Below are 72,089 nucleotides of genomic sequence, written 5' to 3' on the forward strand. Positions count from 1 at the left end.
CTCCCGAAGGGCTAAAGGGAGTACAAGGGCCATACTGCCATCCCAGCACCTTGTGTCACCAGCCACAGTCCCCAGCACCATGGAATGACTGACTGGGTGAGCACGCTCTCATATCTCCGTCTCTGGAAACAATGACAGGAGCTCTGAAACCAGTTTGAAACCTGAACATCATGGCTTGACTTTTTCTAAACTGGTCTATGTGGGAAGGTTAAAAAGATCAAGTTCTAATTTCCAGTGATTTCTAAGTTGGACCAGAATGAAGTAGTGGAAATTTATTATATGCAGTGTTTCCTAATGTATGAGACACATTCCACCTGGGGTTTGCAAGATGATTCTCCATGGCACACAAATGAACACGTTTTAGTTAAGAACATATTTATTCAAGTTTAATAGCCTATTTTAAAAGTGAAATATTTATTTACAGCTATCTTTAATTTGGGACAAATAAAAAAGTATGTTGATTTAAATTCATTAAATAATAATTCATTAACTCATAATTTAATTCATTACATGAGATAGGTGCTTTCAGAGGACTCAAGTTGGGAGACACTGCTATGTTACACTCCTCAAGGTTCATGCCAACCAGTGAAAACTATGGCAGTAGGTTTACCAGAGCCAGAAGAAACCCTGGAGGCTCTCTAATCTAATTCACTATTTTATTCACTTAGTCATTCAACAAGTATTTTTCAGGCCCGTACCTGGTACGAGGATCTGCGCAGAATGGCAGTCAATCAGAGAAGAACAGTCCAGTGGGAGAAAGAGATATTAAATATTAGAGGAATTATAATTATAATAGGTTCTTTGAAGTAAAGCATGTATGAAGCCATTAATAGCAGGACAACGTTTGAACTAAATCTTAGAGGATCAGGAGAAATTAGCCAGACAAATCAGGGCTTGGGGAGCTGGATTGCAGGCAGGCGGTGGGAAGAGAAGAGAGTGTGAGAGACCCTGAGGAGGCAGTGTGGCTGGAGCAAGAGAAGACCTCAGTCCTCCACAGTGCAGACATCTGCATAGATCTCCCACGGCAGTAATTTCACTCAAGACCAATCTAGACATGGAGGTGTAGAAGGCAAAGTAACCTGACATTGGCCACACATCCTAAGATCAGCTGGGCAAAGGCATCAATCCATTGTCTCCAGGGTTTACCATGCTTATGTAGTGCCCTGCATTCAGGCCTCTCCTGGGTGCTGGGGACCCTATGGGGACAAAACAGTGAAAGTCCTGCCCCACAGAGTCTATATTCTGATAGAGTGGAGACAGTCAATCAACAAACAAGTCAATACAAGCATACCAGTGGCATTAAGTGGTTTAGAGAAAAGTGATGAAGGATGATGGGTTGGCTTGGGAGGGGGGTTGTTTTATATGGGCAATCGCCTGTGATGTGGAAAGAAACCTGAAGGAAATTGGAACAAGTCAGGTCTGTTCACTTCACTGAGGGCTCTTTCTACCATTTTGGTGCCCAGGCTCTTTCTGCTCTGCCCTGTGCTCACAGCAGTTTCAGTTTCTGTAGCTCAAATCAAGTGTTGACAGACAAAACATTTTAATAGGAAATGTAGTCTCCTAGGTATGATGCAGGAGGGATCTATCAGAAGGAATCTCCCTCTACAAAAGCTAAATGGCTTTGGGTTTATAGAACATTGCATGGGCATTTTAGGGGGTATGGTCATTTCCCAAATGTAAGCATCCCTGGTTCTGAAAATATCCAAAATGGATCCTGTAAATCAGAGGGGAAGCTTCACCCTTAGCCCACAGTGACCCCACCAAAAGCAGTATCTTCCCTGTGCCCAAAACACAGCTGTTCTCTGCTTAGCTACCTTTTCAACATACCAGCCTTTATTCAAACCCACCAAAAAAAACATGCTCTCTCCTTAAACATTTCAAAAAAAATTTGTTTGTGAATAGGCACCAGTCCATGAATATTGATTTTTTACTTGGTGATAACTTTTAAGTTCTTATGGTCCTTCCTACTGAGTTTAGCAGCCTTTGGGCTATTCTGGGCAAACCAAAGAAGTATTTGCCATGGCTACTCTGCTGTCTGGAAGCTCTAAGGAATGGTGCAGTTTATGAATGGTGTGTAATCAAGGCTGGAGACTCTGGGCTCTGTGGAAGCTCAGCACAGTCAGATTCAGGACCTCCTGCACCTTGAAAATACCAAGTGCCCTCAGAAGAGGGCAAGGTGGGCCGTGGGTGCAATGTCCCCTTTTAGGTTCACAGCAAAGCCAAGGGGTAGATTCCTGAACCTTGGATCCCAGCTCTTCCAAATGCTCCTCAGGAAAGGAGGCTGCCCCATTCCTGATGGCCTAGGAGGCTGTACAGGAAGCCCTAGTTCAACAGCATGAGATGAAGGGAGTCTGCCAGTCTCCCCCTGGCCAAGGTGCCCTCTAGCTCACCACACCTTTCCCTTCATGAAGATTTGTCTAATAACAAGGGCCCCAATAGAGATAAGACATGGGACCCCAGGGTCTTGATGGGAAAGGCAGAAAGGATGAGGGGCAGGGAATGCAGAGGTAATCTGGGATCTGGAAGAAAGCAAGAGAGGGTAGTCTCTGGTCAATAGGATAATGACTGTATGATTAAAAAGAAGAACAGAATGATGGGAAAATAATGACAAGAAGAGATGTCAAGGACAAAATCCATGAAAGCCCTGGGGAAGTCCTTCCTGTTAATATCACAAAACATCAAGTCAGTGTTTCTTTGTGTAGCAGGGGCACCATGAATACACTGGAGAATTGCCCATCACACAGGTTGCTGTCCAAAGCAGCCCAGGCCTAGAGCCTCAAAGCAGAGTCCCTTTAATGCAAAACAATGGTCAGGCCACATTACTTATTTAACTGAAGGCTAGCTGTGCAAGTAAAATTTTTAGATGGTATGAAAAGTTTCCTGTGGTGGAGGCTGTGGGGCATTTAGACTTTTATTTGGCCTCTAATCTTCCTAATTGTATGGCACCCGGAAGGAGCATTATCAAGCTTCAACATCATTTCAGCTGGGTTATTTGTGGTCTTTGCGGCTTGGTTATCTGTCAAAGGCACTCCTGGTACACCCTTCCAAGCAGTTAGTGTGTATGTGTGTGTCCTGTTTGATCTGATCTGACTGCTACCCATTGAACTCAGTGAAATTTTAGCATGCTGTCACAGAAAGGGCATGCGGGGGAAAGAAACACAGTTTATTTAAAAATTTAATTAAAATCAAAATTCACCCTGAGCATAATTCATAACCATCAAACCCTTAAGTAGACAATAATCATGTACACAGCATCTACTTAAGTCTCAATAACATTATATTATATCCCAGAAATCTGTCATTTTCCCTACACAAATATTACGTAAGTTGATTTTGGTTATACACCTTTACATTAAAATTATACAATGTACTCAGGAATAACAAAACATGGTCAAGATGAAAGCATTTTTTGAAAATACAGAAAAACGTACATATCAGTAACAATTTACTTAACTCCAAAACTTTCTTACATTAAATTCCTCTAGTCTGTTTGAATCATTTAACTTGCTATCAGTACTCTCTGTACAAAACTTTTAAAAAGAAATACTCTGTTACAAACTTATTTCTGGTTGTTCTCATTATTTTTCAAAATAACCATCAAATCAATACACTTAGCTTCTTGCATTACTTAACACTCTCCAGGAATTGTTTAATCCAGGAAAGAAGAATTCCCAGTTCACTGATGGCTTTGTAGATTCCTTTGTTTCCAGTCTGCAGGTAGGGATATAAAAGCAAAAATCTTTCATATTTTAAAAAACCAAGTATTCAAAAACAAGGATTTGGAATACTTACCCCATAAAATGTTCTCTTCATCCTGGTAATGGATTTCATCTCTCTAGCTGAGGAAGCACAGGAAATCTAATAAATCAACAGATAATATTGTTGAAGAGACACTAATAATACTCTGCCATCTGTTCAACAAACATTGAGCAGATACAATGTGCTGGGTATGGATAGTCACTGACAAGAGATACATGGTCTCTGTTCTAGCAGGGCTTAGTTTCATGGGGGAGACAGATGATAAATAAGAAAACAAAAATAAAAATAAAAATTCACAAATTATAATTAAAGCTGTGTTTGTAATGCACAAGACTCTATGATGGAGATTTACAGTAATAACCTACTTTCATTGAATGGTCAGGGAGAGCTTTTTTGAAGGCCGACACTTAAATTAAGATCTGACAAACAAGAAGGTTTAATGGAAAAGTGAAGAAAGGAAATAGGGGGTTGGGGAGGATATACAGGAAAGAATAGCTCAGGCAGAGGGAAAGATGTGCAAAGGCCCTGAGGCAGGAAAAACTTAGTGATTTCCTGAAACTGAAAGAAAGAAACATGGCTGGAGCAATTGAGCAAGAAAAATGGGGCATGCATGAGACATGTGGCAACAACAAGAAAAATTTTACTTTCTGAAAAATCACCCATTATGTACACTGCACAGTACAATATGCAGGTATCATTTGCCAGGAGAAAGCACCAGGAAATTAGTATTCATTTCTAAATTAGAAAGAGCAGGCTGGTGTCTTCAGAAGATAGTCTGTAGCCTGGCCAGGGGAAATGACCAGTATCCTTTGAGTAAGTGAATTTTCAAGCCCTATCTGAGCACAGGAATCACTTGGGAGTGAAGTAGGAGGAAATTACCATCATCATTCTATTCTCCAGCAAATTTCTGTAGGGTTAATTAGAGAAAAGGGATGAAAAGGGAGAAATGTCATCTACTTAGGTTTTACTTATAAAACCTTAGTGCTGGAGTAGGGCAAAGAAATTGGATAGGACAATTCTTCTCAATTTACAGAAAAGGAAACCAAGCCCAAGTGGTTAAGTCACTTGTCTCAGGGGTCACGGGAAGTCCTGTCCAAAGGGATAAAAGAGAGTCACAGGCACATCATAAAGATAACAATTAAAAGTCATGAAACAAAAGCGGCTAACAGAGAACATCTATTAAAACAAAGAAAACATGGCTAATATCAACCAACAGATCCCTTTAGGTGAGAAACAAAGAGAAGTGGGAGGAAGGGGCAGGATTAGGGCTCCTTTCTTATCAAGAGAAAAAAATGGGAAGATTGAAGAGAGTTACTCCCTTAGCGCTGTTGCAAAGGCTTAAGGCGGTGAGGGTGTAAGGCGGTGAGGGTGTCAAGACTCTGCCCAAATGGGGGCTCTCCCTTCAGGTCAGACTCTAAGTGAGAAGGAATATCCTCCTCGCCAAGGGGCTTCATGCAAGATTAGGCAGAGGAGAGCTGCAGACACAGAATGTTCCTGTTAAGGAGCAGTTTTGGGGATTCACAAGCATTGGGTTGGACCTCCTGTGGTAAAAACCCTGAATCAAGAGAACATTTCAACCCAGATCCTACGAGGCCGAAACAATGCATGACAGACCCAGGGCAGTGGTGGCTAATGTCAGAGGAGACAATCAGAAAAAAAAATTTGTTCATTCATGAAGTGCCTCCTATGTGTCAAGCCATCTGCTAGGCACTAGACATAATGATGAACAAAACAGAGTTAGTAAATAAAGTATCTGTAGGAAAATCAATAAAATACAGCATCAATATCAGAAGGTAAAAATTCAACAGTTCTAGGAGCTCTCTTTAACCCAAGTCTCCTTCAAGTAAAGACAAAAATACTGAGAAGATTGTTAGGTAAAAATAACAATAGTCAAAATGTATAATGTTAGTATCATGTATCAGACACCAATCTGAAGGCTCTAGTTACATTAACTCATTCAGTTTTTGCAATCCTATGAGGTAGATACCATTACCCCTCATTTTACAGATCAGGAAACCGAAGCATAGTAGTTAATACTCTGCTCATGTTCACACTGTTATTAGGTGGAAAAGCTGAGATCTGAATGAACCCAAGTATTCTGATTCCTGAGTATTTAAAGCCACTTAGTATACTAACAAAACAAAAGCCTAACTTGAGATATTCTCTTGTTGAAAACATTCAAAATGAGGGATTAGCTCCAAATGGAAAAATGTTGGAAATGGCTTTAAAAGACTAAATTGATTAACAGAGATAAAGACAAGGAAAAAGAAGATTTCAACCTGAAAATGGACATCACAACAAACAAAAAAAGAAACCTTGTGTGTGTGTGTGTGTGTGTGTGTGTGTGTGTGTGTGTGTGTGTGTGTTTTCTTTGTTCATTTGTTTTTTCCGATTGGAAATTCAAAAGGAAATTTTAGAAATACCAAGTCTAGTTCCAGCCAAGATTGTAGATATGGGAAGAATTTAGAGAAGTCTGCTGTTCATAATTTTATAAATGGAGAGTATTTTGTATTTATTTTATTTAGTTTGGAAGTTAAATCCTGCTAGCCTGAAAATAACATAGAAGTAGTTGGCTCAACTCTTGCAATCAGGAAAAAAAGGGGCCTTGATAAAGAGAATCAACACTTGCCTAATTCCAAGGCACTATATCAACGTTCTTAGATGCCAAGCTCAATTGCAGAACACAGAAAAGGCAACTCACATGGCACAATGTCAAACATGCAAGTGTTAGGATTTAGAGATTTAATATTGAAAGTGGGAGACCAAAGAATCCAACCAAATTCTGGACATTAGAGAAGTGTAGTGTCAGGAAGGCATTCCTGTTGGCGATGTGCTCTGCCCAGAGGACTTGCTCTGCAGGACATCCCACAGCAGGGTGGGAAGGACAAGAAAGGCTGCTGACTTCACTCCACCTACAGCACATGCTACCCTAAGAAGAGTGAGAATAGAAAAGGAGAAAAACAAGGTTCAGTCAAAAACAAAACAAAGCAAACTTAATAGGTACAGGGTTGCCACTAGAGCTATGCTGGTTTATAGGATGCTTCTGGTGCCTTGAGCTCCATTTACTATAAACGACTCAGGTAAAGATGTGGGGCAGAAGGTTCTCATTTTCCTCAGTGTCATAAATATGTCTACAGAGCCAGTAGGACAGCCAAATTTTACTACCATAATTTTGATTGCTTTGCTTGGAAGGAGAAATTTATTAAAGAGTGATTTCCTTACCTCATATTTCAGTGTAGAGTTGCATTTGCTGCAAACAGAATGCCTAATAAAGGGTCAACAGTTTTATTGTAAGAATGGCTGAATGGCTTGACAAACTCATGCAGAGCAAATAGGATCTAGACTAGAGGCAACTTATTGGTAGTACTACAGTAACTGGGGACAAGCACAAAGAAAAGCATGAGAGTTATAGAATAACACAAGGCAAACAGCCTAATCAATCATCATTAAGTCAACATTTTTATTGCATACTTACTAAATGATAGGCATGCAATAATGTCTCTGCATTCAAAGAATTGACTTAGTTAGTTTATTAGAGTACCCTACATAATGACAACAGCCTTGAGCATAAGTGATGGCTGACAATCTACTCAGACAGACAGTAATGCAAAATTACGACACTATGTGATAAATACGATGATAAAAAATATATATATATAACTGCTCTGGGAGGCAGAGCAGAGGCAATCTGATTATGGGATCATAGAAGGATTCCAGAGTGAGTTGCATTTTGAAAGGTATGTGAGATAGGGTGGAAGGAGCAGGGAGAAGGGAGGAGTAGGGAGAGGAAGCACGGTGTTCTCGGGCTGGAGAGACCAGAGATGATTTGAATACCCTTGCAGTCTGAACTGAAATTCTCAGACTCATTGTCTATGGAACGGCCCCTAGCCTCCAGCCCCACTGCAGCACATCCTTCCATTTGTTCCCTTCACAGCACCTATGACCATCGGAGACTAGCTGAAACTGGCTGAAAGCATTTCCAAGGAGTTCTGTTAAGGACAGAGATATTTTATGTCAATTTTTATTGTATATCCAGCACCTAGAATAGCATTCAGCAAATACTAGATACTCAATAAATTCATTCATTGGTTGAATGAAAGAACCAATGAATGAATTGCAAACATCAGTTTACAGCCTTGGGGTCCACAAAGCCTACTTACTGGTTTAATAAGTTTAAAGCATGTCCAGAGCATTAGTGAGCCTTACAGCTTGTTAAAAACAATGGGATGAATAAGTAATAATGAATTAGTTTGTGTGCCCCAAGTTTTCAAGTGTTTGCAAAGTCATCCAAATGTGTACCTGTGTATGGCAGCAGAAGCAGAAATGGAAAATCCCTCTCCACAGATAATTCTGAGAAAACGAAATATGTGGGTCATGAGTGGAACAGCTTGTAGTCTCTCAGGGAATTCACTGCTTATACTATATTCTAAGAACCACCTAAATCCTTTCTCCAAAAAGCTTCATTCTATTATATCCTGTTATAAACATATGCAGTATTCCCACAACCATTGGCTGAGTATAAAATCATACATACATTCTTCTATATTTTATTTACCTCAGTATACAACTTCAGACCACATTATAGCTATCTTTTTTTGTTTTCCTTTTTTTTTTTTTTTTTGGTTTGGGGTTTTCTGTTCTTTTCTTTCAGTTGACCTTAATGGTTTAAATAGTTCCTCTGGCTATGGCCTTGGTTTCCTGAAACTTCCTTTCCCCGGACAGGCAAATGATAGGTAAGGGATTAAAGATTAAATTAACTTAATTCTATTGTATAACAGCATATACAGAGTATAAGTGAATCTCATTAGTCAGCTTTTCACAGCTTTTCATGGGAGGCTTACAATTACCTGAGGTGCCCTGAAAATAATGGTAAAGAAAAGTTTATCAGTGTAGCCTGTTACAAAAGTAAATTTTTAAGTATTAAATACCAGTTTGGCAAAAGTCTGGGCACTAGGAACCAAGACCAAACTACTGAGACCAGAAAGGTTTATAGGAAACTTAGAAAGAAAATTTTTAAGTTAGTGCTACTAGAAGAAAGCATGACTATACAGCATGACTATATTTGCAACCAAGGATGTTGCATGGAAGAAAAAGAGAATGACCTAAGTATAGCCATTGTCTCTCTTCAAAACCAAATTCATAACCAGACATTTAATTTTAGAAAAAGCAAATAATGATACCCAATACCTGAGTAAATATATATCAGAAGAGCTTACAAAATATCTTATTTCTGTTCTCCGTACTAGCAGACCCATCTGATACAGTAAGTATATATGTTCTTGCTTGCCTACACTAATCTTAGACCCTCATAAAACATTTCTCCATGTTTCAATCATACATTGAGTTTCTAAATACCCTAACTATAAACAGATACTAGGGTAAGATAATTTTATTGTGAATTTTTTTAAATTCCCAGCATAATTACCTTTTATCAGAATGAGTACACATATGGATATTAAGTAGACTTATTGTAGTTTTCATTTCACAGTCACACAGATATCAAATCATTATTTTATATACCTGAACCTTGTATAATGCTATAATTTAATTATATCTCAATAAAAATAGAATGAGACTATGCAATTTAGCACATAAAGTGATAGAGTTGTGCCCCACAATTTTGACAGAGAAGTTACATATCATTAACCAAGGAATAAATTTGTCAGCAAAGAGATTCTACAGTATAATTAGACAATATGTTTACCAAGATTAAAATCAGTTACTCTTCAATGATCTGTTTAAATTAAAGTACTACTGTAAATTATACATGTTATGCAAGTTAACATTCACATTAGGCACTAGAAAGGTATTTGACAAGACAACCACTCCTTTGGAAATTGTTGAGAAGATGTAATCAGAAGAAAATTAGTGTTTTGTGCATGGAAAGCAATAAGGAAAGGCGCTAATTATTTTGCAGAACTACTACATGCCAGACACTTTGATATATTATGTCATTTAAATCATCCAGCCACCACAAGATGAGGTTATTAGTATTGTTGAAGATGGGTTTTCACCTTTGCAGTTAACTGAAGAATAATACAGGGTTTGTCTCACTTCAGGTTTTATCAGTTCAATCAACTGCAATTTCAAAATATTTGAAATTACAAGGATAAATAATTGGCAGTACTTCACAAGCTAACAAGCTAGTTGAAATTGATACAAATTAGTTATTAAACACACAGCAAGGAATGGAGACATAAAAATTCTATTTGCCAAGATCTATAAGATTTTAAAATCAATAACATATAATGAATATAAAGAAATATATCTCTCTAATTACCATTTACTAGTCAAGCTCTCAAAATGTTAATGAAAGTAGATGATGAAATCTTGAAAACTAATGGAATTTTTTTTTTCCTTTTCAACTTTGATCACTAGCAATTAGGCAAATTATTTTATGCATTCAACTAAGCAATTATTTTGTTCCCTTTCAAATATGAAAGGATTTGAGTTCTATGAGGATCTTTAAAATGTCTTTTTACATAAACATAGGTCCATTGCCAGCCATGGCTAGCAAAGATTATAAAAATAAAAATGATTGCATCATTCTTATTTTCCTTGAACAATTACACAATATAGATTAGCCAAGCCAAACGAATTTAAATGTAATATTTTATTTGGTGCTGCGAAATGCCTAGAATGTTACCAGAAACAATGAGATGACATTCAAATACAGTAATACTGGGACTTCAGACCTTGATTTATCATGATAATTATTGTGGTGCTGCTTTTCAAAGAGTGACACAAGAAGATGCCAGTCTTAGACTTACAAAGAAACTAAAAGGCAGATAGCTTATAGAAATCAAAAGGGCTTCTTAAAAATGAAAAATAACTTAAGTCCATTAGTTAATAATGAAACTAAGAGAAAATAACAACTCATTGGTCATCTTAGAAAAATGTTGGAAAATCAATTCCTCATATTGAAAACTGATAAACAAGAAAATGAATTAAGTATATAAGTTCCTCAGGATAGCCAAATAGTAAGGGGTAGGTTCTGATTATAGATTTATTCCTGCTTATAAACAAAGAAAGCATAATAGAATTTTTAAAACATCATTTTGCAATGCCATGTGAATTAATAAATCTAGACAATAGTGGATGGGAAAAAAACACAACCTTAGGATATGCTGCCTACAAGAAACCCACTTTAAATAAACTCACAAATAGAAGTAAAAGGATAGAGAAGGATATATCATGGCAACACTAATAAAAAGAAGGCTGGGGTAGTTCTATTAGTATCAGAAAAAGTAGGTTTCAAAACAAAGAATATTATTAGGAACAATAGAGTAATTTTAAAACAATAAAGGGTCAATTTATCAAGATGACATTACAATCATTAATATTTATGTACCAAACATCAAGATTTCAAAAGACATGACTTTCTACCATGAATACTGATAGAACATCAAGGAAAAATGAAGGAATCCAATGTCAATGACTGATAGAATAAGTGGAAAGAAAATTAGTAAAGGTATAGAAAGATTAAAAAACAATAACAACTAGATCTGATATTTATAGAATACTCTACACAACAGCAGAATATCTATTCTTTTCAAATACAGATAAAAAATTTACCAAAATAGACCAAATTCTAGGCCATAACACATGGCTCAACAGTATAAAAATATTCAAGTCATGTAAAGTATGTTCTCTGGCCAAAATGGAATCAAATTAGAAATCAAAATTAGAAAGGTATCTGAAAAAACCCCAAGTATACAGAAACTAAATAATACCCTTCCAAATAACTCATGTACCAAAGGAAAAATCAAAAGGGAAATCAGAAAGTATTTTAAAGTGGATGATACAGAATATATTTCAAAACACATGTATTCAAAATCAGTAAGAAAACAACCCATTTTTTTAAAAAATGGCAGAATATTTGAACAGACACTTCACCAAAGAAGATATGTAGATGGTAATTAGGCAAATCACAAGATGCTGACCTCATTAACCAGTGGGGAAATGCAATTGAAAACACAGCGTAATACCACGACCCTCCAACTAGCTGACTAACATTTTTAAATATTGACCCTACCAAGTGATAGAAAGAATATTCAGCAATTTGAAGTCTCACACACTACTAGTGGAAATGTAAAAGGATACAACCACTTTGGAAAAGAGCTTGGCTGTTTCTTACAAAGTTAAACAGACACCAATTTATGATTCAGCCACTCTACTTCTAGGTATTTAGCTCCCAAAATGATATCTGTCCAAACCAAGATTTATATATGAATTTTCAAAGCAAGTTTATTTGTGATAGCCAAAAACTATAGGGAAAAAAAACCTATTAATAGGTGAATAGATAAATGGTAGTATATCATTATAAAGGAATATTACTTAGCAATAAAAAGGAAATGAATTATTGATACAGTCAATAGCATGAATCAATCTCAAAATAATTATGCTGAGTGAAAGAAGTCAGACATAAAAGAAATGTAACCCATATAATACCATTTACATTAAATCCTAGGAAATGCAAACAGATCTATAGTGACAGAAAGCAGATCAAAGAGTGGTTCCCAGGAAACAGAGGGACAGGTTTAGAGAGGGAGGGGTTTACAAAGACACTTTTGGGAGTGATGGGTATGTTTATTATCTTACTTGTGGATGGTTTCAGTGTATACATACATCCAAATCAACAAATCAACACACTTTGATTATGTTCAGTTAATTGTAAATCAATTTTATCTCAATGAATCTGTTAATAAATACATCATAAATATTGAACATACACAATATATATATGGAGAGCACATATAGTACTCTTATGATTACACATATGCAAGGGCTCCTCAAAGTTTTAGCAGATCTAAGGCAACTTACTAACCTTCCTCCAAGCTTTCTCCTTCTGTTCTCTTAATGAATAAACCCTACCACCAGACCAGCCCCCAGCGCAAAAACATGAGGCTCACCCCAGCCTCTCCACCCTTCCTTGGACTCTCCCCACCCTTCTCTACTACATCAGGGTGCCACCACTTTAATCCAGGCACATTACGGTAATGCTCTTCCCATTATTTCCTCTGCCTCAGCCTCACTCCCACCTGTACCCTCCATGTTCACTAAAGAAGTTTTTCTAAAACAGAGTGTTTGAGCATGCCATGACTTTCAATGCTTTTCCATTTTCTTCAGAACACAACCCAAACACCTTAGCTAATCTTCCCATGCCTTTCCTAACTGACTGTTATCAGCATCTCCTGGCTAAAATCTGAACACCCAGCCTTCTCTTCATATTCTCCATGCCACTTCACACACGTCTCGATATTACTTGTAGTTTCCTGAATGTGATGTATTGTTTTACACCATCACGCCTTTATTCAAGCTTCTCCCCCTGCCATTCCTGCTCCGCATTCCCCAGGAAATTAAACTCTGTCATCACCTCCTTTCATAAGACTCTTGACTTTCTCCCCACATACACCCCAAACCCCAGAGCAGATAGAATTAACAAATTCATCTATTGTGCTTCCACAACAACTTTTTAAGACAGAAAACTCAGGTTTCACACATGTTGCATTTCATGACTCACTGGCCTTCTTGTTCACATCTCTCTCCAAACAAGAGTATAAGCTCTGGAGAGCAGGGACCAAACCGTACTGGCCTTTCTTATCCCAGCACCTAGCAGAGGACCTGGGAAATACAGAAGTAGGCCAAACTGCTGTAAACTGTTTGACAGTTTACAAAGTTTTCTTGTTTCTTTTAACCAGTTTTAGTTTCAGTGATTGAGTTTTGGGTTTTCATTTTATCTTTATAACACCATTTTAAGAAAAGTTCAATTTTTATCTCAGTTCCCTTCTAATTGATGAGAAGAATATATTCACAAGAAGAAATCATTTGTTAAATACAATCATAAACAGAACCACCCTGTACCACTGTGCCCTGCACATGAGTGCTTGGCTTAAGGGAGTGTCCCCATCGATTCACTGTACCACACTCACACCACATGTGAAGGCCATACCCTGTTTCTAATTTGTGCAGTTACTCTACAACTAAGCATGGCCCTGATTGTAAATAATACACTAATGAAAAATTTTTGAATAATCACGGCAAAGACTGCTAACTATTGGTCAAATTTTATTTCCTCTTCTTCTTTGCCATAAGCTAGACTACATTTCCCAGAATTCCTTGCAGTTACTGTGGCCATATGACTAGTTCTGGGCAATGGAATATGAGCAGAATGATAACTGTCATTTGGGGAACAAGGCTTATAAGAAGCTATGTCTTCTTCCTGCACTCATCCCACCTCACTTGGATGCAAAAAACCTGGGGAATGGCAGAGCAGAACTGCCATATGGAAGGTACCTGGGTCCCTGATTTATAATGTGGAGGAAAGTAACCTCACCCAGAAGAATCCCAGTTGGGATTTTACATGAGGAAGAAATTAAGTTCTAAAATGTGAAGCTGCTAAAATTTGTGGGAATATTTGTCACAGCAGTTAATGTGTCTCCAATGCTGAAATTGATACATATACTTGAATGTATTCTTGACCTTGCAGAATTCTTACAAATGCACTCCTCTCACGTACAAGACTATATTAATGTGAAATATATTCATAAGAATTCTGCAAGTTCAGAAAGATTAAATTCTTATGACTCTTCTTGATTCCCCAGTTTCCCTTCTCTCTGCTATTCAGTCTCCAATTCCATAGGTAGGAACCCAGAACTGAGACAAATTAGACTATTACTTAGAAATTCTTTCATATGTAGGTGTCATAAAATCCAGTCAACTAAAACCAAATAAGTAAAGGAAACGATGGATTGAAAAAGTTAGTCATTGGCACATTGGCCATTTAGCAAATTAACTTGAAACAGGTATGTCGAATATTCTGAAAAGAAGTTCAGGGAAAGGAAAGATGGAGGAGGAATGGTGGAGAGGGAATAAGAAGAGAGGAATAAGAGAAGAAAAGGAGGAAAACCCTTGGTCCCAGCCACTCACTGGCTACCCATCAAGTATAAATCCATAAACCCTCAAAATACGGATAATTATTTGTTTCCCTGCCTTAATCACATAAAAATAAGTGGCACGGTATTACTTGCAAAATAACAAATAAGGGGAAAAAACAGGACTATTTGCTTGCTGTGGACATTTTAATTTTGTATTTGAATTTTGAACTGAAACACCTAAAACCTAGAAATGTTCAATGGTTGCTTGGTGATTTAATGTCAAAAGACTTTATCTACAGCCAGTAATCTTCAAGTTCCACCTGAAGTACAAAATGGGAAAGAGATGTCGATCATCTCCAGCTGACAGCCTGTGACCCACTACCTAAGTACTGGCTGTAGTAGACTAAGCTTTTACGTTTTTTTCTTTGGTGATATGAAACAACTCCTTCCAAGGATTATTCAAATACAACCCAAGTTATATGCCCAAGATAATGAGATTTGGTAATATAATACATCAGTATTCCATCACTGAAATTGTAATCTTCTCCCAACCCAAATGCTCCTACTAAAACCAAGGAAGGCCACCGTCAGTTTTAAAGGAGGAATTTACTACTTTGCTCTTGAGAAATAAAAAATGCCACCTATTTTAATGTATAATCAACAAAATCACCCAGAGTCAAATCCTATTTGATAAAATAGGACAGATTATGATAAAAAGAAATTTAATATCACAAATTAAAATGTCTTTGCATTTTTAGTGGAGTACTTTTTTTTTTAACAATTCTAGTTGTCCACTAAAAAGTGTCATCAGAAATAAAATATCCACATAGAACCAGAACATTCAAAAATACCATTACAAGGTAACTGTATTAATCCTCATTATTATCCTCAGTGTATTAAGATGCAAAATAATTGTTGGATTCTCTAAATTATATAAAGCAGTCTAGGTCATATCTTCCACTTTTTTTGTTATTTCCAGGTTTTGAGAAGGAAATATATTTTCAGAAGATCACACACCAATGCTTATTGTTGGCATAGATTCAAATCTCAAGTAAGTACACACATTAAGCAAATGGACTGTATGCCAAAATTCTGTAAGTCAACTGTTTTGAACTGACAATTTAACTCTGGCAACATCATAAATGCAGTGCTGGTGTTTGAATCCACCCCTCAAAATCCTACTTAGCCTGTAACATTACACCAACCTACGCATTAGCCTAGAGTTCTGAGCCCTAGAAACGGGGGTTGAACCATTTCCTCCCGTTTCCATATTACAGAAGAACCTTGGGCAAATTTTGAAATAGGTCAAGGTTCTACAGAAATAGAACCCACAGAACTCAGGGCCCCTCTTAAAGTCCCTCCCCCTTAAAACCTTTCCTGCTTTATTCGGACTGGAGCGTTTGTGTTCTGAATCCCCACCGCCTCGCTAGTTCAGTCATTATGCCAATTCGCCTTTCTTCCTCTTTTTATAATTGAAGTTATCTTGCTCCTCCCTCTCTTTGCCTAGAATCCTTCTTTCTCCAGCCCTCCCCCTACCCACCCACCGCCTTTCTCTCCTTTGCTCTGTGAAACTCCCACAGGGAAAGGGCTGGGGTTTACTCGTTTTTCCCGTAACAGCCTGGAGAGGAAGGACAAGAGAAATACAGCAAGTGTTAACTATTTTCTCTATGTGTGCTATTTATATATTGACTATATTTAGTGCCCATTTTTGACTAAGAAAATATCACGTTTAAGTTAATGCTGCCTACTTCACATTTTACAACGTCTCCCTGCTAAGCCTTGCCCCAGCCACTAATTTAGTATCCCACCTAGAACAGATGCTCAGGAAGTTCATATTAAACAGATACCAGCTTCTACTACCAAAAATACATAATTATTACTGGCCAAAAGATAAAACACAGGGCTAGTACCAATTTCCATAAAGCAATGTCTGAGAAGCCATTCCAAAGTTCGGGCTCATCCTCTGACTTTCCTTTTCACAGTTTCACAGAAGTGGTTGAAAGACCCCACGGCATAAACTCCACAGCTTGTGAGGCAAGTTAAGGGAAGCTAACACTGGCGCGTGCGGCTTCAGGTGGGAGAACGCGAGCAGGTGCCCCGGGAGGTTGATCGGATGGTGTGTTCATATTCGGCCACCAGGGGGAGCCAGCCACTTTGGTAACCCGCCGCGACCCGCGCTGCTCCCGTCCGCCGTGTGGCCCCAGTCCCTGAAAGAACCATCTCTATTGACAGATTGAGGACCCTTCAGGGAAAAACTTCCCTAAAAACAAATCGAGGAAAGCCAGAGTTCCTAGACAGGTCTGTGTTCTCTACGCTTTCCATCTAGAACATCGCTGGGTTGTTATAACTCTCAGGAGTTCTAGAGCTCTTTGAGCCAGGGAACCAAATCAATGATAAAAACCAGACTTGTCTTGGGGGGCTCCAGGTGCGCAGGCGCAGCGCACTGCATCAGGCAGGGATTTATTCTGCTCCCTCACCATCGTTAACGGACTTCACTTAGAAAAATTAAATCGATGGCTAACACCGCGGATGACACCTGCACAGAGCGACCAAGGTCTCCAGCAAAAGGGAAACAGAAGGTATATAAAAAAATAAATCAGCAAAGGCTAAGGAGGACCCCTGTCTCCAGACACTGAAATGGGAAGCAGCTCGCTAGTTCCCTGGGGTGACTCCACCCTAGCCTGCAGCTGCGGCAGGTGTCCTGCACCCGCTAATGCCAAGGCCTCAGTGGGTCGCGCTCTCCTCCTCAAGTCTTTCAGTGTGAAAATTCTTTTACTGGGGGTAATCAGCTAAAGGCAAAATGAAATATAAAATTACATAATAATTCAACTTAAATTTAAGAGACCATTCATACTGGTCACTGTCTTAGTAAGATGCCCTCATAGGTTAAAGACAGTATAAGCCAAAGAGAAGTGGTGCTTTTCCATTACCTCAGGGAAGGGTACTGGCTCAGAGGATTTTTCAGTGTTCTACAAAGTGATAGCAGCTGGTAATTTGTGTCGTTATTGTAACAGAATGGGAGAGTTTATGGAAAGCCATGCAACTCAAATCTCAAACAAGGACATAGCTTGAACATAAACTAAACCAAGAAAAAGAGATTACAAATTCATGGAAATTTTTTTACCTAAATGACCAACTCACCCTCATAAAATGTCTCTGTATCAATCAGGTACAGTTTAGGTTCCTGACCACTTTCACAGATCCCGAGAGAAGACATCTTCTTAGAAAACAAAAATCCACCTCCAGGTGCCCAGCATTTCAGTCTCAATGACCGTAAAGCCAAGCAGACATCTCATTTCCATCTGGCACCCCAAAGACTGCAGGAATCATCACTATCCCACCTTTGCTCTAAAAGGCCAGACAAAGCGTACTTGGGGCCCAAGGAGGGTCACAGAAAAGATTCAACACTCTGCACAGAGGCAGCTGACATTGCCCTGATCCTGACTGCTTGTCTTAATTAGTTTTGTCATGTTTTCTGCACTCGGGTCTTTATTACTGAGGATTTCTTATAGACATAAGGTCACTTTTACCTTCTTAATTGATTTCCCCTTGCTTTGAGTGTCAGAGACCATACCACAGCATCAAATACTTTTGATTCTGAAGATAACCCCCCTTTTTTTAAGTTTTGATTGAGACTATGTCTTAAGAAGGATAGAACTCTAAAAGAATAGATAAATAAATAAGAAAACGGCAGTCTAAAAGCTCTCATCAATATGAGAAAGACAGGAAGATAGAAAGAAAGAAGCCAACAGTAACAGCCTAGAATAGTGCTTGGCACATAGCTGGTGCTTGAAAAATTGGTACTGAATGAATTACTTGGGAATCATATAAAGAGGGAATGATTAAAAATAAATAAATATTTGAGGAGTATTCTGTGTTATTTTAGCTTTCTCCAATATGTTTTATGTGCCACTCCTTACGAAATGATAGACAGCAGCGTTGTGAGTTTGCATGGTTCCTTGAAGCTGCTTCCTGGACGATGAACTCTGCACTTGGACGACAAGCCAGCAATTAGAAAGCCCCTTTTACTCACCCTTTGCTGTGGAGACAGTTTCCTACATGCTGTTTTCGAGGAAAGTTTCTAGAATCAGACTGACCGTATTTGCTGTACATACTTACACAACGGCTCAATTTCTGCCTAAGGCTATGAAATTCTTCCACAAAGTCTTTTTGCTTGCAAACTTGCAATTGGAGTTGACCAAAAACGTCTTCCATGAAGAAGGACAGAAGCTGTTCTTGGAATCTGCAGTTTTTCTATAAATAAGATAAAAAATTGAGTAAGGTAAACCATGAACAGCTTTGTAAAATGTCACTGGAACATCCCCCTGATTATTGCTTAATGACCATCAAGAGGAATGAAAATGCAGGCAAAGAAGCATCAAACAAGTAGAAACGAGGAAAAGAAAAAGGCCCTTTGGTTTACCATAAATAGCTTTTTTGTTTTCTTCTTTAATAATCGTATGTTTTTTATGCTGTCTTCCTATAATAAAACAAAAAGATGTAAGTTTTATCCAAAATTATAAATGTCCTTTAGGTCTCCGTGCTAAGCAGCACTTGATACTTACGGGAATCGTTGCTTTTAGCCATGCCGCCTTGAGATAGAGTGTGTCAACCGCTTGGGACAGCGTTCCCCTCGGGGAACAACTTCTGGTGAGGGAAGCTGACTTGTGCTTGGCAATGGCAAGCGACAGAATGACACACAGCAACCCAGACCTCAAAATGCAAGTCACCTGCATTTCCCTCCACCCTGCTCCAGCCAGTGTCACTCAGAGCAGGCACAGAGTTACTTGTGTTGGTTAGATAAGAGGATAACCTACTTACTTTAGCCCTCAAGGCTGCTCCTCCAATGAGATTCTGTGAAAGATAACCTACACTTTATGTAGAGGAAGATCACTTTGGTTGTTCTATTTTTGTTAGAGCTTGCTTCATAATCAAAAATGTTGACCACACTGTCTGTGACGTTCATTAAAAGCTCAAGTTTACTGTTAAGTTTGCCCAAACAGTCAGAACTCCAGCAACATATCACATCAGACCCCATTATTTTAAGTTCTGCCATGCCAATAAAAGAGCCTGACCTCCTGGGGGGCATGTGATTTTTTTTAAATTCTCATATGAAAAAATAAAAATCTCCTTTTCTTATTAGTATCCCAGAAAATTTTAACCAAAGGAAAGAATGAGCAGTCCTAGGAAACCTGCTCAGGACTTCATATGGGTTTTACAGTCATCCTTCACCTGGCTCCTTTTTCCTCAGAAGCCATTGTTCTGCAACCAGCATCAAGAGAATACAAAAAATAAGTTTTCTAACTTTTATCAAGAATTTTTCCAGCTCAGTAATAGTAACTCTCATTAACGTATTCAAGACATGCTTGGAATTGGACCTGGGATAAAGGCCCACAGTTTGGGAGGTTCTCTCTCATCTCTGTCCAAGTTGACCACCTAGATTTTTCTTCTAGCTCTAGACTTCCAGTACAGTGTGAATTCCTTAAGGAAAGAGGCCCTATCTCTTAATCTTTGAATCCTCAGCTCCTGCCATGCTGCCTCTTCTAAAGAATCATATTCAATATTAGTTGAATAAATGCTTTCCTTTCACATCATGAGATGCTACTGAAACTGCCTTTTCTATTTATTCCATCAACAAATTTTTGCCAAGGATCTGACTAGACAAAGGATAGTGCTGGGTACCAGGCAGCTGTGAAGGCAGATGCACCATAGGCTCCTATCCTCAATTCTGTCCCAGTTCTTCCTGTGGTGGTAAGTATGGTTCATTTTGGGTAGCAGCCCCAAGGTAAGAAGGCAACACAGCCCAGAATTGTATACTGAGAGGCAGAGATACGTTGCCAAAGCCTAGAATGAAGAGAGTTCACAGAGCATCCAGGCAAGCCCACACTAGAAATCTGGTTGTGAGTATAAGATTCCTTAAACTAGGCCGAGTCAACAGCAAACATCAGAAGCCAACAGCAGTTTCTCAATCAAGGCGACCAGGGCTGGCAACAGGGCAAGGAGAAAGAATAACAGGAAAGGTCAAGCCCTAGGGAGTGTTTTCTGCTGTTTCCAGAAGTGCAGGGACCCTCTCTGAGGAGCACAAGCCTCCTGGCCGGAAGCACTACTGATGAAGGACACGCCCTCTGACATGAGAGGTTTCACAAAGAGCTGTTGCAGAAGGCAGCTGATCTGAAGTGCAAAGTGAGGTTCCACGAAATTTTATAAAAATTCAGGAAGAGGAAGAAGGATTCTTAGCTGGGAGTAGCTTAAAGAGTGTTTGAACTGCAGCATGAAAAACCCTAAGGATTTTGTTTTGTTCTGGTTTTTTTGAGTAGAGTAATGCCTACTATTCAAAGTTCCTTTAGACAAAAGAGTGTGAACACCAAGAATCAAAAGCCCAAATGCCTCACAGGGCATGGGATTAAAATAAACACCCTCAGTGGGTGGATACAAGACAATTGGGTCTAAATTGCTTATATTGTCACCAAGCCTAAAAGCTACCTAATTATATAGCCTATTAACATACTGTGTGGGTGCAATAAAAGGACCCAGAAAATACTGCCAAGAGCCATGTACTGCCTTGAGCAGCTCATTTAGGGTCCCTGATGTGTACCAATAAAACATTTAAGTGCAATTCAAATGGCTAATATTGATAAAGGAAATCAGTGGTGGGTTCTGACTGTTTTTTAATCTCTGGCAGCTGCATATCCACAAATGTCATATTCCTCAAATCACCATGGGCCAAAGAAGACCATCCATATTCCAGGGATGCCTCTGCTTTGGCTTACAGCCAGCTTACAACACCTGTGGTCATTCCTTGGTGACTGAAAACTCTATCACTCAGTTGATCATAGTCATTCTTCACCTAAGTCAGCAGACCTGCCTCATTAGGGTCCTTTAAACCATCAAATCTGACCTCAAAGGATGAATAGTGATCAATGTACAGGACACAGGTTCTGAGAGGTCCAAAGGGAGCTCCAGAAGTGGCCTAAATAATAGAAAAACCTTTAGAATAAGTACACAAAATATTCTTGAGGCACCAATTTGAAAGACAAGTCTCTGTTCATTTGGATGTGTCTTTATTATATCATTTTCACAAGTTTCTTATATAGAACTATATAAAATTGTTATTAATTAAAACATCTGGTGTTGAAACTCAGAGCCTCTCCTCACTAGTTGCATGGCCTTAGGAAAATTGCTAATCCTCTCTAAGCTTCAGTTTTTGTCACCATTAAAATGGGACAGTAATTATACCTACTTGAGAAAGTTGTCATGAGCAAAAAAATAGAGTAGTATAAATAGAATGCATAGCACAATGACAGCTACAGAGCATTCTGGAAGTGGTGGTAGCCATTGCATTATTTTTCAAGTCACAAATGTGTCTTGGCCTATTTGGGTGCTGTGATAAAATACCAAAGACTGGCTAATTTATAAACAACCAAAATTTATTTCTCAGTTTTGGAAGCTAAAAAGTCCAAGATCAACATGTCAGCATGGTCACATTCTAGTAAAGACTCTCTTCTGGGCTCCAGAAATAATCATAGATAAATATGTTCAATAAAATGATACCTAGGTTTTGTCCCTTCAGAAGTTGGTCACTCTCTCTTGGACAATTCCACACAGGAAACCTGTTTATCTCAGCTCACAGCATCAGAGAGTTGGATGAAAACAGGTTAGAGACAGAATGAAGAGTGTAGTAAATGGTCTGGACAAGAAAGAAAGGGAATATGGAAGCTAGATATGTGGAACAACATGAAGAGGAAAAGGACTTGAAAATTCACCGAGAGCCCCAGCCTGTGCCCCCAGTCATGGGCTGGGTAACCTGGGCTCTGTATGTCTTCATCCTCTATCATTCATTCATTCATTCACCCAACACTTACAGAGTTCTTGTTACCTCCCAGGCTTACTGAGGCTTGGGATATATCAATAATCAACAAAGAGAAAATTACTGACTTCATAAAACATCTTAGTAGTAGAGGAGGAGAGAGAGACAGACAATAAATAAACATAAGGCTTCTATGAAATGTCAAGCAATGGCTAAAATGAGGGAAGAAAATAACTTACAAAGATATCTATTCAGTCAAAAGAAATAATCGAGACAAAGATCTGCAGGAAATTGGAACTCAGAAGCCTGTGCGACTGGACCAGAGTGAGGGAGGAGGGCGAGGGGAAGGTGACATCAGTGAGGACACACCGAGTCAGCTAACACAGAACCTGCTAGGCTGTTACTGGTACTTACGCTTCCACTCCAGGTCATGTGGGAGCTTTGAGCAAAGAGGCGGTATCACCAGACTCAAGCTCTTTAAAAAAAAAAAGCAGAACCCAAATGCCTGTTGATGAATGGCTGGATGAACCAAGTGTGGTGTCCATACAATGGATTGTTACCATCATAAAGAGAAATGGAGTACCGATATATCCTACAACGTGGATAAACCTGGAAAACTGTATGCTACAGAAAAGACACCAGGCACAACAGGTCACAGATTATGTGATTCCATTTACGTGAAATATCCAGAATGGGTGAATACACAGAGACAGAAAACAGGTTGGTGCTTGCCAGGGGCCGGGAGGTGGGGCAATGGGCAGTAACTTCTCAAATGGGTACAGGGTTTCCTTTGAAGGGGATGGAAATGTGTTGGAACTACACAGAGGGAGTGGTCATGAATGCACATTTTGTAGTCCATTAGTAGTACATGATGAATGTACTAAATGCCAATGAATTGTTCACTTTAAAATGCTTAATTTTATGTTGTGTGAATTTCACCTCAATAAAAGAAAAGAAGGAAGAGGAGAGAAAGAGAAGAGAGACAGACAGAAAGAGACACACAGATGGACAGACAGATGGACAGACAGAGAAAAGCAAGGAAAGCCAATGCAGTGGGAGAGAAAGAAGCCACTTCTGAGCCATCGCCACACCAAACATTACCCGTGGTCCCAGCACTTACCTTCTTGTACAATCCAGAAGAGAATGTTTTTTAACTGTGGTGCAAATGTGAACATTTCAGTAGCTCTGGAAAAACATTTTTAAGAAGACAAGACTCCTACCTCATCCAATTTTTGAAACGTATTTACAGCCATTTAATGCTTTTTTAAGAGGCAAAATCATGACCTGGTTACTTGTTTTTCTACTGAACCAGAAATTAGTGGGATTAAGAGAAGCCTTGTGTCACAACTTAATATACCATAGACTGGTTGGGAGGAGAAAATTTCTATACCCTAATGGGGCATATCTAAATGTTTCCCATTGTATTTGAGAATATACTTAGTTTAGAGCATCTGGCATTGCTTCATTTGACAGAGGAAGAATCTGAGGCCCAGAGACATTTAGTCACATGCCCAGGGACACTCAGCCCCATCAGACAGAGGTCTCCACCAATGTTCATGAGCCCCCAAAGCCCATGTGTTTCCCACTCCCTGTGCAGCCTTCTGCCACACTGGACAGTAGGACAGAAGGAGGGTTTGAGGCTGTGGTGGGCACCACAGAAAATAAGCGATGGGACAGTCACTCAAGGAAAAAGGAATAAGAAGGAATAAAACTAAGGAATATAAGACAAATACTGTTGATATGTTATAGCCCCTGATGTATATCATAAAAGTGCCTAATTTTATACAATACTTCACAAAAATATTCCTTTACTTGGTCTTCCCAACACTTCTGGAGCTAAAGAGGGTCTGGTGTTTTCCAGTTTACAGGTGAGATCGCTCAGATGGAAAGACCTGCCTGAAGGCACAATGCTAGGAAGTAACCAGGCCTTGGCCCATGTCTTTGAACAACAAACCCAAGGGGGTTTCTCCTGGGCCATTGTGCCTCCTGATAAATAAATAAACATGATTCACGTATGAGTCCAAGATTTCCTGACAGACAGTGTAAGAACAAAAGAAAAAATAACGATTATGCCATCTCAACCTTCTCCATAGCTCTGTAGGTTTGGGGTTACTTTACCTTAGGCTATGTTTAGATTTGACCCATTAGTATCATAACATTGGCAGTTCGTTCTCTGGCAATGGGAAGCACATCATCCACAAAACCTGCAGAGAATATGGTGCCCTAATCGTGATTTCAAAAATAAAAAAATAGAAATACAAAAGCAGATTTCTCATAATAACCCACCACAAAGGATGACAGAAAAGGGACCCCTGCTGCTGTCCCCTCACCCCTAGCCTTGCAGAAGAAAAGGGAGAGCAAGGAGGTACATTGCACACATCTAAGCCTCCGTCAAAGTCTTACCAAAGCATATATGACTTAAAAATAGCCTCCACAGGTACATCAAAAGGAGGGCTCTCAGTAGTAACAGCAAGAATACAGGTGGCTTAGAAACCATGGCAGTGATTTTCCTAGAAACAGATATATCTTTTCTGTTGAGATGTATTAATCATCGGTCCATCTCTTGAGCTCCGAGGCCCTGGGGCATGTAGATGCCTGATAGACTTTACACAGACTGAGCAACACATTGGAACCTGAGCTTGTGGGCCACAGGCAACATGTTTTCTCCCTTAAAGACTTCTCCTTGCATTCAAAGTCAAAGCCCGAGTCCTCCCCATGGCCTATGGGCCAACTGACTTTGCCTATTCTTTCCTTTCTGGCCTCTCCTCCCACTGCTCTGCCCCTTGCTCACCTGCTGTAGCCACAATACCTCCTTGCTGCTCTTCAAACTCACCAAGGACACCTGCATCTCAGGGCCTTGGAACTTGCCTTTCCCTCTGCTGGAAGCACTTTTTCCCTGGAAATCTGCATGGCCAGCTCTTTCACATCTTTCAAATCTTGGCTCAAGTACCACCTTTTCAGCAAGGCCTTCCCAGGCTACCTGTTATGGGCTGAATGTTGTCCCCATCCCCCAAATCCACATGTTAAAGTCATAACCCCTACTGCCCCAGGATGTGACTGTATTTGGAGATGGGGTCTTTAAAGAGATAATCCAGTTTAGACGAAGGCATCTGAGTGGGTCCTACTCCATACGACTGGTGCCCTCATAATAGGAGATTAAGGCACAGACACTCATAGAAGGAAGACCATACAGACACAGGGAGAAGGTAGCTGTCTGCCAGCCAAGGACAGAGGCCTCGGAAGAAACCACCCCTGCTGACACCTGGAAGTCAGACTTCTAGCCTCTAGAATTGTGAGGTGATACATTTCTGTCTTTTAAGCCACGCAGCCCAGGGTACTTTATATGGCAGCCCTAGCATCCTAATGCAGTACCCTAATTAGAACTAACCCCTCTATCTTTTTCCTGTTTTATTTTTTCCAGAGCCTTTATCATTATCTAGCATATGTCTTATTTCACTTGCACATTTTATTTACTGTCTGTCTCCCTTCATGAAAATCTAAATGCCATCAGGGACTTCTGTCTGCCTGTTCATTGCTGCTACTCCCGTTCTAACTCATGACTGCCACTTAGTCTGCGTTCGGTAACTACCGTCCATTCCTGGATGCCCCACCATGTCATTAGTAAAGGACGCCCGGTGAGGTGAGGAGGAAACCAAAGGGCAGTCGGGGCTCTGAGGACAGGGAGGAAGAAATCTGGCTGCTGACACAATAAACTGTGTTTGGGAGGGCCTCTCTGGAGGTTTCTTCTTGCCCCGCCTCTGAGCTACCCTGGGCAGCCACAAGCAGGTTTTTTAATTTTCATTTTGCTGTAAGATCTATCGAGCCGAGTGGGCATGCCCTCCCCTGCCCTCAGTATTATTTCCTGTCTCTCGTCTTCATTTCAAACCAAACCAGGAGTGCAGAAGATCAGATCAGCTGAGCATCTGGGCCTGATGGAAACCCTTCTTGCAGGTCAGCACTGAGTGATGCTGGCTACTCCTTTTGGTTCTGCATCTTTTTCTCATAACTTCTACATACCAGCTGTCTGCTTTACTGCCATTAAATACCTCTGTGTTGTTTTGTATTGCTCTCGGATGGCAGAGATCAGCTAATAAGAGGTCTCTTATCCGTCCCGTAAACTTGTTTTCATGCTGATGTCTTCCAGGGGCTCTGCCTTGAATTAATGCATTCATTAGTTCTTTCAAAATGCAAGCCATTCTGCTACTCATAGCAGATCTTATACATTTTAAATCTATATCCATATCTATACCATATATACAGATATTATATATGTTGAACATGTGCGATGTGCCAGGCAATATTCTAGGTAGTGAGCACAATAAATGAAAATCCTTACCCTCATGGAGCATAGATTATAGTAAGGAACTGTCTTAGCCCAGATTCCCCAGAAAACAGAGCCTGGGGCAAAGATTAAGTGCAGATGCCTAATTAGGGGGCAGTGAGAGTGAAGGGAAAGTGAACTGGGGCCAACAGTCTCATGGGGAGCACATCCATGGGGGTGCATTAGGAGTACGGCTAATGATTTATGAAGAAAGACACCCAGTCTTTTTGCCATGTAGAATGACTCTAAAGAGGCCGTACAGAAACACGGGCCTTGGGTCAGACCAGGGCAAGGAGAGAAGGGAATGAAAATTTTACACCAGCTTCCTCCCATAAAGATTTGCCCCACGGGGAGCTCATCTCTACCGCCTCTGAGTGTTACCTGGCCCCTTCAGCAGTCAAGGGGGAGGCAGATTCCACAGTTTACCCCCGTGGAATTTTTTCTGATCCCAGAGTGGCAGAAAGAGCCAGAAGTTTCCCTGCAGTAGCACCTGAGAACAAAAGAGGCCACGGTGCATCTGAGATGGGAGAATGTGAGGTGGCTCATAAGACGTGACATGCCAATTTACTTTTATTTTTTATTCATTTTATTGTCATTAATCTACAATTACATGAAGAACATTATGGTTACTAGACTCCCCCCATCACCAAGTCCCACCCCCACAAACCCCATAACAGTCACTGTCCATCAGCATAGTAAGATGCTGTAAAATCACTACTTGTCTTCTCTGTGTTGCACATTCCTCCCTATGACACCCCCACATTGTACATGCTAATCATAAGGCCCCCTTTCTTTTTCCGCACCCTTATCCCTCCCTTCCCACCCCTCCTGCCCAGTCCCTTTCCCTTTGGTAACCATTAGTCCATTCTTGGGTTCTGTGATTCTGCTGCTGTTTTGTTCCTTCAGTTTTTCTTTGTTCTTATACTCCACATATGAGTGAAATCATTTGGTACTTGTCTTTCTTGGCCTGGCTTATTTCACTGAACATAATACCCTCTAGCTCCATCCATGTTGTTGCAAATGACAGAATTTGTTTCCTTCTTATGGCTGAATAATATTCCATTGTGTATATGTACCACATCTTCTTTATCCATTCATATATTGATGGACACTTAGGTTGCTTCCATTTCTTGGCTATTGTAAATAGTGCTGCGATAAACATAAGGGTGCATCTGTCTTTTTCAAACTGGGCTCCTGCATTCTTAGGGTAAATTCCTAGAAGTGGAATTTCTGGGTGAAATGGTATTTCTATTTTGAGCTTTTTGAGGAACCTCCATACTGCTTTCCACAATAGTTGAACTAATTTACATTCCCACCAGCAGTGTAGGAGGGTTCCCCTTTCTCCCCAACCTTGCCAACATTTGTTGTTGTTTGTCTTTTGGATGGTGGGAATCTTTACTGGTGTGAGGCGATATCTCATTGTGGTTTTAATTTACATTTCTCTGATGACAAGCAATGTGGAACATCTTTTCATGCATCTGTTGGCCAGCTGAATTTCTTCTTTGGAGAACTGTCTGTACAGCTCCTCTGCCCATTTTTTAATTGGATTATTTGCTTTTTGTTTGTTGAGGTACGTGAGCTCTTTATATATTTTGAATGTCAACCCTTTATCACATCTGTCATTTATGAATATATTCTCCCATACTGTAGGGAACCTTTTTGTTTTATTGATGGAGTCCTTTGCTGTACAGAAGCTTTTCAGCTTGATATAGTCCCACTTGTTCATTTTTGCTTTTGTTTCCCTTGCCCAGGGAGATATGTTCATGAAGAAGTCACTAATGTTTATGTCCAAGAGATTTTGCCTATGTTTTTCCTAAGAGTTTTATGGTTTCATAACTTACATTCAGGTCTTTGATCCATTTCAAATTTATTTTCGTGTATGGGGTTAGACAGTGATCCAGTTTCATTCTCCTACATGTAGCTGTCCAGTTTTGCCAGCACCATCTGTTGAAGAGACTGTCATTTCTCCATTGTATGTCCATGGCTCCTTTATCATATATTAATTGACCATATTTGTTTGGGTTAATATCTGGGGTCTCTATGCTGTTCCACTGGTCTGTGGCTCTGTTCTTGTGCCAGTACCAAATTGTCTTGATTACTGTGGCTTTGTAGTAGAGCTTGAAGTTGGGGAGCCAGATTCCCCCCACTTTATTCCTTCTCAGGATTGATTTCACTATTTGGGGTCTTTGGTGTTTCCATATGAATTTTTGAACTATTTGTTCTAGTTCATTGAAGAATGCTGTTGGTAATTTGATAGGGATTGCATTGAATCTGTAGATTGCTTTAGGAAGGATGGCCATTTTGACAATATTTATTCTTCCTAGCCTAGAGCATGGGATTAGTTTTCATTTGTTAGTGCCCTCTTTAATATCTCTTCAGAGTGTCTTGTAGTTTTCAGGGTATAGATCTTTTACTTCCATGGTTAGGTTTATTCCTAGGTATTTTATTCTTTTTGATGCAATTGTGAATGGAATTGTTTTCCTGATTTCTCTTTCTGCTAGTTCATTGTTAGTGTATAGGAAAGCCACAGATTTCTGTGTATTAATTTTGTATCCTGCAACTTTGTTGTATTCCGATATCAGTTCTAGTAGTTTTGGAGTGGAGTCTTTAGGGTTTTTTATGTACAATATCATGTCATCTGCAAATATTAACAGATTAACTTCTTCTTAACCAATTTGGATTCCTTGTTTTCTTTGTTTTGTCTAATTGCCATGGCTAGGACCTCCAGTACTATGTTGAATAACAGTGGGGAGAGTGGGCATCCCTGTCTTTTTCCTGATCTCAGAGGAAAAGCTTTCAGCTTTTCTCTGTTCAGTATGATGTTGGCTGTGGGTTTATCATATATGGCCTTTATTATGTTGAGGTACTTGCCCTCTATACCCATTTTGTTGGGAGTTTTTATCATGAATGGATGTTGAATTTTGTCAAATGCTTTTTCAGCATCTATGGAGATGATCATGTGGTTTTTGTCCTTCTTTTTGTTTATGTGGTGGATGATGTTGATGGATTTTCAAATGTTGTACCATCCTTGCATCCCTGGGATAAGTCCCACTTGGTCATGGTGTATGATCCTTTTGATGTGTTTTTGAATTCAGTTTGCTAATATTTTGTTGAGTATTTTTGCATCTATGTTCATCAGGGATATTGGTCTGTAATTTTCTTTTTTGGTGGGGTCTTTGCCTGGTTTTGGTATTAGGGTGATGTTGGCTTCTAGAATGAGTTTGGGAGTATTCCCTCCTCTTCTATTTTTTGGAAAACTTTAAGGAGAATGGGAATTATATCTTCTCTGTATGTCTGATAAAATTCTGAGGTAAATCCTTCTGGCCTGGAGGTTTTATTCTTGGGTAGTTTTTTGATTACCACTTCAATTTCTTTGCTTGTAATTGGTTTGTTTAGATTTTGTTTTTCTTCCTTGGTCAGTCTTGGGAGGTTGTATTTTTCTAAGAAGTTGTCCGTTTCTTCTAGGTTTTCATAGTAGTCTCTAATAATTCTTTGTATTTCTGTTGGGTCTGTCGTGATGTTTCCTTTCTCATTTCTGATTCTGTTGATGTGTGTTGACTCTCTTTTCCTCTTAATAAGTCTGGCTAGAGGCTTATCTATTTTGTTTATTTTCTCAAATAACCAACTCTTGGTTTCATTGATTTTTTCTATTGTTTTATTCTTCTCAATTTTGTTTATTTCTTCTCTGATCTTTACTATGTCCCTCCTTCTGCTGACTTTAGGCCTCATTTGTTCTTCTTTTTCCGATTTTGATAATTGTGATGTTAGACTATTCATTTGGGTTTGTTCTTCCTTCTTTAAATATGCCTGGATTGCTATATACTTTCCTCTTAAGACTGTTTTCGCTGTGTCCCACAGAAGTTGGGGCTTTGTGTTGTTGTTGTCATTTATTTCCATATATTGCTGGATCTCCATTTTAATTTGGATGTTGATCCATTGACTATTTAGAAGTGTGTTGTTAAGCCTCCATGTGTTTATGAGCCTTTTTGCTTTCTTTGTGCAATTTAGTTCTAGTTTTATACCTTTGTGGTCTGAAAATTTGGTTGGTAGAATTTCAATCTTTTTTAATTTACTGAGGCTCTTTTTGGGGCCTAGTATGTGGTCTATTCTGGAGAATGTTCCATGTGCCCTTGAGAAGAATGTGTATCCTGTTGCTTTTGGGTGTAGAGTTCTATAGATGTCTATTAGGTCCATCTGTTCTAGTGTGTTGTTCAGTGCCTCTGTGTCCTTAGCTATTTTCTGTCTGGTGGATCTGTCCTTTGGAGTGAATGGTGTGTTGAAGTCTCCTAAAATGAATGCATTGCATTCTATTTCCTCCTTTAGTTTTGTTAGAGTTTGTTTCACATATGCTGGTGTTCCTGTGTTGGGTGCATCTATATTTATAATGGTTATATCCTCTTGTTGGACTGAGCCCTTTATCATTACATAATGTCCTTCTTTATCTCTTGTTACTTTCTTTGTTTTGAAGTCTATTTTGTCTGATACTAGTACTGCAACTCCTGCTTTTTTCTCCCTATTGTTTGCATGAAATATCTTTTTCCATCCCTTGACTTTTAGTCTGTGCATGTCTTTGGGTTTGAGGTGAGTCTCTTGCAAGCAGCATATAGATGGGTCTTATTTTTTTATCCATTCAGTGACTCTATGTCTTTTGATTGGTGCATTCAATCCATTTACATTTAGGGTGATTATCGATAGGTATGTACTTATTGCCATTTCAGGCTTTAGATTCGTGGTTACCAAAGGTTCCATGTTACTTTCCTTACTACCTAAGAGTCTAACTTAACTCACTTAGTATGCTGTTACAAACACAATCTAAAAGTTCTTTTCTATTTCTCCTCCTTTTTCTTCCTCCTTCATTATTAGGTCTATAGATGTCTATTAGGTCCATCTGTTCTAGTGTGTTGTTCAGTGCCTCTGTGTCCTTAGTTATTTTCTGTCTGGAGGATCTGTCCTTTGGAGTGAATGGTGTGTTGAAGTCTCCTAAAATAAATGCATTGCATTCTATTTCCTCCTTTAGTTCTGTTAGAATTTGTTTCACATATGCTGGTGCTCCTATGTTGGGTTCATCTATATTTATAATGGTGTCATATATTAGGTATCAAATTCTGTACTTTTTATGTATCCCTTGATTGACTTTGGAGATAGTTAATTTAATTTTGCATTTGCTTCATAATTAGCTGTTCTACTTTCTTTACTGTGGTTTTCTTCCCTCTGGTGACAGCTATTCAACCTTAAGAATACTTCCATCTATAGCAGTCCCTCCAAAATAGACTGTAGAGACAGTTTGTGGGAGGTAAATTCTCTCAGCTTTTGCTTATCTGGAAATTGTTTAATCCCTCCTTCAAATTTAAATGATAATCTTGCCAGATAAAGTAATCTTGGTTCCAGGACCTTCTGCTTCATGGCATTAAATACAACATGCCACTCCCTTCTGGCCTGTAAGGTTTCTGCCGAGAAGTCTGATCTTAGCCTGATGGGCTTTCCTTTGTATGTGATCTTATTTCTGTCTCTGGCTGCTTTTAACAGTCTGTCCTTATCCTTGATCTTTCCCATTTTAATTACTATGTGTCTTGGTGTTGTCTTCCTTGGGTCCCTTGTGTCGGGAGATCTGTGGATCTCCATGGCCTGAGAGACTATTGGCTTCCCCAGATTGGGGAAGTTCTCAGCAACTACCTCCTCAAAGACACTTTCTATCCCTTTCTATCTCTCTTCTTCTTCTGGTATCCCTATAATGCGAATGTTGTTCCACTTGGATTGGTCACACAGTTCTCTCAATATTCTTTCATTCTTAAGAAATCCTTTTTTCTCTCTGTGCCTCAGCTTCTTTGTATTTCTCTTCTCTAGTTTCTATTTCATTTATTGTCTCCACCATATCCAACCTGCTTTTAATACCCTCCATCGTGCTCTTCAATGATTGGATCTCCAACCTCAATTCATTCCTGAATTCGTGGATGTCTTTCCGTACCTCCATTAGAATATTGATGATTTTTATTTTGAACTCCCTTTCAGGAAGAGTCACAAGATCCATATCGTTTAAATCTTTCTTGGGCGTTGTATTAACAATTTTACTCTGAACAAGGTTCCTTTGGCGTTTCATGTTTGTATATGGCGCCCTCTAGTGTCCATAAGCTGTAGTCTCTGGAGCTGCTCATCCCCTGAAGCAATGTCGGGGGTCGCAGGGAAGTAGTACTGGTGCCTGGGGGGAGGAAAGAGCTGTTCCCCACCTCCTGGCTGCTGTGCCTGTCTCCACTGCCTGAGCCAGTGGGCCAGTCACACAGTTATAAGTTTTTGTCCCAGAGCAACTGGATATGGATCCCTGCTTTCCACAAGCAGCCAGAATCCCAGTCTCCCCAGGAACTCTGCCTGTATTAACTTTCCAACCCGGTAGTCACGTGAGTCTCATGAAAGCACCATGAAATGTAGGTTTGTGCTCCCAGTGCAGATCTCCAGAGCTAGGTATTCAACAGTCCCAAGCCTTCCACTCCCTCCCTGCTCTGTTTCACTTCCTCCCACCAGTGAGCTGGGATGGGGGAAGGGCTCGGGTCCTGTGGAGCGGGATGGGGGAAGGGCTCGGGTCCCGCGGAGCCACAGTTCTGGTACGTTACCCCTTTCGGTGAGGTCTGCCCCCTTCTCCAGGTGTGTGCAATCTGACACCATCCTCTTTCCTGTTTCTCTCTCAGGATTAGTTGCACCAACTATTTTCTAATTGTATCCAGTTTTAGGAGGAAGCCTCTGTCTCTCCTCTCATGCCACCATCTTTAATCTCCCGATTTACTTTTTGTTGTAATAAAAAAAAATTCACTGTCATCAAAAAATAGCTAACAACAGTGTAGATTCCTCAACTATAACAAATGTGTCACTTTTGGGGGGATGTTGATATTGGGGGAATCTATGCATGTAGAGGCACTGAGTACATATGGGGAAATCTCTGTACCTTCCTCTCAATTTTGCTGGGAATCTAAAACTCTAAGAAAATAGTCTATTTTTTTAAATGGCTGACAAGATGAAACAGGACTACAATCATGGGTACGCTACACTTCATGCAGCTACTGTAACAGCTGTGGTTGATGGGGAGATATAATGCAGTTCTCACTCTGGATTATACTCCCTGCTGAGTCCATCTGCCATTCCGCCACTCACAGCAGATCTTATTAACTGACCATAAAGCTATTCCCTTCTAATCTCTTTTAATTGTTCAGGCGTCAATATGCCTAGTGTCGGAAAATGAGCTGTGAATGATCTAAACCATGCAGACATTGGCAAATTATGGCCCAAAGCAGGTTCACTGACTGTTTTTGTAAAGCAAGAAGGGTTTTTATACTTTTAAAGGGTTGAGGAGGAGAAGGAGGAGGAGGTAGTGGAGGAGGAAAAGGAGAAGAAAGAAAAAATATGCAAAAGAGACCATTACAGCCCACAAAGCCTAAAATATTTATTATGATGCCCTTTACAGAAAAAGTCTTCCCATCCCTAATCTAAACCAATGATTGTCATGAACGTTTGTGCCATTTCTGGCACAAAAGATGTGAGGGGAAGTCTGCCTGGGGTCAGTCTACCCTGTGGGTAAGGCAAATAGGTTCCTCCCTGGGCTCCACACTTGAGAAGATGGGGAGGGGATCGGGGGGGCTGTACTTTATTTCTCCTTTTGGAACACTATTAAAAATTTAATTCAGGGAATTCCACTGCCAGCCAAGATGGAGTGATTTAATTCTTACATAGGTGCCACTCTCATTTTTAGGACAAGAAATATGCTGTTCAAACATCCTGAGGCAGTGAAGACCAGATCCCCTCAGCTCTGAGGACAAACCACACTACATTGGAACCACCTTCTAAAGACAAAACAGGAAATGTTGACAACACCATGGGCAGAGAATTCAGGATGATGTAAGGATGGCTTCAGAGCAGGGAGCTCCCAGCAGCCTTCACGCATCTGTGGCTGTCAGTGGAAGTGGACCAGGTAGGCTGTGGATGGGTCTCCTAGTTAGAATGTTCTCCTAACAAGGAGTAGAATGTACCTCCAGACAAGGAGGTAACAGCTCTTGTCTGGCTCTGCCAGAAACTATTTAATTGCTTTGTATTTAGCTTCTAGAATGAATTTCACTCTTACTATCAGCAACATCACACTTTCCAAAATTCTTATGAGGGATTTGGTGGCAGGAGGTATTAGTGAACATCAGCTGCCCAGACTCAAGCAGAAACTTAGAGTGTTGATGTAGTTGTCTTATCAGCTCACACCAGGTTAGGGTCCAAGGCACCACGTGAGCCAAAATCCTATTAATTCACTGAGCTCCCTTTTCCTAAGTCTCATCAGTAACTGAATTTCCAGAGTCTACACATCAGAAGTTGTACAGAATTAATGTTTCCAACAATTGGTCATCTCCCACTGTAGCAGCCCACACAGCCTGTGCCCCAGCTACCCTGGGCTCCTGGCCTCCCCTGAACACTCTGTCCCCTTTCATATCCAGCCCTCTGCTCATACAGGTCCTTGGGCCCAGAATGCTGTTCAGTCCTGTATGTGTCCATTTTCCAAACACTGACCAAGCACCTGTAAATTCCCAGGCATTTTTAGGTCCTGGAACACAAAGATGAATAGTTTCTGTCCTTAAAAAGCCCTCGAGATTGATGACACACAACGAATAGTTAAACTATAGTGTGGTAAATGCTAAGAGAGAGATAAAAATTTATGCTTTGAGGATCCTGAAGATGGAGCAATTAGCTATGCCTACGTTGCAAAGAGGAAGGAAAGGGGGAAATTTCACAGAGGAGGTGTCATTTGAACCTGTTGAAATCCTCCTTATCCTTCGCAGCATCAGCTCAAAGGCCACCTTGGTGACTTCAGTGGGGACGATCGATCCCTTGCCGGTGCCTCTCCTATGGCACATGTCAGTGCCCTTGTGTCCCAGGAAGTTTTGTCTTCCTCATAAGACTGCAGCCTCCTTGAAGACAGCATCTCAATTATACCTAACCTCATATTTTCAGAGCCCCTAGCACACCCTCTGGTCTAAATAGTTGCTCATCGAACCAAATTGAATTACAATTTCTAAGTATGTCATTGAGTCAGGCAGCAATGTAAGGTTCATAAAGTTCTGAGGCAGTCATTGAGACTAAAAATAGCATCTGCCACGTTGGGAGGCTAACAATGTCATACATGAAACAGCAGCTTAAAGAGGCCTCCGTTAGCGAGCCGGCTTCACAAAGAAACATTGCCCTCCAGTGTGAGCACTGCTGGTCAGCCTCTGAGTGGTATTGAGTTCACCCTCCATGCACACTGCTAAAGTAGGTTATGGGAGGTAGAGAATGACCCAGACAGTTGAGCCTATAAAAGGAAGGGACAGTGACTAAAAGAGGCATATAGGGCATAACATCCTTAGCAGCTGCAGCAAGAGGAGAAAGAAGGGCCACACACAAAACAAACAATGAAGGGTTGAGCAGAGTCAGAATTATTCAGGTGTAATAATGCTCCCATCCTGTAGCTGGCACAGCAGCCTGACGTAACTCACACTGTGTGCTGGTATGGAGGCAGTGGGGAGGAGAGAGCTGCAGAGGGAATGAGAGCGCTCCTGGACCAGAGGGGAGAGGATGGCTTGTTAGCTCCTTCAGGTAACACTGCATGTCCACCCGAACTCCTTTTATTTCCCTGGGGAGAAATCTGTTGGAGAAGTAGGATTTCTTTTTAATTAAAGAAAGTGTTTTAATTTTAGAAACCGAAATAATATTGTTCCTAATTTTGCTTTATTTCAGGGTCACAAATTTACACACAACTCAGATATGCCAACAACTGGCTTCATTTATCGTCCATAAATGATATTGAAATTAGCAGACTCCACCCTGGTACCAGTCAGGGATTGGGGGGAGAATGGAAGAGAAATAAGGATATGTAGGTCAGAATCCTAGCAGGAGACTATGTTCCAGCCGAACTGGGCCGTGGAGAGGACTCTAATAAGGGATAGATTTCTTTAGGGTGTGGAGAGTTTAAGGAACCTGTAGGAAGTAGCACAATGGCCTGAACTAACAGTAACTAAGAGCCTGTTAGAGAACAGGGTTGACAGCAATTTCCAGAACCAGGGAAGAGAACTATATGTAAGAGGACAGCAAGGAGCTGAGGCTTCCTGCAGTCTCCTGGTTACTTCTCCCACTTGACAAATGAAATCAAAAACAGAGAATAAGCACATCTATGGGGTAATTCGTATATGTCAGTCTCTCTGGGAACAAAGAAGAGTAGAAAAGAACAGGATGGATTGGCGGGCCAGATTGGCACAATTCATCCCTTTTGTCTTCAGCATCTACTCCCGTCTTTGTTCAGGTGAAAAAGTACACAGATCTAAATATCTTTGTTCAGGTGAAAAAAGTACACAGATCTAAATATCTCCAACACAGGAAATATTTAGAATCTCATCAACTACCGTATCATTACAGGATGATATCAGAGTGGCCATAGTCCCACCTGAAAACTAAAATATTGGCCCCACAACTACTCTTCATATAAGAAGTAGAGGGAAAGGAAGAGGAGAAAAAAGGACTAATAATTTATTAACAGAGATCGTATCTCCTGTAGTTCCTACTTTTATAGCAGTTCCCAGGACTAAATTAATCATAAATCCCTTCTTCTACCATCCATTCAACCTTTCCTTTACCCTCTGCCTGTATCCTCCATTGGATGGGGCCCTTCACCTGGTAAAGTGACTTAAGCCCTCACTCCTATAGAAATGGAGTTCTCGATGATCCTGTCTCTTTTGGGTTGATGCGATTTTCCATTGACAAGACTATTGAGCAAATTGACGAGATGATCCAGTTCATCAATTTGATCCAGTCCACTAAGTCTTCATGGCGTAGCAGCAATACAATTTCCTCTTGGTGATCAGGATCAGACATCTCAACCTTCTTCACCTGTCTTTTCAACAACAAATGTTCCTTGAAAGTAGATTTTTAAGGATAAAGTCACCATAGCTGTGGTTGCCTCAGAAACAATAGGACCTTAGCTACCAACCTTTGAGATCAGCGCATTGCACTCCCATCTACTCTGTGCAGGCATCCCCTGTGCCATAGACTGTCGCACTGGAATTGCTTCCACTAGTACACCTCCCAACTTACTCTCCACACAGCAGCCAGTGATCTTCATAAAACATGAACCCCATGCTTGAAACCCTGTAGTAGGTCCTGCCAGTCCTAAATACTGGTGAGTGCCTCAGGGGGCTGTGTCTCTCACAAGCTCACGGACCAGGCTTCTTGAATTCCTGGGTGCTGCCATCTGCTAATGGGAGCTTAGGCATGCAAGGCCCCTGGCCAGCCAAATGCAAGCCACTCACTGCTCCTGATGCCAAACAAAAAAAAAAAGAATTGCAACAGCAGGTGCCAGTGATCATGCCAAGACTCCTACGAGAAATTTGGACTCCCGTGTCACTGCCAATTTTGCCAGCACTGCCTTGCAGAATCGAAGAAGATCCTGGCACCTTATGCCTTGTGTACACTGGCATTCAGAATTTTTTTAATCCATTTCAGACTCCTTGCCCTAGGATGGAAGCATCTGTGAATCCAATTTTAATGGCATTCCTCTGTTTAAGGCTGAATTTCTAGAAGATTGGTCAAAAACAAATACAATGCCAAATTTTGCTCAAGTCATTGCACTGAGACTCATTTGAAAGAAGAGAAGAAAGATTCTTAGACCCCAGCTTGTCCCAGAAATAATTATAATTCTGTCATCCTTGAAGCCTAATTTTGGTACCTCTCAGCATTGGAGCCTATATCTCAAAGAATTTACTCCATTTTATCCATGAGTGAATCTGTGGTTTAAATGTGTGCTCAGCTTGAGCTAATCCTACAGAAACTTGGCAAACAGTTGGTGAGTGACCTGCAGAATAAACCCAAGGTTCCTGATTTTTTGGAGAAGGAAACACTGTGGACAGCTGACCACTGACTTTCACCTTCTAAAGAAGAACTGTATGTTCTTCATTTGTCCAAGAACTGTATGTGGCCATTTGTCCATTCTTTTAGACAGAACTTGTCCAACTTTTCTCCCTCCTCTTTTCTCCCTTCTCTACCACTGTACAAATTCTGAAGATGTACCGCCTTCCCTCTCTGTCAGTGTGCTGCACTGAGAGAGCGAGTATCTTGCTCACCTTCCCCGCAAGAGACTTTTCTATCAGTGCTGAACTCCCCTAGTGCATAAGACTCCCCAAACTCAGTTGGTTTCCCCTTTACTCCATGGCTTACAGGAAAACTGGAGAATGTCCTCCCTAGCAGCTCATACTAGAACTAAGTAGTTCATGTACAGCAGAAAAGGCTGTACCTGTATCTCCCCCAGCAAGTCACTCCTTTCTTTATCCACAAACTGCTAATGATGCCGATGGATTCTTTTCAGTTTCTCAACCGTTTTAAAATTTAGAATTGCTTGCCAAATAAACATAATAAATCTATGTAAGCAATATAGCAGAGAGCCCAGAAATCAGATAGACCTTGATTAGTATCAACTACTTATAGTTACACTATGTTTTTTAACATGTCTCTCAGTTTTCTCACCTGTAAGATGGGAATAATACTAATAGCCACCTCATGTGCTGAAAGTCAAAAACAAAGTCATTTATATCAGGTTCTTGGCCAGTTTAGCAAATGGGAATGATTACTAAATGATTACCATGTTGATGGCAATGATAATGTTAAAGGGAAAAAAATCACAGAGCCACAAGATTTAGGGTATCAAAGTGTTTATTGAGGTCAAATAAACATTATATCTCCATAATTATTGTCATAAATATTAATATTAGCTTTATATTTAAGTAATAATATCATATAATGCTTCTATAAATAAATCCATATTATTAAAATGACATAAATAAAATGTGTATTATAACAATAAATAAATTCATAAATATAAAATACTGATTATGGAAATGAAATCATTTAGGGTTTTTTTCCCTAAAGGAATGAGAAGCAATCTTTTTTGTGGGGATAGACAATTGCTTAAAAAATAAACTTCCGTGTATAAAACTCAACTACAATAAAATGTTATCAACAAATCCATTATGCTTTGAAGGTCTACCTTCTTGTCCTACAGACATGGGTGGTATTGTTCTCTATTTTAAGCTAAGCAGGGGTTTATTTAAGAATACACCCATGATTTTAGAATTCGGCTTCTCATTTTCCTTTCAGTAAAAGAAAACTTTGGGGATCTTGTTAATTCTAACAGGCAAGAAGCATTAGCTATCCATTTTCCAGCTTTGCACGGTCAAATGCAGTAATTTCTCAAGGCCATAAAGAGCAAATCCAGTTCTCCAATTGCTTTGATCTCTCCACTCTCTCCAAGCTGTAAAAAAAGGGAAACACAAGTATTTGAGCATTCATGCCATGTTTTTAAAAGAGGAACAAATTGGAGGGAGAGGGCCTGGTTAGGTGGCTGGAGACAGAAACCAAGTTTTAGCCTTTTATAAAAGATTAATATAATAGTGCCCTTTTAGCAAAAGTATAATATGATTTGCCAAAGACCTTAAAATTCTGGCTATCTGAGCCAGCAAGCCTCAATCTCAGCTGTACCTCACACTAATGAAGCTGTTTAAAACCAATTTCTAACCCGAATAAGCAGATGGAAGCTGTGCTAGGATCTGGGGACACAAAGCGCCCCCCAGAATGCCTTGCCTGCCTCATAGCCCCATAACTGTCCATAACCACAGTATTTATAACAACTCAATTCAAACATCCTTGAATCAAAACTACACATTTACCGACGCAGGTGGGTTTTTCTGTCCCTGCCTTCATAACAAAGATAAAAACAAAAACAAACAAATTTTTTTTTAAATTGGTTTCACTTGAGCAGGGAAAATACCAAATAAGTGCTATCCATCGCTTTAATTAATAGAAAGCCAGGTTCAGGTCCTAACATCCCTTCTCTCCTCCTCCAAGCAGTGTGCAAACGAGGCTTTCAAACTCAATGGGCGAGAGAATCTAAATTCAAGTCCAAAGTAGCCTCTTCTGAAAGTCGTCTGATTAAATTTGCTCTGGATTTTTTTTTTCAAGAAAAACTGTAAGTCACCATTTTCCTCTGTACTTTTTCCTTTCTCTTCCTGCCTTCTTCCACCTCCACCTTCCAATATTTCCTTGGACATCCAAGGGATATTTTTTATATCTCAAAGACTCCCAAGACTACAAAGAATTTTAAAGCACATCTCGCTGCCCTGTCATCCATTCTGCTAGCTTGTTCCTTGCTTTTACCTCCAGTGACAGGCAGATAACACGGCCCATTTCAGACAGTACTGACTAGTTTTTTCTGATGTTCAGCTTTGTCTGAGTAACATTCCTCTCTCTCCTGTGCTTTTTGGAGTAAAGGATGAAAAAAGCATAACCACTTTTCCACATGGCACCCTACTGCAAATGTGAAAGCTGATTCTCTCAAAATGAATTAAAAGCTTTAAAAATCTGTTTTCCCACACAGATCACAATCAGACTTTTCTCTCTCACACTTCATTTCTCTAAAAACAACAAAGCAAGCTGACATCAGACGTTTTTCAAACCAGAAGTGCAACATGCTTCTTGGCAAAGGCATGCTAATACTCAGCCTTCCGTGTTTAAGGGAATACTTCTTTGCCAAGGGAATTGATCTTCACAATGAAAAAGTACAAAGCTTTCAGTCATCAAAGGAAGAAACAGCCATGTTCATTAAATCATGCTCAGGAAGAAATACTTTCTTTAAAAAACCAAAATAGAAAGAAGGAGAAATTGAGGTAACTGCTTTGTTACCGAAAATTCCATCAACCAGAGCCTTCATGTTTTGGAGGCTGAATTATATCTGTCTGCAAGAGCATCACTTTCTCTGCCTGTAATCACTCCTCTAGTTTTTGGGTGAGTCGCAATTGCTAGTCTGAGTTTTCCATTGTTGTTCTCTTCCCCAAATAGTCAACAGGACAGTATCATTCACTGCAGAAATGTACACTAGCTTACATCCGACAGATGCTCACTAGGGATTTTTGAGGGAGGGAGAAGCCTAGAAAGGAAGGGAAAGGGAGAGAGGGAGAACAGAGAATTTCCATTCTGGACTTTCATTTCACTATGAAAAATCCATTACTAATATTTTCATTCTATTTGAAATTGTGGGAAAAAATTGAGGCTTGTTCACTCTTGCTTTTAAACTAAAATCAATAGCTGTTGGATACTTTAATACTAAATGTAAGTATCAATCATTCCATAAATTCATCCTATATGCAACCCAGTTCTTTTTTAATGGTTGTCCTGGGTTCATTTCTCCAAGTTTTAAAGCATCAAATAATGGCTTCAAAAATCTCTTCAAATAAATTCACCCTCAGGCATTTTTTTCTTTTTTTGCATAAGTGTTTCTTCAGATTACATGAATCAGTAGAAATCTTAAATTTACCTAAGAATTAACACTAAGACTAATGTGAATTGCTGCTGGAAAGAGTACCGGCCTTGGTGGGATTCCGGAGACCTGCATGCTAGCTCTAGCATTCTATGATTTGTAAAATTTAGAAATTGATTTATAAAGATATAGACACACCTACATACATATGCAACTAAACAATCAACCAAATGGTAGGAGAATCAAGTAAAAATTCACAACATGGTGCAAAAAAGAGAAAGCAAAGGAAAGAAAATGTTTGTCTCCCCTTCTTAGTGATTTAGCATTTACAGTTAATCAGCAGTACCTTCTTCACTGTGTCCTTCAGCTTTTGCACATTTCTCTTTATATGCTGATCATCACCGGCAATATGCTACAAAATGAAAACCAGAGAAACAATTTCAACATTGTTGTACTGAAGTTTTGTGAATCTGTTATTAAATGTTGCAGTTCACCTGGAATTAAAGTTCTTAGTAATTCTGCCCACAATGGCCTATTTCACCAGTGGCCTAGATTTTCTGAGCTCTTGAATTCCCTTGGACACCAGACTCCAGTCATTTCCCTTACATGGGACCTCTCTTCACCTTTGAGAAATCCTCTTGAGGTTTAAGTTTGTGGAAATACTAGGGTGGTTTATGCAAATTATGTAAAGAATAAAACCCTAACTCTACCTCTTCAAAAATGCACGCTCAGAACAAGAAACGTACCTAAAATGTCTTGTGTGAACAATAGGCCCTCCTTAATAAATACTAGGTCCCCTTTGCTCTTCCCACTCCACTCAGATCTTTTCTCATAGTCTTAAATGTTTAGAGGCATCAAGTTCACACACCTCTGATTTGTCACCTCCCATGACATCAAAAAGACAACAGTCTCTGCCCACCAAGCACAGAACCTTAAATCTTCCAATGACCCTCTTTCTCTCTTTCCTATCCTTCCCTCCATCAACCAGTACTCAGTGCATCCATTTCTACATTTAGGCAATATTTCTTACAGCTCCCAACACCATTCTCATCTCACATAATCTGAGTTGGTTTTTCCCAGGAACAAATGAGACTTCTATGCCTTCATCTTCCAGACCCAATTATCACCATAAACTCCAAAAAAATAAAACAATCTGTGATTCCAAATGACTCCTGTAACAGGCTTGCTGAAGCACCTGTTGCTGCCAGCCTGGGAGGGGGAATTGAGGGTGGGAAGAAGGAGGGGAGGCAGGCAGCTAGGACTGGATGGACTTGGGATGGAGAAGAACTTACACAATGCCTGAGCTTGTTGCTGAGCCTGGCCAGGAAAGGCACCACCTCCTGCATCAGGGGCTGGAATCTGTCAGACTGGGGGAGCAGCACTTCTTCAAGGGTAAAGTTGAGCACCTGCTTCATCAGATAACAGCGCTCTCTCATCTGCAGGAGAAAGTGCAACAGAGGGGTCATATTATGGGACAAACAGAAGACCCAAACTATCATTCGCATCGCTCTGAAAAAGGCACACTGCCCAGGTCATCACAGCTATGGCTTACATTGACTCTGCTGAACAGTTTCTCCCCAATGAGACGGACATCTGTGTTGTTATCTGCCAAACTAGCCTGGAAGAGAAGAAGAAGACTGAGAGTCTGAACATCAAGGAGATAGAAAAGAAGTCTTAAGTTGAGATGTTTTCCATCCCCTTTCCACAGAGCAGCCCCATGAAGACCAAAGAAAGAATTCAGGTGTGTGCATAAATTTAAAATAATGCACAGAGGAGCAAAGAGAAAAATGAAGAGTCAAATGAGCTACTAAATGGCTCCTTTTTGGTAAAACTCAATGTACATATCCGAAAGGCTAAATAGGTTTTATGGTAAAGCCCAATCTCCAAAGAGTCAATAAAGGGACATGGAAAATGATCTCTGGTCTACCAGTGAGGATAAATGATGGGGTCTTAAAGATCTTAGAAGTGCTCTGAAGAAAGTGCTCTGTTAAGAACAGTTCAGGTTCCAAATAGACAAGATGTAAAAAACAGATTGAGAGGTACCTCGTTAGCCAGCATGAAGGTGCGGTTCGTGATATAAGGTTGCTGGAAGTTGGACTTGTCAAGACTACAGTGAGAACTGATGGGCACAGCTGCTCCACCCTGTACCCAGAGGGCAATGAGAAGCAAGCAGCTGGCAGCCAGAGGCCCCATAAAGGAAGAGCTCACAGTTTTCTGCAGGGCGGCCATTGCAGACAATGCTAACTCGAGCAATCAGCGGCTAGAGAAGGAAAACCTAGTATCAAGAGAAAAAGAAACAAAAACAACATTAAGGGGGAAAAAAATTAAGTATCAAAAGTATCACAGCAAACCCAATCATATCAAGTTTGCTGAAACTCTTACCTGTTTCGATGATTCTGCTTGTGATGGGAAGGTAGACACTGCTTTTATAGCCCCCAGGACACCTAAGTTTGTGTGTGTGTATGAAAAATATGACATCAGCAATTATCTAATTTCCAGTCCTGTCTTCTGAGAACCACCTAACCACCATACAAGCCCACAAAAACGCCACCTCCGAGCCTTCCCACCTTGAGATGCAAGTGTTTCCCTAAAACGTCACTATTAGGGCCCAATGGGTGCTTTTACAGATAAATCCCAGAAATTTTCTAAACCCTACATATTTTTCAAAGAAAACAATTGCTTCATTTTTGTAGACTCCATATTTAGTATAATATTCTTTGATCTCCTGTAGTAAGTGAGTAAGCATTTTGGTCACGGACTCTTTTTCCTTCCAGCTTCATAGATTCTTATCTTACTAGAGGTGATCAGAAATAAAAGACTCATGTCCTATATCCTCTGCTTTAAAATAAACAGTAGTGATATCGAGAAGAAATTTCCATTTTTAAAAATAATTTTATCTCATGTTTTAATATGCTGAATCTTGAAGATTTGCATTTTAAAAATAACAGTGCTGGCTAATCCAAGCATTGTTTTCTTCCTGTTTTATGACTTTTTAAAAGTAACATCTACCATAACAATTATGGTAGATGCAAATGTATCTTGAAATTTTTTTCACTGAATTATAGTCAGTATCAACTTAAGCTTGGAAATATTAATGCTGAACAGTCTGATTGCTATTTTTCATAATAGGCAAGTATTTTAAGACTACAGTGGATGTAGCAGTCCATATTGAAATTTTACCTGCACTCCTTCTAAATGCACAAGTCTGGAAATACTTCCAAAAATATTATAAAAATTTTATTATACATATGGATGCTGAAAAAGAGAATTTGGCAATATGCTGGTTACACATTGACTTTAAATTATTAAAAATACATTGAATTTGAAATAACACCTAAAAACTAGACTGGAAACATTCCCAAGAGATGGGAACAGAGAGCTAGGGTGCCAGTTTATTGCTAGGGGAAGGAATGTGAATCCCCGTGAATACATTTGATTGGTTAAAATTAGGAGTGTTTAAAAAGTGGAAGAAGAGAAGTGAGTAACTGTAGAATCTGACCATTTGGTGAGGAACCACCGTGAGAACAGCATGAGGACCCTGAGCATTTGGGAAGGTGGCCATAGGAGAAAGAGGCAAAAACAGAGGGGAAGAGTAAATAAAAAGTAGATCCGTTCCAAACTCCTGCTTGGAGTTGTTCTTGAGCCCAAGAAGAGATGAGGAAAAACTCTTCTTTATGCAAAATTTCCTATTATAAAAGGTATCAACATTTTCTCCAGAATTCTGTATAATTATATTAGCACTAGAGTTTAAATAATCCTTTCTTGGTTTAAATAATCCTTTGTTGGTTTGCCGGGGAGCTTGACAGGCATATGTAATTTTGTTCCCATGGGAAAATAAGTTTTAGTATATTCAATTTTATGCTTTTTGAAGGAAGTCTTTCTTTCATCCTTGTCTCTCTAACACTTAGCTCAATGCCACACACATAGGAAGAACTCAATAAAAACATACTGAATGGATAAATAGATGTGTGGATTTAAATAATTTCACTAAATGTCTTTGGGAACATACACGGAGGTAATTTGGGGACTGCTTTCAGAGAACTTCTAAAGTTGGGGTTTGACCCAGTACTAATTGCCAGCTTCATTATTCTTCCTGAATAGTGACTATTCAAATAGCTGTGAAACCAAAATAGAATGTCAGAAAATTGCAAGTGAGTCTTCAATAGCAGCTATTACTCATATAACTCTGATGGATAACCATTAAAAGAGAGTGTTAATGTCTCTAAGGTCTTAGGTTTTGGTGAGCTTGACCAAAACCCACTAAAGTGAAAATCTGCTCTGGGGTGGTATGTGGATTTCTGAAAAGTCAGATTAGGAATTTCAAAAGCATTTGTAATTAAGAGAAATTATGGATATAGTATAAAACTTGCTCATGTGAAAAACAACTGGAGACATGAGTGCTAAGTAGTTTCAGGTCATACTGGGCCTACTCTTGAGTTGTTCTTTTGTGAACTTTTAAGTGTCTTCCACCCCACCCCAGATAAAGGGCAACCCCCACGTCATGCTCCCAGGCCCCATAGACTGTACCCATGGTTGATCTTAATCTTAGATATATGCAGGAATTTACCTGGTCTAATCCAGGAAGGGCCAACCAGAATCTCCAATCAGAAAGGCTTTTCTGTTACATTCACTATACTGTCCCCAGCACCCAGAACAGTGGCGGCATATGGCAGGTGACAAATAAATATTCACTCACTGCATGATAAAATTACTTCCCAATTCATTGGCTGCTGCTTGGAAATCCACAGTGCATTCTTTTAAAGCACACATCTCTCTAGAAGTTAAGAATTTAGGTTCCTCAGATAAAAAGTTTTATATTCATTATACTCTTCAGTCCAAAACAAATAATTATTCTTCTATACAAGATTCCTGTGTGTGTGTGTGTGTGTGTGTGTGTGTGTGTGACCCCACCCTCATTATTCTTCTTCCCTCTGCACCAAATGCCCACTACCACCTCCATACCTGCCATAGGCCACTTCTCTAATGTATTTGATTTACATTTCTGAACATACATGCATCCTTGAAAAACATGAAGTTGTTGAATGTGTGTAGGTATTCTCATTTTATAGGAATGGTTCTCTTATTCTTTCACTCAGCACTGTGGTCTTGCAATCTACCTTTGTTGCTATGTGTAGCTTCTATTTCTAACATGACATTCTATAGTACATAAATACTATATTTTACTTATTTGTTTCCCTTTGATGGGCACCAAACCCACCTTCAATTGCCCACAGACATTGCAGCACTAAGCTACCTCATCCAAGTCATTTCAATAGTATTTTCTGAGAATTACTTTGGAATAGTTACCCAGGAGTGGGTCTGCTGGGTCACAGGTACAAGTTCATTTATTTTTACCTCATACTGCCAGATTGCTCCATAGAAAGGCAGCATTGAGCAATATGATATCTCATATCAGTGAATAAAGGTATATGCTCTTATAGCCCCACCCTCAGTTGGTATTTTTCTTGATACATTTGTACCCAGTTGAGTTTCCCCCTTTAATGAACTGCTTGTCTACCCCAGGGCCTGTTGCTCTGGTAAGCTTTGTCTTTACTGTTGTTGCTGTTGATTTCTAAGAATTCCCTGAATGTTTTATATGTTATTCATCTTGCTGATTTTAGGCATACAAACTCTTCTCCTAATTTCTATTCTGTCTATTAACTTTGTCTGTTTATCCCTTGTTGAACAGAAACTTGATCTGGATGTCGGCTAAGACATTAATTTCCATGACATGGTTTGTACTTTTCAAGGCTTTGTGTAAAAAAGTACACAATAGGTCCCTGGGTCACAAATATATTCTTCTATTATTTCTTCTATTTACTCTATGATTTTTGCCTGTCATAATCATGTCTTTATTGCTTTTTTGTATATGATAGAAAGTAGACAATCCAGTTTTGTTTTTCTCTACATTATAAACCAGTTTTCCCAACACAGTCCTATTTTGTTCCATTGGTTTATTTTTGTTTTTGTTCTTAAGCCAGTTCCATGATATCTTTATATCTAGACAGGGAAGTCTACCCTCTGTAATTTTTCAGGGTTGATTTAGCTCATGGACCTTTCATATGTCTTTTACATAAATTTCATAATAGATTTGTCAATTTCCTAGAAAAATGCAGCCAAAACCTTGACTGCAGTACCATTTAATTTAAGGATTGATTTGGAGAGAATTAGTATCTTTACAAAATGAATTCATTCTATTATCCAACAGCATTTACCAGGTCTCTGCTACTTAAGATCTTTTATACCTTTTAACTGTGTTTCAAAATTTTCTCCACTGAGGTCTTGTGTATTATTTTTAATCACTAGTTACTTTATAGGTGAAGTAAGACATTAAGTTGCTATTAATCACTTTCACCTTGATGTGGATGAGTGCCACATTGCCTTGGAGAAAGAGACTATTGGTATACTCATCTCCTGAGAACATGAAGAGCATGTGCTTTTTTTCACATTCAGCAGGGAGGAGAGAGAGGTATCTAGCAAAGAAAAAAAAAAACAAGCTACTAGGGTTTCTAAACACCAACTTTATTTACTTCCCAGTTCTGCTCAATGCTGACCTGATGGTACCCAAGTCAACTTCCTACCATGCCCACCTCACCCATTAACACCTTGCCCACAAAGAAACTTGTCAACCATAGCCACCTTTCTCTTCCTCCTAAGGTCTAAATCTTGTGAATCTGTACTGTATCTTATCTCAAAGGCAACTCTATACCCACAGGAATGTGTCATAATATAAATGAGCATCTTTTCCTCTCTAGTGAAACTGAGTACTGAAATCACTTTAAATGGTATAAGAAAGCAACATTTATGCAAATTCCTCATTACTGTAGGATATATAAATAGATTTGATATTGGCTTCCTAAGGTCTGTCCTCTGCTCTCATAGATTTTTTTAAAACCTGTAGGTTCATCCCAGTCTCTCATTTCATTTATTATTGTGACTAGTAAATTAGTATAAAAAAGTCATAATTCATACTTGCTTATAACACCAGCTATTCAAAGTCATAATAATATTAGTGAATCTTTTATCCCAATCCTCTAATCAATTTTAGACTTATTAATGTTTCTCACAATCATTTGTATCAGTTAAACACTATTTTAAAACATTACTGTAAAAAATTCATATTCAAAATTCTATGTATCTTAGTATAGTTTTACCAAGCCCTCTTATTCTCTGAGGGAAAGTTTTGGGGCCAATTAAACTAGGTATTTCCTACATTCTCATGACCCTATTGAGCTTTAAAATACAAATGATTAAACACAGTTCCAGTTTGAGGTGATATGGTTTTAAAACACCACAAACGTCAATCCTGACCCTTTTCCCCTTTACTTTGTGACTGTCCTAATTCAAAAGTCGTGTGTGTGTGCTGTAAACAGGGGGAAGTCTCACTAATTTAGGTTAGTTGGACAAAATGTCACTCTGAGTCAGTGATAAGTCTGAAATGCAGTATGTGTCTAAAAAGGTGCAATTTTGTTATTACTTCCAAATTCTGACAACCAAATCAATTAAGCTAATAATATTTTAATAAATATCTGTTTTGTTGCTGTAGGAATATTTTACCAAGTAGGAGTTCTTGGGTGCATGTTTAATACTTTTTTTAAAAAAATACATCAATAGTTAAATATAGTAATTGTGTTGTAGTAGCCTTAGGATTAATCTGAAGTGGGTTTACATTTGAGAGAAAATGTTGATGTACCTAAATACTTATTAGAGGATTGGAATTTAACTTGAACCCATATTAATTGATTAACATGCCATTAGAGAAATTAGAAGTTTCTACAGGCCCTTGAATGAGTAGGGAGGGAATTAAATATAAGATGCAGATGGAAATTATGTTTGGAATACTTAACAGTCTGGCAAAGGGAGGCGTTACAGTAAATAATAAGGCCACAGACAAGTGGGAACATCTATTAAAATGTACAGCTTAAATGCATGAGTGTTAGAGGAAGTATCTGGGTGAGGTTTGCCTAAAAAATGGAGCAGAAACAAAGAGCTATGCATAGGAGTGCTGCAGGAGGGAATATCTTGGGAACAGTGTGCTTTACTCATTCATTTACTTACTCATTCATTCACTGTAACATCAGCTCCATAAAAGCAACAACTCTATCTGGTGCAGTCTTGATCATAGGCTCTCAGTAAGTTTTAGCTAAATGACTGAATGAGTTATAAGCAAAGATGACTTAATAACTTAATAATTATCTTTCGATCATTCCATTTATTAAGCTTTCAGCACAGTGCCTGTCATCCAGTGGACATTTATTGAAAAAATAACAATCTTCACTTTTATCTCTTCTTATCTTTGTAGCCACCCTGGCAAGCACTTTTATCCCCTCTTTATGGCTGGAGAGAATGAAATTTGTGTGTGAGTTACTTACCCAAAGCCACAGAGTCATCATAAGAAAGCAAGAACTTGAGTTCAAGTCTTCTGACTCAATGACCACCACTTTTACTCCTTATCTATCTCTTTCCTTTTTCATCTACTGTAATCTGTTCTTCAAGTTCATGACTGAAGATCTTTCGGGGCCATTCATTTGATAAGGCTAGCATTTAGTTTGAATTAAAGAAGTGACACACCATGGTCAACATGGGGTCCAGTGTGTGGTGTGCAGGGAGGCACCGTTAAGAGCATGGTCTCTCTAGTTGGTCTGCTTAGATTTGAATCTGGCTCTGCCTCTTATTAACTGGATGGCTTTAGCTAAATTATCTAACTGTTCTGTAAGAAAAAGAACAATAATAGTACCTGCCACAGAGAGTTGTTGAAAATCTATATGAAGTGCTTGAGCTAGCTTCTGGAATATAGTAAATGTTCATAAATCATTAGTTATTAACAATAAGGAGCCTCTTCATGAACAAAATATAGACCAACAAAGAGAAAGAAGTGAAAATAATCCTAAACTAGTCAGGAGTTGAGAAATAGAGATTCTGTAACTTGACTAAATGTTTAACCTTGCACAGGCCAAATCTGTTAAATGAATGAATGAGTCTTGCTCTTGACTTGAATTGTTAGCATGAGTCTTCCTTCCCTTTCATCCTCTGCGGTCAAATTCTCCTACATCTTTTTTGTTTCTTCCTTTGAAATATCACTTGATTTAGGGTCTTCTCCTCTTTCAGTCAATTAATAGCTACTGATACTCACAAGTGTGAGCTATTATTAAAAATAATCCCAGAAAAGATAGTTTGTAGTACATCTGACAAAAGACTCAAATCCAGAATACATAGAATTCTTACAAATCAATAAGAAAAAAACCACCCTAGAGAAAAAATGGACAAAAGCTTGAATAGATATTTTTCAAAAGAGAACATCCAGACACATGTGAAAGGGGTTAAACTTCTTTAGGCATAAGGAAATGCAAACTTAAAACCACATACCCACCAGCATGACTAAAATGAAAAAGACATAATACCAATTATTGGCAAGCATTAAGAGCATACGGAACTCTCATAAGCTGTTTCTAGACATATGAATTGGTACAACCACTTCAGAAAACTCTTATGCAATATTTACCAAAGCTGAACAGACACATACTCTATGGCCCAACTATTCAATTTCTAGCAACATACCTAACAGAAATGCACTTGTTAACAAGAGACATTTATGAAAATATACATAGCAGCATTCTTCATTATAGCCCAAACCAAGAGCATTATAATGGATAAAGTACAGTATAGTTATATACTAGAATACTATATAGTAATGATAATATACATGATTTTGCTACACGTAACAACAGGGATGGATCTCACAAAGAAATGCTGTATAGAAGAAGCCAAACTCCTAAAAAATACAATCCATGTAATTGCTTTCACATGACGTTCCGAAACAGGCAAAACTGGTCTATCATGTTAGAAGTCAGAAGAGTGACCACTTTTGGGGGTGGTTAAGACACTAGAAAGGGATATAGGAGGCTTCCATGATGTCAGTAATGTTTTCTTTCTTTATCTGGCTGATTCTCTGAATATAGTTATCTAGTAAAAAGGTATTGAGCTATGCATTTAGTATTTATTCATTTTCTATATGTAAGTTATAGTTCAATAAAAGTTTTCTTAACATCACTATTCCTCAGAATCAGTTAAACCTTTTCAGCTGTGACCCTGTCCATATTTTCTCTAATATGGGCAATAATTTCTAGAGCTTCATCTGCTCAATTCTCTACTTCCCAAGTGTCCAGTGTTGGCTTCCACTATCTGCTCAGAATCTCCTCTTAGGTCATGGACAAAACCAGGGCACACTCATTGGTTTCTAGAGCTGATAATACACACCCCAGATTTCATCTCCACTTAGCCATAATCTCAACAAGCATGAAAATTCCTACTCATTTATTCTGAGTACCCCATGTAAAAATGGTTGTTGAGTATCTGCCATGTGCCTAGTCCTGTCTTAGGCTTTGGGGGAAATAAAATGATTAAGACATGGCTCTGTGTTCAAAGAGCTTATTAATATTATTAATTCTATAACATTTTTATGTCAACTGCCCTATCCCAGGCACTGGGCTGGACCTTAGGGATGCACAAATGAATATGGCATGCTTCTTGCTTTTGGAGCACTCAGAGTATAATGGGGATAGTAATTATTCAAAGAGAAAAATTCAAAAAAATTCTGTTTCATTATCCCACAAATACAAATTGATCTTAAATGAATAAAACATGTTACAGTGGAATTACAACCATTACAGCATAAGTGCCTGATTGGAAACCGATACTGAAGACTCATTCAAGACTTCAAGATGTTGGACTTGAATAAAACTTTAAATATTACTACTATTTGGACCAGTTTAAAGAATGGAAGAATGTTTTCCCCCAGAAAGGAAATGGCAGGGAAAAAAGCTTGGAAACAGGGCTGGTAGAAGAAAGAAAATGACTAGTTAGATTAGAATGGAGTGCTGCTGAGAGGTGATGGCAAAGAAGCACGGGCAGGGAAGACAGAAGCAGCTCATGAGCAGCTTTGAAAGCAGCAAGAACCATCTAGACTTAAGATGATGGGCAATAGAGAGCCATTATGGACAGCTGAGCATGAAAGGGCCCCGTATAAAGCAATAACCAAAAAGAGCCTGTGAATTATGAAGCATGAATTGGAGAGACAGACTGGCATGAGTGACCCCATACTGGGAGCTGTAGGGCTTCAGCAGGGCACCAGCACCAGGCCTGACTTAGCACCGTTAGCAAGGCAGGAAGCAATGAAGACATGGTAAGCATCTGAATACATTTGAGCCACCAGTGGGTGAGACTTAGACCTAAAACTAGGTGGAGACTGTCACACAAAATAGTTTTTCAAAATTTCAACTGAGGCGGTTCAGTAGGACAAAAATCCCCTACAAAGATGCTTTAGGAAATAATAATCCTAAATAAATTAGGATCCTAAGGATACTAATTAATGATCCTCAAAACATAGTTCCATACAGTGCTGGGGATGGTCCAGTGATCTGGCAAACATTTGGCACATCCAGTGTGAAAAGATGCCTTATGGAAGTTCCTGAGGAAGGCACAGACACTTAGGAGACAAGGGTAAAGGGAATAGGAACTGATGACTCTGAGGCAATCGAGGTCAAAGTTGAAGACTTCAGACAAAATCACCAAACAGTGTTGCCCCTGATTATATCTGCAGCAGCCCAAATGCTTCTAACCAACTTTCTCCTCTTAACTGATTACTGGGCCAAGAGGAATGAAGCAGGGACCCAAAGGCCTCATCCTGTCCTCAGGTATCACCCCTCCCCTATCCCAGCTGAAATGACAGGTGGGGAAATCAACCAGAACAGAGGTCAAACACTGCTTCCCCTGCAGATGGGGTGGAGTGGGGTGAAAGAGAAGGAATGCTGGAGGTTGGGGAGATTTTGTGTCTGGAGAGAGAGGCCAGAGGGGGTGGCCAGAGATGCCCCACGCACTCCGGCTAGAGAACTGCTGGTGAAAACATCACAGGCTGGCTGCCAAAGATTGTTTACTCTCAGCTAGTTGTTTTGACAACTTGCCTACGCAGTCTGAGCAAGATCATGGGTTGAGTAAGATCAAAGCTCTTTTATTCCTCATCGGAGATGCAGACAACGTGGTGGCTGCAGGGTAAGGAAACTGATTTCCCCAGCGTCAGTGCCAGCTCCCACACCTCCACACACTGCCAACACAACAGAGCCAAGGGCAAAGTGATCTGGGCTCGATTTTACCTCCAGGTAAGACTTTACCCAGAAACCTCAAGGAATGCACAGACCAGAGACGCTCCTGTTTGAGGAAAGCCTTTGGCATGACCTTTCTCATTCTTTTTCACATAAATGCCCCAATCACAGTGCACCATTGGCCTCTCCTCCCCATTTCCAATCCTCCATCCCCCCAGAACCTCTCTTTTCAGGCTCCCTAAGAATTGTGTTAAAATTCTTTGTGCTTGGCATCATTTCGGCCTCTGAGTCTGATTTGTGCTGGTTCCCACCCAAGCGTTCTCAGGCTGTTCTCACCCAGTCAGGAAAATGTGCCCCTGTTGGCCTTTCAGGAACCCCCTCAGCTCCTACGGGACTGAGAAAAAGATGGAAGTTTGATGATGTCATTACAGTTTCTCTTGGAATGCAAAGAGATGGCTTATCTGCAGGCACAGCTATGACACTGACTTGGTCACACACCTTGTAGTCATTCTTTACTTTTCTCCATTCACACCAGGCTCAATTATTTGCATTTTCCCATAACTATTACCTTCAATTAGGACTGATTTGAAGCAAAACTGTGGCACAAAGCAAGGGAGCTTTGGGACCTTCACCTCTTCCTCCTTCCAGCATTTCCCTCACCATTGTCTCCCTCCACTTCTGCAGCTCTAACCTTCTACCCGGCCTGTTTTATATTCATATGAAGTCATAAATCATAAAACTAATATCATCTGTTATTCTCAAACTACTGCCCTAGTTGTCCTTTCATCTGATCTTCATAATAACCTGTCAAATTATGTTATTCTGATTCACAGGTAAGAAATATGAGGCTCAGAAAGGTGAAATAAATTTCTCCAAGTCACACGGCTACACAGTGACAAACCCAGGACTAACAAAGAGCTTTTTCTATTCACCATGTTATCTCAGAGTAAAGTGTCAAGCTAAATGCATCTCCAAGTATAAGATTTCAGCTACTAGGGATCCAGGCAAGGGAAATCCTTGGTCAGCAAAGAGAGTTTCCTGGGATCCATGAAACTATACCACTTACCCTTCCGTGACGACAGATTAGTACCTTGTGTCTCCTCCAGTCATGACACATGTCAATCTGAATTAAAATGCTCTGGTTGCCTCTCTAAATCCCCACCTGGAGCTGGAGGTGCTCCACAGAGCAGGGAGCATGGACAGTTTTTATGTGCTTCTCCCTGTGAACTCTATTAAACACAATGATTTCTGTCTCTCTCAACCTGGCTCTCGCTCGCTCTCACACACACGCACACACACACTCTACACCACTGTATATTTTGCCTGGGGATGACCCGGAGTAAAATGAAACTGGAAGTGAGAAATATGGCTACTCTACATAATTTCCAATAAATACATGATTATTCAAACTGAACATGGAGGGTTTTTTATAGAAATCCCCACCTTCCATGAGGAACAGAGACTGAGAGGAGGTTTGAGGGAGACTGGCGAGGAAGAAGGAGAGCGCCACGTGGCCCCCAGGGGAAAGGGGAGCAAACACCGCTTCCCTGTGTTGTAGAGCATAGCCTGCACCCCTGGGACAGGGGCTCATCCTCTGTGTGGCCCAGCCTCTGAGCTAAGGTCAGGCCGTAAGATTGATTCGAGGAAGGTCAACCAGGGAGGATGACGTCTCCGTGTCTCCGAGACTGTCTGGTTCTTCTAGCACAGGCAGACGCATATGCCCCCAGAGTGGCTGCCCAAGTCCACTGCTGCATCTGCTCTCCCCACGTCAGATGCAGGCCTTCCCGAGGGCACTCGAGGTGAAAACCACAGTGGCAAGCACACCCGTCTTTACTAGACCTGGCCTCCTGGTATTCTACCCTTACGGTGGCCTCTGTGCTGTTCCAACATTTACCACATGTTCTGGGCCTCACATCCTGTCCCCAGCTTGATCAGAAACTTATCTGGTCTGTGTTGGTACTACCCAAGGTGGCACCAGGCGACTAAGGCTCTAATGGCCAACTAATCCATACCTAAGCATTAATAACTAAAAAATTATACTTGCAGGAAGATATTTTTATAGGATTCCTTGGCACCTTAGCTCAAAGGAATGAAAATTTGGACAAAAAGCAGACTTGTAGCATGTATAGTGTGTGTGTTCAACACAGACAAGACAAGTAGTGATTTTACAGCATCTTACTACGCTGATAAACAGTGACTGTGAGGGGGTATGTGGGGGGAACTTGGTGAAGGGGGGAGCCTAGTAAACATAATGTTCATCATGTAATTGTAGATTAATGATACCAAAAAAACAAAAAACAAAAAAAATCTTCATGGGATTTAAAGTATGATTATGTTGAATCTAGTAATTAATTTGGAGATAATTGACATTTTAGAATAAAGAGTCTTTGAATTCAAAGAAAAACAAATAGCAGACTTGTAGAGGAAAGACTTTAGATAAATGTCTCTTGGCAACTTTCTGTGCCTGTTACACGTGTGCTGGGATAGGCCTTACCCCTGACCCTCTGACTGTCTCATAACAATTAAAATTTCTGTGACCCTTTTGGAAATAATCTGTGGTTGACTGCATTCATTGTAATTGAGAAAGAATAGAGACTATTTTGATATTTTTGCATAAGATCCCAGAATGTGTGATTGTATTATTTGGCACCACTTGATTTCAGGGACCTTATGGTATATTTTCTATCAGAGAGTCATTGACTAACTCTCCCAGGATGTCCAGAAAACCTCTTCCAGAGACCCCACTGAGAACACATTCTATATCATGTTTGCCTATGGGATTCCCCTGTGTCACCCAGTGGTTGAGCATTCTCGACAATGACTTAGAAAATGAAGAGGGTTGGGGGAAAGAACTGGAAGCTAACATCACTTGACCTCAAGAGCCACAAACACTTCCTTCTTTCATATTTTTGCACCCACAGATAGAACCAAAACTCTACCTTGATTTTTTAAGGTAATCCACTTTCCTAGATATCTGCATTTGTCAGGCTGTGTTGTTAGGTGACTTATTTCATGAATAATTAGTGAAACCGTAGTCAAACTGGTGTGAGCTCCTTTCACCAGAATAAATTAAATTTTCTGGCAGTCTGATAGAAGTTCTGACCTGAAATACTGATCTATCTGCAAAGGGCCTTTCTATGAATTTACCAAAAGCTTTTTCTCCTCACAAGTCAGTCCCTCACAAGAGCACTTACTGCATGACTGCTGTGTGCCTGCACCTGTGCTAGTCCTCATTATGTAGAAAAGAAACAAAGGCAGTTCTAATCTTATAATTGAATTAGTGAGACAAAAGCAAAGAAGAAGCAATTAGGGAGCATTAAAGTAGGAAGTAGTGTTGATATTAAGTATGATAGAGATTCAGGTCAAGATGAGAAATATGCATATATGCAAATTTCTTGTGTAAAATCCTTCTTTGTTTAGAAACCTTTCCATATTTCTTTTTCGGTGTCCCATATCACCATGGCACAAGCCCTTATCAGCTTTCCTGATAGAGATGTGCCCACCCCCCGCCCTGCAGTTCCAAATAGTGAATGGGTCTCACAGTTTGGAAATTACTAGCTCTAAACTGACAAATTTTGCCAAGTTATAAAAGTCTAAGACTTCTATAATATAATCATATTACTAGGGATTACAAAAGATTTTAGAGTAGATGAATTAAAAAATATGGAATCTGCAAACAGTGAAGATTGACTGTGTATATATATTCAGAAGAAGGTAGAGTCCTTCTCAAAAGAAGTCAGTGCTGTGAAAGACAATCAGTAAAAGGAGAAAACAAATACTGGTGTCGTGTTCCACAGGGCACCAAGTAAAACGAAGACTGGATGACAATCCATCGGGTGTTGTGAATATAAGGTGATTGCTGGCATTTGTTCCACCAATTTTATGGGCGTGGTTGAGGAAGGACTTGGTTGCTATGGAATGGACAATAATTTGGGGGTAAAGAACTGGGGTGAGAGGAGACAGAATTGTTTTAGGAAGCTTGGTTGCCGTCTTCAGAGGGGAAGACATCCCACGTTGAAATGGAAGCTGTGTGAGGGTAGGGGTGTGCTCTCGTGTTCATTGCTGCTTCCTCAGTACCCACAACAGTGTCTGGGACCTAGTAGATGCTCAAACCAACATGTTCCCAATATCCCTGGTCTGATAGAGCTGAGAAGGACCTTTGAGATCATGTGCCTATTCCCCTAAATTTACAAAGAAGAAATCTGAAGCCAAAGAGCCTGAACAATTTGTGTACAGACAGTCCCATAGCTAGCTAGCTGCAGAATTATGCTAGAAACCCAGGGCTTTTCACTCTTACTTCAGTGTTCTTTTTTCTATACCATGGGGCAAAAAAATACAAGAATGGCAATGAGAGGGAGCAGAAGTATTTCACCTTGCCATTATAACAGGATTTCAACACATGGAGAGGCTGGGTAGCAGGCTTCCTCAGTGAAGAAAACAAACTACAAAGCAGTATGGATAGCATGACCCCATGTTTGTTAAATGAGAAGAACAATCTAGCATATCCTTTTGAAAGAAATTGGGAATCACTACACTGTTAATGGTTTCCTCTGCGAAGTTTGATTGAAAGGGAACTTTACTTTTAACAGTATGTACTTCTGCAGTGTTTGGATGTTATCTAAGGGCATACATTGCTTTTGTTAAAAGAAAAAAAAATGAAAGACATTATTTTAATACCTGTAGAGAAAAGTTCCACTCCTATTAGAACTGTACAATGCCATCTGAGTAGGAGATTTTTGGCCAACATGTAGAACAAGTTTTGTGATAACACCTGCCACAGCCTGGAAGAGCTGTTGATGTTTTCTTCAAATACCAGAGGGATCTAGAAGAAAAATGGGGGAAGAAGATAGAATTAGTACTACAAAGTGGGAGAAAGAGAAGGTGATGGGAAGAAATAGGAAGGCATTCCCACTATGGGGAGTGGGCAGGGGGGCGAAGGTATGCTAAAAACAAACCTCAGATTATCTAGGAATTAATAACATGAGCACCTACAGAGAAAGAAAATGACTCAAAGGTTTGCATTATTACGAACAGAGGGTTTCCTGCCCACTCCCACCCCTCCTTGCCTGCTCACATTCACACATGCATGCGTAGACTCTACCCGGCTCCTGCCCCCTGCCCAGTTTGTAAATTGCTAAGTCCCCTGGAGCTAACCTCATTAAGGCTGCCTGAGGCTCCAGAGAAGTGATGCATGCAAAGAGCAAAGTACAGAGCAGACTCATAATAAGCAATGTCATGGTGGCCGAATGGAAAGGCAATAATGCATACATCTTGGGGAAATTCACAGATTTATTTCATGCTATGCATACATATTCTCTCAATTAACATCACTTTATAGCATCATGTGGAAGTGGGAAATGCTGGGCGTACATGAGTCCTGACTGAAGATGCTGCTGGGGAGGTTCCTATGCAGTGGTTCTGCTTTTTGGGAACCTGGTGGGCAAGAGATTATATAGAGGCTTGTTAGTCCAAGTGCAGGGGGTACTCCCTTTTCTTTTCCAGGCTCTAAAGTAATAGGATCTTTTTGAAAGTTAGTGAACAGAAGTTTAGAACTCAGACAGCTTCGAGCATAAAACTCTCTGCTTAGATACTACTTAGTAATAATTGGATACTGCAGATATGTTTCTCAGAGCTCCTCCAATGAGGTCCCTTTCCTAGAATTGTTTCAAAAACCCAAATAGAACAGGACCCCAGCTCCGCTCTCTCCACCAACTCCACACACTCCTCATCTCCTCACCCCCCAAATTAGTAAGTGTAAAAGAGCATTGTTCATCACCCAGCTCCAGGCCCATAGCAGCCCACTGAAGCTTTCATGACAAGGTGAGTTGGTATTAAAACACACTGACACGTGAAAAGGTAAGACTTTCACACTCAATGTAACTGACAGAAGCAATTTGCTTTCTTCAAAGGGGAAGAAACACTAAGAGGACTTCCTTTGTTCCTTAAAACAAATATCATAAATTATTAAAATATGCTATAAAGCCATAATATTTAAAGCAGTATGGTACAACTAGGTGAACAGAAAAATAGAAAAATGGAAAAGAACAGTCAGAATTAGAGCCAAATTCCTACAGGGACTTGGTGTATAACAAAAGTAGCATCTCAAAAAAAGTTTAGTAAAGATGGAGTTTTTAACAAAACAGTGCTGGGGCAATTGGGTGGTCACATGCCAAAACACAAAGTTAGATCCGTAACTAACATAATAGTCATCAGAATAAACACCAAATAAATCCAAGATTTAAACATGGGGAAGAAACAGAATAAACTGTAAAAATACAATAAGAAAACACTGGTGAATCCATTTGTAACATCAGAGTAAGGAAAGCCTTTCTAACTATGGTTAAAAGTCTAGAGGTTATGAGAGAGAATAATGATGCACTCAATCCATAACAAACAAAATCCCTCTGAATGGAAAACAATAATAATAAAAGTAATGGTAGCAATAATAATAATACACCAAGAGCAAAGTCAAAAGATAAGGGACAAACATGGCAAGACTTTGTAGCTCCTAGCTCAGGAATGTAATCTCCTCACTATAAATCTTTCACAGAAAAGGAATATAAACACCCTTAAACACAGCCTCAGTCATAAAAAGACAACTGTAGATCAGAACTACATTAGGAAACAATTTCTCACATTCCAGATTGGCAAAGCTCCGATAGAGTCATGACATGCTGTGTTGGCAGGGCAGTGGAGAGAGGCTCTTACACAATGCTGGTGGGAGAGTCCTGTGAAGGACAATTTGACAATATCCATCAAAAACACATTTACCTTTCAACCTAGCAATCCCAGTTCTGGGAATTTCTCCCCAGAAATAGTAATAGCTACATGAGAAAAAATGTCATTTGCACAAGTTTATTCACTGTGGTGTTGTTTGTAATTACAAGATTTCAAAAATTCTAATATCCATTAAGATTATTTTAACACCCTAAATGCTCATTAGTGGTGGCTGATTAGATAAATTATGATATCACTAAAAAGTGGAATATTATGCAGATGTAAAGAGTGAAAAGTGAAACTTGCAACAACTAGTAAATAAGTCCTAGAAGTCTAATTTGCAGCATAGTGACTATAGACAAAAGTATTGTATTATCAAACTTGTCAAGAGAGTAGTTTTATTTTAACCACTGAAAAGAAATGATGATGTTACATGATAAAGATGCTACTTATCACTACAAGGCAAACATATCACAATATATAAACGTATCAAATCAAAATGTTGTCCACCTTAAATTTATCAATGTTATACGTGAAATATATTTCAATAAAAAGCAAAAACACACCTAATAAAAAAAGAGCATTTATTCTGTATACTGATATGGAAAGATCACCATGCATGATATTGTGATGTAATAAGAAATATATATATTGGTCCCTGGTTCCTGGCAGAGATCTCATCTTCTAAAGCCCTCATAATTTCCTGAGTGGCAAGAATGACAGGAGCATCTTTTGTTGCATTATTTGGCTTTTGTCCCTGGTTCCTGACACAAGAGCTTCTAAAGATCCTTGGAATCTCCAGAGTGATGAGTGTCTTATTGCTTGCTAATGAAAGAAATGCCTCTAGGTGGGCCCCTAGATAACTTCAGGATGGGGGCTGGTTGCCAGAGAAACCAGACCAAGGTGAGATTAGATGGTTGAAATTTTCAGTCCCATCTCCTAGACCTCCAGGGTGTGGGGAGAGGCTAGAGATTAAGCTAATCACCAGTGATCAATGATATAATCAACATGACTATGTAATGGAGCCCCCATAAAACCCCTAAATAAGGGGTTCTGGGAACTTCCAGGTTGGCGAATGCATCCATGTTTCTGGAGGGTGGTATACTCCAAACTCCGTGGCGCAGAAGCTCCTGTACTTCAGACTCTTCCAGACCCTACCTACCTTACATACTTCTTTATCTGAATATTCATTTATATACCCTTTATAATAAACCAGTATTAATAAGTCAGTTGTTTTCCTGGGTTTGTAAGCCTTCATAAAAATTATCAAACCTGAGGTGGCCATCCTGAGTACCCTCAAATTTGTAACCAAGTCAGACCACGCTGTGGATAACCTAGGAATTGGCATCTAAAGTGGAGGCAGCCTTGCAGGACTGTGGGGTATGCACTAACTCTGGCAAGTGTCTGAATTGTTTAATATGAGCAAAAACCCCACATATTTGGTGTCAGAACTATTCTTGGGGTAAAAAAAGATCACAATAGTATACTGGGAAATTTGTTGAGGAGAGTGAAGCTTTTGTGTAAGAAAAGAAAATATAAATATATTTTTATTTGCTTATATTTGTGTGAGAAACAACTCATTGGTCCGAACTTAGTAAGTGGACACAGAGTCAAAAAGAACAGCAGAGCAAGGCTTTAATGGCAGTCTTGCAAGATAAGGTTTCTGGTGAACAGGCCCACTCACAGGATTACAATAAGCATGTTATTCTGTAGCCTGTGAATCCTCCCCTGGTTCCTCATAAGCTGAGTACTACAAGGTTCACATTATTTCCCAGATGTAGCCTAAGCCAGTTATATCTGTATTAGGCTTTCTTTACATTTGTCTTAATTTTATTGGCTGGTTCAAAACTTTCTCTGCATTTTTCAGAAGTGATGCCCTGCCCACTGTTTCTCAATCTCCCTCCCCCTCCCAGCCTGAGTGACTCCCCCCTGGTGCATGTTCTGACATGTAGGCTTCTTGTTAATACCCTTCTCTTTAGATGTTAATTCCTCTGGGAATAAGCCACATTTAGTTTTATGCCATTTCTATCAATTTACATTTAAAAAGTATGAGATGAATATACAAGAAACAAAAATGCTTAACTAATTTGGAAGGAGAGTCAGCGTGGATTGGGGGACAAGGGTGGGAATAATAGAAATATATACAAGTACATATGTTGGGGTTTGAGTTTGTTCTCCTCAGTTCTTGCCCCACCACAACAAAGAATTGAAGAGCAGAGACATAGTAGTAAAGCAGAATGAAAGTTTTATTCAAATACACTCCAAAGGAGGAGCAGGCTAAAGTCAAGGTATATAAAGGCAGGTTTATTTGATTACTCTCCAAGGGAGGAGTGGACCAGAGTCAAGATAGACAAAGGCAGGTGTATTTAAGGCCAAAATGTGCATACTCAAAGAAAGGGGACTGTGGGCAACCTCAGAGAAGAGGTGCATTTAAGGGCTTAGAGTTCTGTCTTTTAAGGCTTTCAAGAAAGGGATAAAGGTAAATAGTTGGGGAGCACAGGCTTATCATCCAGTCTCGTGATGTCTATCTCTGGTGAGAGATAATATGTCATTATTCATCGTCAGTCCCCTAGATGATTTGGTAGGATAAACTTCCTGTTCTTCTCTAAGATAGTGGCTATCCCCAAGCACTGGGAACTTATCAGTTAAGACTGCTTGACTTGCAGTTTTAGGCTGTTGACTGATTACCAAAGAATATGTTAGGAATCTAACTTCCCAACTCTCTTTTAAAATAGAATCTTAGCCTTAAGATAAGTCCCTCCTGTTCTTATTATGCTATTCATGCTACATTTTTAGGAAAAATAATCGTGATGCTTGCCACATATGTCTGCCCTATCTCACCTGTATTAGCTAGAGCAAGTCTCAAGGACAGCACAGATTCAAAGCATGTGGAATGAACTCACATTGCAAATGGTGTTGACTCTGTGAGTCCTTTCTGGCTCTCTGGCTTTATCAGATTAATTCCCTGAGTTCATGGTAGGTCCCATCCTCTTTTCATCCCATTTCATATCTAACACACACACACACACATATATGCTCACATATATATATATATAAATATATATATACTCACACATATATATATACTCACATATATATGTTTATATATATACATAAATATATATTGATATATGAGTCATAAGAAATACATATTTAGTCATTCATATGATGAAATATATATTTCCCAGTTATATTTTGTCTTCATCCATAGTTGCTGAAAACACTGCAGTCTTAAAGGTGAAATGGGTGTTTTTTCATGTTAATGAAAGACTTTTGGACCCCCACTCAAGGGCAGAAGCTGGAGGCTGAATCAGCCAATGGCCAATAACTTAGTATGACTATGCAATGAAGCCCTCTCAGAAAAACTCTTAGAAGAGTTTATCAGTGACTTGGATCCTGTTTTTCAGTCAGAGAGAGCTTCCATGCTTGGGGAACCAGAACACCTACATGTGCCACCGAGCCAGGCCCCAAACTCCATGAGGATAGAAGCACCTTTATTTTTGACCTTGCCTAATGTATCTCTTCACCTGGCTGTTAACTTGTACCCTTTATTAAACTGGTAAACATAAGTATTTTCGTGTGAACTGCAAGCCTCTCTGGCAAATTAATCACAACAAACCTAATGGGACATCACTGGAACCTCCAATCTGTAACCCTTGAAAGACTGACATCTGGAATAGGGGTGGAAAGCAGTCTTGTAAAACAGATCCCTTAGCCCAGGGAATCTGGTGCTGTCTCCAGACACATAATACCAGAATTGAGTTGAGTTCTCCAAAACTCTGGGTAAAATTGCAATATTTCCAGAAACTATCACATGGCCTTAGTCCATCACCATATAAATAGGTGATTACAAAGAGGGTGGGGAGCTTATGCACCAGGACCAGAGAGGTTTGGTGGGGTCCTTTCGTAGGTGGGTCACAAGCTACACAGGTAAGCAGAAGTAGACGACTGTTTGTTAGCAACAAATGGGCTACCCACTTTATTTCCCCTTTTAACTGATTCTAGCTTCAAAGGTTATTTGTCCCATTGTAGGAACAAATTTTACCTCTGGAGTTACACCTGGTATAGTCAGCAAGAGCTCTGAACTTGAAATCTGTCTTCATGGGTATGATGCTTGAGGGGGCTGCTCCTAGAAATGGTGCGGAGATACCCAGAAACCCCCTTATGAATGGTGGGGAGGCTCTGGTGTCTGCTGCAGTGGGGAGGTGATAACTCACCCTTCCCTCCGGCAATGGTGGATGGTGTAGAACCCCCTATCCATGGGACTACCACTTGGGGAGCCCTTATTGGGAAATTGGTCTAGGGTAAAGCACCTCCTAGATGGGTGGGCTCTTCCCCAGAATTGGGGGAAGGTGGAGACACCAGAAGCAGTGTAATTAGCCCTTAGCAAGATAGAAGGCTGCTTAGAGGTCCTAAGTGGCCATGTGGCAGCTAGGATTGTGGGATGTTTGTTTCTCAAGATAGTGGAAAGGGTTATCAAGGAGAGAGACACACTTTGGTGTTGCTTGTAGGAACTGGGCAATGACATGTGATGTCCTTAAGAAAGAGACACAGTTAGAGAGAAGACAGGTCTGCTCCTGGAAGATACACTGACTGCAAAGGAGGAGGCAACAGGAGAATCTGCATTGCAGGAGGCTGTGGGGGAGAGAGATGAAACAGCTGTGCCTTCAGCCCCACAGATGGCAGAGGAGATGTCAGGTGAGGATGAGGGGGTTGAGCCAAGGGCAGAACTGTTCAAAAGGACACTGTCCAACGCACCAGCCCCTCCTGTATTAAAGACCTACCCAGTTGTAATTAAGAAAATAAAAACACAACTGTGGGCTCCTCCCTCCCCAGGTTGTGGAACACTCCATGCTCTGCCCCTCTACCCAGAATGAGCTGGTGGAGATGAGCATCTAGTTTTGGCAGAAGCCATCAGAACCTCTGCCTATGTGGCTTTTGCATCTCTAGGATATGGGGGTGGAAAATATTGCTATGTAGGGCTCTGAAATGGGTAGACTGGCTTCCCTGATGACTCACCCTTCCCTCCAGCAGCAGTTGCAAAATGCCCGTCATGCCTCAGGGAATCACGCACTACTAGATTGGCAGACAGCAGCCATGAGGGAAGTTTGGCATAACCAGGGTGATTTACCATACTTACTCACTAGCTGGAAAACATATGCAGAGCTCCAGCAGGTGTTATGGGAGTTCAGCATGAAAAATATCATCTATAATATGAACCCCCAAGGCCCCAATGAGGAGTTGTTCACCATGGGAATGAGGAATTTGGTGCTTCATATAGCTCCCCCATCTCTCTTTAGGTCTCTAGTGACTATTCTTGCCTGCCCCCACATAGGGCAACCCGTAAGTGAGGTACTCGTACTTTAGCAGATCTGGGGGTGGTTGAGACAATAAGAGCACAGAAGGAAATATGGGCTATGACCGAAAGAAGAGGTGCAAAGGGCTCCTTCAAGGTCTTGAGGACCCAGATATGGGTTGATTTGATAAAAACAGGGGTAGTGAAAAAAAAACAACTTGATGGGCAGCCCAATAGGATCTTATTAGAACTGTGGCACCAATTAAAGCCAGAGTAGCAGTTCCAGCCCCTGAGGTCCAGGACACAAAGTCAGAGGCAGAGCCTCATGTCTGGCCTGTGTCCTGGAAAGACTTCCTGGGGGACAGTACTCAGGCTCTACCTAGACCCTCATCCCCACAGGAGGATGATTGGGTGCTGCAGTTTGACTGAGGCGGGGTCAAGGCCCCCATCTTGGGGGATAAATGTACAACATGTCCTAGCACTGGAAGACACAGGAGCTGAATGCTCTCTGATTTATGGCTACCCTGAGCATTCTACTGGCAATAGGGGTAATCTATGGCAATAGGGGTAAGGCAATTAGAGAGAAGAGAGCCCAAATTCCACTGGAGACAGGGCTGTTACCTCCAAAGGTCTACACTATGTACATTTGTCCCATCCCTGAATATATTTTGGGGGTAGATATCCTGCAGGGCGTGTGGTTACAGACCACTGCAGGTGAGTTCAGACTGAGGGTATGTGTGGTAAAGGCAGTTCTGAGGGGACAGGCTAAGCACCCACCTGTAGCTCTGCCTGTGCTTTGACAGGTGACAAATACTAAGTAGTATAAATTGTCTGGGGGTCACAAGGAAATTGGAGAAACTCTACAGAACTTGGAGATGGTGGGTATCATAAAGTCCACTCATAGTCCTTTTAATTCCCCAGTGCAGCCAGTAAAAAAGCCAGGAGGCTCCTGGTATGACTGTAGACTACAGGGAATTGAATAAAGTCACACCCCCTTTGCGTGCTGCTGTCCCCACTATAGCAGCCCTTATGGGCACACTCAGCCATGAACTGGGCACATATCATTATGTCATGAATCTTGCTAATGCTTTCTTTTTTATTGATATAGTGCAGGAAAGTCAGGAACAGTTTGCCTTCACGTGGAAAGGCCGGTCGTGGACAATCAGTGTCCTTCCACAGGAATACCTCCACAGTCCCACCATTGTCATGGACTTGTAGCCCAGGACTTGGCCACATGGAATAAACCTGTGGCTGTATCACTACATTATGATATTATACTCATGTCTGATTCTCCTGCAGATTTAGAAGGGGCAGTTCCTAGACTGCTGCAACATCTACAGAAGAAAGGATGGACTGCAAACAGCACCAAGGTTCAGGGACCTTGTTTGTCAGTGAAGTTCTTGGGGGTTGTCTGGTTGGGTGAAACTAAAGTTATCCCAGAAGCAGTAATAGACAAGGTCCAAGCTTTCCCCACCTACCACTGTGGCAGTATTACAAGAGTTTTTGGGTCTTTTGGGCTACTGGAGAGTGTTTATCCCACACTTGGCACAAATTCTGAAGCCCTTATACCAGTTAATATGAAAGGCCATCAGGTGAAACTGGGATGAAACATGTGCAGTTCCTTTTACTGCTGCTAAGTGAGCTATCATGGCCATACAAGCCTTGAGTGTAATAGACTCATCAAGACCCTGTGAGCTAGATGTTCACATGGTTATGGATGGGGCATTTGGCAGCAGTTTGAATGGACATGCCAACCTATTGGATTCTGGTCACAACCATGGAAAGGAGCAGAGATCTGGTACACCTTGATAGAGAAGCAACTGGCTGCTGTTTACCATGCCTTGATGGCCTACAGAGCCCATCCAAGAACAGTACTGACCAAGGTAATAACAACCTATCTCATTGTAAATTGGGTGCAAGACTGGACCCAAAGGCCACAGAGTGGCACATCACCAATGGGGCATATACTTACAGCAGTGTAGTTGCCCTCTCTACTAGCCTCCGAAGTGGAAAACTCCAGTGTTTATTGGGACCAGTGACATAGACCAGTGGAAAGCAGGAAGAACTTGCTTTGAGCCATTGGTAGCTGAGAATCCTTATCAGGAGGAAAAAGCCTCTATACCTGAAGATGCCTTGTGTACAGATAGCTTCAGTCATGTGCAGCCCCCAAAGTGGAGGACTGTGGCTTTCCATTCTAAGACTGAGACAATATGGATGGAGGACAGAGAGGAGAAGAGCAGTCAATGGGCTGAGTTGCAGGCAGTATGGCTCATAATCACCCAGGAGCCCTCCCCTATTGCTGTCTGCACTGACAGCTGGACTGTCTATTGGGGCTTGACCCTGTGGCTACCAACATGTTACCATACCAACTGGATGGTTGGTTACAGGTCCCTTTGGGGGAAAGAGCTGTGGCAAGATCTATGGGCCTCTGGTCAGACTAAGGCAGTTACCATATATCATGTGACTGGCCATTTGCCTTTGGCATCCCAGGTATTGATGAAGCAGACACATTGGCCCAGGTGTGTTGGCTAGAAGGAAAGCCTGCCTCTGATGTAGCCCAATGGTTACATCAGCATTTATTGCACATGGGGCAAAAGACAATTTGGGCTGTAGCCTGTCAGTGGGGCTTGCCATTGACCTTTGAAGAAGTCAGCAGAGCCCCGAAGGAGTGCCTGATGTGGTCTAAGAGGGACTTACACCGAGTCCTGCAACAACTTGGGATAATACTAAAGGGGCCAATGTCCCTTGTCAGGCGGCCTCTGACTATATTGGCCCTCTGCCCATACCAGAAGGATATCGGTGTGCCATGACTTGTGTGGACACAGTTAATGAACTGTTGGTTGCTTTTCCTGCATGTCGTGCAGATCAGCAAATGACCAAAAGGGCCTAGAGTGTCTCTTTGTAGCCTATGGCCAGCTGCAGGTTATTGAGAGTGATCAAGTCACCCACCTTACTGGACATGCATTACAAGAATGGATGCAGAATTAATGATAAAGTGGAAGTTTTATGTACCATATAATCCTACCAGGGCAGGCATGATGGAGAGAAATAATGGTTTGTTGAAATCTGGCCTGAGGTCAGAGACTATAGTCTATGCAGCTGGTCAATTCGCTTATAGACAGTGCTACTGTGTTGGAATGAGAAGCCCCGAAAGGAGCTTTGAGCCCTGTGGATATGCTAACATGCACTGTTGCCTCTCCTGCACAACTGTATGTGAAAACTTGAGAGGCTTTATTGAAGCCAGGATATGGCCAGCAGAGCAGCAATCTGCAGCCAGCCCCAACTGGGTTAAACTCCGAAAACTCTGTTGAGTGGACTTGGCCCTGGAGATTCCAACACATGGACCAGTGAGGGTTGGCCCTTTGGCACCTTTGGGAAAAGGCTTGGAAGCTGGCCTCCTGTGTGTTCTTGGAGTAACAGAGGAGTGGCCCCCCAAAAATCACAGTAGTGTACCCAAAATGTCCGGGAGGTAAGAGCATCTTATGGGGAAGTTTTGTTTTATCTTTATGGCCAGTGTATGTACCTCCCATAGCCCTATATATGGACCCATCTGTAACTCCCACAGGGATGGGGGTGAAGGTCTGGTATACTAGACCAGGACAAGATCCCATTCCTATCACTGTCCTATCATAGGACCACTCTTTTGCATTCATCTTACCTGATGGACAAGATTTTCCTATGCTGTTGTCATTAAAACACATATCTTATCACCCTTAAGGTTCTTTTCTTCTACAGTCCCTGAGGCCTGGATCTACCACCTGGCTGCGGCTGCCATGTGAGGAATGCACTGAACTCTCTATCAGTTCAACTATTGGCCTCCTGTGGAATGGGCCCATACTTGCTTCCATGCTCTCATTGTGTCAACCTTCCCTACTTCTGCTAAAGTACGAGTACCTCACTTATGGGTTGCCCTGTGTGGGGGCGGGCAAGGATAGTCACTAGAGACCTAAAGAGAGATGGGGGAGCTATATGAAGCACCAAATTCCTCATTCCCATGGTGAACAACTCCTCACTGGGGCCTTGGGGGTTCATATTATAGATGATATTTTTCATGCTGAACTCCCATAACACCTGCTGGAGCTCTGCATATGTTTTCCAGCTAGTGAGTAAGTATGGTAAATCACCCTGGTTATGCCAAACTTCCCTCATGGCTGCTGTCTGCCAATCTAGTAGTGCGTGATTCCCTGAGGCATGACGGGCATTTTGCAACTGCTGCTGGAGGGAAGGGTGAGTCATCAGGGAAGCCAGTCTACCCATTTCAGAGCCCTACATAGCAATATTTTCCACCCCCATATCCTAGAGATGCAAAAGCCACATAGGCAGAGGTTCTGATGGCTTCTGCCAAAACTAGATGCTCATCTCCACCAGCTCATCTGGGTAGAGGGGCCAGGTATGGAGTGCTCCACAACCTGGGGATGGGGCTGGTCCTCCCCTTGAGGAGCCCACAGTTGTTGCATTTTTTCTTTCTTACTACAACTGGAAGGGCCTTTAGTATGGAAGGGGCTGGTGCCTCAGGCGCAGGCCTCAGCAATGGTTCTGCCCTTGGATCCACCCCCCTCTTCCTCCCCTGATATCTCCTCTACCATCTCCAGGGCTGAAGGCACCACTCTTTCCTTCCCGTCTCCCACTCCCTCCTGCAGTATGGCTTCTCCAGCTGCCTCCTCTCTTGCTGCTAATGTATCTTTCAGAAACATGACCTGTCTTCTCAATAACTGTCTCTTTTTCTTAAGGGCATCCCATAGGTCATCACTCAGCTCTTCAGGTGACACTGAAGTGTGTCTTTCTCTCAATAAGCCTTTCCACTATCTCAAGAAACAAAAATCCCACCATCCCAGCTGCCACATGGCCACTCAGTGCCTCTAAGCTGTCTTCTATCTCACAGAGGGATAATTCCACAGCTTCTGGTATCTCCACCCTTCCACAATTCTGGGGTGGGCCTTCCTGTCCAGGAGGTGCTTTACCCTAGACCAATATCCCACTAGGGCCTCCCTAAGTGGAAGCCCCACAGATAGGCGGCTCCTGGGTGAAGCCGCACCATCTACCGCAGCAACCATTGGGCGTCCACAAGTCACACCCATGAAGACAGATTTTGGGTTCAGAGGCCCTGCTGACTGCTGCCAGGTGTAACTCTGGCATAAAATAACTTCCCAGCCCTGGCAAATTACCTTTGAAGCCAAAATTAGTCAAAGGGAGAAATAAAGTGAGAGAAACCCATTTATTGCTTATAAGCTGTTGTCCACTTCTGCCTGCCCCTGTCTTTCTCAACCCGGCTGCAAAAAAGGACCCCACTAAGCCTTCCCAGTCCAGATATACCCTCGTTCCCCCAACCCCTGTAATCACCTATTGATATGGAGATGGACTACTTCTCTCCACCCCTTGGAAACACCTATTAATATGGAGATGCACTAAGGCCAGGCAAGAGTTTCTGGAAATACTTCAATTTTACCCAGTCTTTATTAAAGTGGATTGTAAGAGTAACCAGTCTGGGGCTGTGTCTTTGGTTTTGAATGCTTCAGAGTGGAAAGGCATATTTGGGCTGGTGCAAAACACACAGCTCACTATTGAACAATCACAGATTGGCTATATGTGATCCCTACACACAGGAGGTTACTCCTGAGAAATAGCCAGGCTGGTAGACTGGATAAAAGCCACTGTGAGGTCTGTTAATCCTGAGAAGGGGGACTGCCCAATTCCCCCTATAAATGCCAAGTGAAACACCCAGATGAAGTAGTTAATATGCTTCATATGCAAGCCATGTGATGTTGGATTTATGATGATTGAGATACCACCCACTAAATATTCCTGTCACTCAGGTTATGGTGAATGCTGTTGCTAAGGGGGCCCCTGTTATGTGGGCATCCCATGTAACCTACTGCTAGAATGAACAACAATTCAAGAAGCATTATCAGATTTATC

The 72,089-nt window shown here is 40.5% G+C and overlaps 2 protein-coding genes across 2 annotated transcripts; both read right to left on the bottom strand.

Annotated features, from left to right (window-relative positions):
- Positions 1 to 3,121: 3,121 nt before the first annotated feature.
- IL26 (interleukin 26) lies at positions 3,122 to 19,402 on the bottom strand. The gene is made up of 5 exons (XM_017675337.2): positions 19,202 to 19,402; positions 19,060 to 19,116; positions 18,756 to 18,890; positions 3,793 to 3,858; positions 3,122 to 3,711 (listed from the first exon to the last, which is right to left on the bottom strand). Exons 1-5 carry the CDS (start codon positions 19,370 to 19,372, stop codon positions 3,625 to 3,627), a joined length of 516 nt encoding a protein of 171 aa, XP_017530826.1. The 5' UTR covers positions 19,373 to 19,402; the 3' UTR covers positions 3,122 to 3,624.
- A 20,154-nt stretch (positions 19,403 to 39,556) lies between these two features.
- IL22 (interleukin 22) lies at positions 39,557 to 44,432 on the bottom strand. Its single transcript, XM_017675335.3, has 5 exons — positions 44,106 to 44,432; positions 43,615 to 43,680; positions 43,355 to 43,498; positions 42,409 to 42,474; positions 39,557 to 40,061 (listed from the first exon to the last, which is right to left on the bottom strand). The coding sequence occupies exons 1-5, from the start codon at positions 44,289 to 44,291 to the stop codon at positions 39,984 to 39,986; spliced, it is 540 nt and encodes a 179-aa protein (XP_017530824.1). The 5' UTR covers positions 44,292 to 44,432; the 3' UTR covers positions 39,557 to 39,983.
- Between the last annotated feature and the right edge of the window lie 27,657 nt (positions 44,433 to 72,089).

The sequence above is a fragment of the Manis javanica genome, chromosome 10, assembly GCF_040802235.1.
Source record: "Manis javanica isolate MJ-LG chromosome 10, MJ_LKY, whole genome shotgun sequence".
NCBI classification, from domain to species: Eukaryota; Metazoa; Chordata; class Mammalia; order Pholidota; family Manidae; genus Manis; species Manis javanica.

Coding starts and splice junctions, on each gene's coding strand:
- IL26 (XM_017675337.2), bottom strand. CDS start 19,372: ATGCAGGTGACTTGCATTTTGAGGTCTGGGTTGCTGTGTGTCATTCTG. Junction 19,117..19,201: donor GGCTAAAAGCAACGATTCCC/GTAAGTATCAAG, acceptor GTTTTATTATAG/GAAGACAGCATAAAAAACAT. Junction 3,859..18,755: donor GGCAGAAATTGAGCCGTTGT/GTAAGTATGTAC, acceptor TTGATTTATTAG/ATTTCCTGTGCTTCCTCAGC.
- IL22 (XM_017675335.3), bottom strand. CDS start 44,291: ATGGCCGCCCTGCAGAAAACTGTGAGCTCTTCCTTTATGGGGCCTCTG. Junction 43,681..44,105: donor CCTTCATGCTGGCTAACGAG/GTACCTCTCAAT, acceptor CTTCTCTTCCAG/GCTAGTTTGGCAGATAACAA. Junction 40,062..42,408: donor TGAAGGACACAGTGAAGAAG/GTACTGCTGATT, acceptor CTTTTTTTACAG/CTTGGAGAGAGTGGAGAGAT.